General features: G+C 40.4%; 2 protein-coding genes across 3 annotated transcripts; both read right to left on the reverse strand.

Moving 5' to 3' along the window:
• Positions 1 to 31,505: 31,505 nt before the first annotated feature.
• SST (somatostatin) lies at positions 31,506 to 54,790 on the reverse strand. 2 transcript variants are annotated; one of them, XM_058295525.1, is made up of 3 exons: positions 54,708 to 54,790; positions 32,839 to 33,235; positions 31,506 to 31,877 (listed from the first exon to the last, which is right to left on the reverse strand). In XM_058295525.1, the coding sequence occupies exons 2-3, from the start codon at positions 32,974 to 32,976 to the stop codon at positions 31,665 to 31,667; spliced, it is 351 nt and encodes a 116-aa protein (XP_058151508.1). In that variant the 5' UTR covers positions 32,977 to 33,235; positions 54,708 to 54,790; the 3' UTR covers positions 31,506 to 31,664. The 2 variants fall into 2 exon arrangements, with proteins under 2 accessions (XP_058151508.1, XP_004473737.1); XM_004473680.5 differs by lacking the exon at positions 54,708 to 54,790 and adding an exon at positions 52,493 to 52,667.
• A 3,926-nt stretch (positions 54,791 to 58,716) lies between these two features.
• RTP2 (receptor transporter protein 2) lies at positions 58,717 to 66,149 on the reverse strand. Its single transcript, XM_004473735.2, has 2 exons — positions 65,891 to 66,149; positions 58,717 to 62,796 (listed from the first exon to the last, which is right to left on the reverse strand). Exons 1-2 carry the CDS (start codon positions 66,052 to 66,054, stop codon positions 62,286 to 62,288), a joined length of 675 nt encoding a protein of 224 aa, XP_004473792.1. The 5' UTR covers positions 66,055 to 66,149; the 3' UTR covers positions 58,717 to 62,285.
• Positions 66,150 to 72,089: the final 5,940 nt, after the last annotated feature.

Below are 72,089 nucleotides of genomic sequence, written 5' to 3' on the forward strand. Positions count from 1 at the left end.
AGGGTGACTTCCGTGTAGGAGGATTTTAATAATCAAATGAACAGCGTGGCCCATTCTTTGGATTCCAGTCAGCCTCTTTCCCTAGCCACTTCTACCATTGCTCAATGGGCTCATAAACAAAATGGTCACTGTAGTAGGGATTGGGATTATGCATGGGCCCACCAATATAGGCTTTCACTCACAAGGCTGACTTGGTGAACACCCAATCTACCAGTAGCAGAGGCCAACACATCACTGATATGGCACCATTCCCCAAGATGATCACCCTGCTACCTGGTGGCAGGTTGGTTACATTGGGCCACTTCCATGTTGGAATGGACAGCACTTTGTTCTCACTGGAATATTTATTCTGGATGTAGATTTGCATTCCTTACCCACAATGCTTCTGCCAAATCTATCATCCATGGCCTTACAGAATGCCTAATGCACCATCATGTTATTCCACACAGCATTGCTTCTGATCAAGAAACATGTTAAATGAAGTGCAGGAATGGGCACATGCTAATAGAATTCACTGATCTTACCATGTTCCCCAACATCCTAAAGCAGGTGGCTTGATAGGATAGTGGAAGGGCCTTTTGAATACTCAATTAGGGTGCCATCTGTGTGGTAATACCTTGCAGGGTTTGGGTAATGTTCTCCAGGAGGCTGTATGTGCTCTAAATTAACTTCTACTCTATAGTGCTATTTCTCCCAAGCCAGAACTCATGAATCTAGAAGAGTGGTACCACACACTATTACCCCAAGTGATTCACTAGAATGAGTTTTTCTTCTTGTCCCTGCAAACTTAAGCTCTGCTGGTCTACAGGTCTTAGTTCCAAAAGAAGGAGTTCTTCCATTAGGAAACAACAATGATTCTGAACTGTAAGTTAAGACTGCCACTAGGCCACTTTGGGCTCCTAATGTCTCTGAATCAAAAAGAAAGGAAGGAAATTACTGCAAAGCCTGGGGTGATTGATCCTGATCATTAAGGAAATAGGACTGCTACTACACAATGGGGGTAAAAAACATTTTTCCTGGAATACAATAGATCCCTTAGTGCAGCTCTTAGTACTACTATGCTCTGAGACTAAAGTGAATGGAAAACTGCAACAACTTAATACAGACAGGACTACTAACAACTCAGACCCTTCAGGAATGAAGGTTTAGGTCACCCCATCAGGCAACAAATCAAAACCATCTGAGATGCTTGCTGTGGGTAAAGGTAATTTGTAATGGGTAATGTGTAGCTATAAATAAGAGCAGTTGCAGAAATAAGGGCTATAATGGTTATGAGTACTTAATCCTTGCTTTGTTATTAATATGTTTATGTATATATGTTTAAAGCAAATATCTTTGTTTTCTTCCCTATCTTATCCCATATCATATAGCATAAGTTGTATTAATTTTATGTCGCAGTATTTAAGTTACAGGATATCAAATTTAAGAGTGAATATTACCCAATGACTCACATCCTCTTCTGGAGAAAGAGGCAGTGTGTTTCCAGTTGTGTGCAGGACAATTGAATTATTTTAGATGCAAATATGACTGTTACTATTTTATTAGAGACTAGGTATGGCCTAAGGGTGCCAAGTTGACAAAGTGTGGGCTGTAATGGTTAAGTATGTGTCACTTTGTCTGGTTGTCCAGTTGTTTGCTCAATCAAGCACTGGCCTGATTGGTGCTATGAATGTATTTCAAGGAATTACATCATTAGCCAGTTGATTGGTTGCATTGATGACTGACTGAGTCTACAATCAACAAAGGAGATTGTCTTCAACAATTAGAAAAGTCCCATCCAAATAGCTGACCGTCTTAAAGGGAGACCTGATGCTTTCAGCATTTAGAAAGAAGAATTTCTCTCTCTACTTCAGACAGACATCTTCTTCTGGGGAATTCATTGAACTCTTCATTGAAGTGCCCAGCTTGAGTCCTTTCCCATGGAATAAGGATTTGCCATCCCCATGGTTGCATGAGCCAATTCCTATAATTAATGTCATAATATTTACACACACACATATAAATATATCCTGTCAGTTCTGTTTCTCTGGTGAACCCTGACTAATACAGGAGATGAGGGGAGAATAAAAAAAATAGATAAAATTAAAGTTCACAAAGTTTCATAAGCACTTTGAGGCATTATTTCCAATATATTTTCATTGTTTATCTTTACAAATGCCTTGTTTTATTGAGAGCTCTAATAGCCTTGTGTGGTTGGTAGGGCAAGTATAATTGTCCTATTTTATAGTTGAAGGGAGGGAATATCAATCTTGCCAAATGCCACCAAGTTTATTTGTAATTGTGAAACATGAGATAGGACTGGGAGAAGTAGAACAAGGACAAGCTTGCGGATATTTTCAGATAGGGATAAACCTGTGTAGAATCAAAAGTGTTTATAAAGTGTTTGTTCCTTATAGTGACACATCACAGAAGTAAACTTGTTTATATATGAAATAATCACTAGGAATAGAGAAGATTGTATTCCAATAAAATGAGCATTTAAGTTCATCTGTCTACATAATCAAGTTAATAAAACTCATTGCAATCAATGGTGCAGTTACAAATTAGACTTAATAATGCACAGTTCCTGGAACACTGCCAAAATTAACTTAAGAGAGATTGTATCTTCATTTTTTTTCTGTATTCCATATCCTCCCAATTATAATCTCATCATGTATTTTTCTTTCCCTGTGCCTGGATGCTCAAATTCCTCTGCAAGTTTTAAAGTCCTTATGGCTGGACTTTAATTTTTTTGTTCTTCAACAATGTTTCTTCATTATTGCATTCTGTAGTACCTCCTACATTGCAGAATTGAATTTATTTGGGGAAGAGCTTGAAGGGACATCTTGTTGAAAATATGGAGTTCTAAATACTGCTATCTCAGTCCGCTTAAATAGTTTATGTATTAATAGAACAATTAGGAAAAAAGTAATTTTAGTCCCATTTCTATTTTATCCAAACAAGACCATTTCTTAGTTATATATTCAAGTGCCCATCAATAAGTGTAAGTGTGTTTGAAATGTACATTACTTAGTTTGCCTGAACTGCTATCACATAGTGTTAGCTTAAACAATGGGAATTTATTGGCTTACAGTTCTGAAACTAGGAGAAATCCAAAATGAAGGTATTGGCAAAGCTGGCTTTCTCCTCCAAAACTACTAGCATTCTACTGCTGGCTGCCAATACTCCTTGTATTGGGTAACTTGGCTTTCCCATTTCTTGGCAATGTCCTATCCTTTTTCCATGCTCTTCTACTTTCCACTGACCTCCAGCTCTGACTCCTATTTGTGGCTTTCTTTTTTATAAATTTTCCAATAATCCAGATTAAGGTCCACCCTGATTCAGTTTGCCACACTTTAACTAAAAATAACATCTTCAAAAGGTCCAAGGGATGTGGATTAAAATTAAGTACATGTGTTTTAAGATTAAGTTCATAATTCAACCACCACATACACTGAGTCTTGTTTTCATTGACAAAGTACCAATAGATACATTTGCCAAAAAAATCTTACTAGATGTGGTTACTTAAGACGGAACTATGTTTCCCATAATTCCCTACTTTGTATGGGTTCCAGGATAAGGTTAGTTATAAGAAAAATTTGCATGACATTTGGAAGGTGAAAGTGAAGATGCAACCTCCATGCTCGGGAGGTTAATGTTGGATGCCAGGCACCACTGCAATTTGTACAAGTTTTTGTCAATCTGATGGCTCATGTTGTTGGCAAGGAGCATCATTTGGGCCAACAGGTCCTCCAGCTCCCTCCAGATCTCTCTTCCTTTATCTTTTCTGACTCCTGTGACAAGCATGTGTGCAGCTCAGAGGTGAAGGGTACCAGCTGCTTCAGCAAGTGTCTCATAGAACCTGGGTTGGAGGCACTGAGAGAGACAGATAAGGTTTTCAGTTAGTCCTTAAAGGTTGCAAGTTCTCTTCACAGATCCCAGGGTGCTCTCACTCTGCCCCACTTCACAGCTAACCCTGCTCACCTACAGTGACTTGAGGCCAACCACCAGAAGCACTTCACTATGGAATGGCCCAAAAGGGCAGGGTGAAGAATGCATGTAGTCATTAAATTTGCTGAATTAACAGGAGGAAGCCCTTTTTTAGAAGGGGCAAGGAAATCCAGTCTTCTCTGTACTAGTCACCTCCAAGAATGCTACATCATTCTGTTTGGATTACACCTTAAGAAATAGGTGGAGAAATATGAAGCAGTGCTTGGACAGAACATCAAATGCAGTGGGGAGAAATTGAGGTAATGCTATAAAAGGAATGTTAAAGGAATTGAAGGAATGTAGCATGGAGAAGAGAGCACTGAGGTGAGGAAAATGATAATGGATACGTGTTTGTGAAGGGCTTATTCTTCAGAAGAGCTGGTCTTAACTTTAAATTCTGCCATTTTATCTATCTGTGACTTGCAGCAAATTACTTAAATACATTGAATGTCATTCTCTACATCTATAAAAAATGGGGGTATAATTCCTGCCATAATGCCTAACTTATGAAGTATAAGATGTGTAATGATTCAAAGAGATACAGTTTTGCAACACTAGTGAACTGGGAGGTATTGAACAAATATAAGCAATTCTCATATTCTTTATTATCAACAACATTTGTAAAAAGGCTAGTGTGTGTCAGCCATATACTGGGAATTCAAAATTATATAAAAGAGATCTAGCAAGATGGCTTCAGTTTAAGTGGGCACTCACCAACTCTATTGCAAAAGAAAATGCCTGAGAAGGGGCAAGATCCTGCCTGAGTGAGCTGTTTTGGGAACCCACAGAATAGGAGGCTTCAGGGCATCAATCTGGAGGGAACAGTATAAAGAGATAAAATACCCAAGGGGAAACCATGAGTTTCTCACCCTAGTGGCTGGAAAAGGCAGGAAGCTAAGCCCTCAAGCCAAAAAGCCACTGTGAACCCCCTGAATCCCACCAGTCATTGAGCAGGAGGGAGTGTTCTCTGGGATTACGAGGGTCCTAGCAAAGGGTGGAAAGAGGTTTCCTTTCTGTGGGTTTGGTAACCTGGAACACATTTGAACTTTAGAGAGCATACCAGCTGGCAAGAGGTGGCCCCAGGAAGAGGAGAGAGGTGAATCTGCTTAGGCAGCCTGACTTACCTAGCCAACCTGGGAGAGAGGAACTTGGGTTGGGAGATGGAAGAGTCAGGCAATAGACCAGTCTGGTGCTGAAAACTATCAAATTTTCAACTCCCATAAAGGAGCAGGCAGTAGGAAGCATGTAATAACCTTCCAAGAGGCTATTTAGGGTACCCTGGGAGGAGGGTGAGGTTTGGAAGAGGGTTGCAAGTCATTTCTTTGCAGTGAGTTTGGATACCAGGGTCCCATTTGATTTCAGAAGGGAACTCAACCTGACCAGGAGAGGTGAGGGGGGATCCAGTTGCACAGGCTATCAAGTCCTGCTGCCCTGGGAGAGAAAGCAATACGAATAGGAAGGGGGCAGGGACAGACAGGGTCCTAATCAAAAGAAACCTAACCAACTGCAAAGAGACAACTTGCCCTGGGGAAAGTGACCGGATAGCTCTCTAGCTAACAGCCCAACAAGAAAATTTAGTTCAGTGGAAGAGTCTCTGATTTGAATATACAAGATCCTTGCTCAAGTCCTGTCTCTCCTTAGAGTAGTGATCCTCTTGGTTATCAAACACCCAACTATTACTTTAGGACAGGAAACACATAGAGAGTATTTTTTAATTAGCTTCTCTCAGGTCTCCTATTTTTCTTGAAAAAGGTTCCTTTTTTAAAATTTAACTTAGTTTACTTGCTAAAACCCAATTCAAAACCTGCAGAAGGAAGGCTGCTTGGTAATTGATTGATTAACACCAGCAGCCTGAGAAGCTTCTCAAGGGCCTAAGTGGGAAGGCTGTTTTTTCCTAAGTTTTTGCTTGATTTCTTGCTTGAGTGCTTGCTTTTTTGTGCTTTGTTTCTTTTTTTTTCTTTTACCCTCTTTCTTTCCCCTCCCTTTTTTGTTTTTAATTAGGTGCTGCTGTCTTATATCTTAATTGCTGTGTTTTCCTCTTCCTTCGTTTCTCCTTTTTTTATTTATATCAATTCTGTTTACCTGTGCTATTTCTTTTCTTTCCTTCCTCTTCCTATCCTCTTCTTTCTGTTTTTGTTCTTATATTCTATTCTACCTCTCTTTGTCCAGTCTTCAATTATTCTTGTTTTTATTTCTACCTCCTCTATTCTCTGTTTTCTTTCTTTCCTTTATTTTTTTTCTTATTGTTTTTTCTTTTCTCTTTTCCTCTCTTTTTTATCATTCTGGCCTCTTAATTCATTCTAGATATTTTTATCTATTTGGTTTTTCATTTCACTGTTTGCATCCCACTTTTTTATTCGTATTCCTCAGCACTACTTATATGAGTTAATTATTCATATTCCTGGGTCTTACATGGTTCCTCTTCTGCCTTTCACTATTATATTACTATTATCTTTTTTTTCTTCTTACCTCTTTCCTTTCTCTGGCCCCAATCTTTCTTTGAAGGGAATATAGACAACAGTAAGGAAATAGAATAAGAGGAATAAAGTGTCAAAGAGATAACTTACCACACAAACACAAACAGCAACTAAATAAAATCCTAGAGTAAAGAGAGAAACTAATCAACTGAATAAACTCATCAAAATAAAGAGATGGGTAAACACGAACAAAAAATTATAAACCATACAAGAAAACAAGAAGATATGGTCCAGTCCAATGAAGAAACTAAAAACCAGGAGGAAATGCAAAACATGGAACAACTAATCAGAACTGCCCAAACAAACATCACGAACCAACTTAATGAAGTGAAGGAAGAGATTAAGGATATTAAGAAGACACTGGGAGAACATACTGAAGAAATTGTAAACATACATAAAAAGATAATGGATATGATAATGATGAAAGGCACAATCTAAGAAATCAAAAATACACGAGAAGCACGTACCAGCAGATGTGAACAGAGGAAAGAATTAGGAATGTGGAAGATAGTACATCTGAAATCAAACAGATAGTACAACAGATAGATAAAAAAGATTTTTTAAAAATCCATCAGGGGCATAGAGATCTGAACAACAACACAAAATGCACAAACGGATGCATTATAGGCATCCCAGAGGCAGAAACAAAAGGGAAAGGGGACAGAAGGAATGTTGGATGAAATAATAGCTAAAAACTTCCCAATCCTATTGAAGAAGATGGATGTACATGTCCAGGAAGCACAACATACCCCAAACAGCATAAACCCCAACAGGCCTACTCCAGTATGTATACTTGTCAAATTGTCCAATGTTCAAGACAAAGAGAGAGTATTGAAAGCAGCAAGAGAAAAGAGAACTAGCATACACAAAGGAAGCTCAATAAGATTAAGTGCTGATTTCTCATCTGAAACCATGGAGGCAAGAAGGCAGTGATATGACATAGTTAAGCTGCTAAAAGAAAAAACACTTCCAGCCAAAAATTCTCTATTCAGCAAAGGTGGCATTCAAAAATGATGGAGAATTCAAAATATTTAGAGATAAACATAAATTAAGAGAGTATGCCAATAAGAAACCTGCCCTTCAAGAAATATTAAAGGGAGTACTGCAGGGTGAAAGGATAAAACAGGAGAGGGAGAGTTGGAGGAGGAGAGTGTAAGGGAAAAAAATGAAAAAGAAAAACAACTTATGACATACATAAAACCAAAGAAAATGTGGCTAATGTAAGTAATTCCTTGACAGTAAAAAACTGAATGTTAATGAATTAAGCTCACCAGTCAAGAGACACAGATTGTCAGATTGGATAAGGAAATATGACCCATCTATATACTATGTACAAGAAACCCACCTCAGACCCAGGGATTCAAGAAGGCTGAAAGTGAATGACTGGAAAACAATTTTACAAGCAAACAAAACCAAAAAAGGGCAGGAGTAGCTATACTAATTTGGGAAAAATGACTTTAAATGGAAAACTATTTTAAGAGACAAAGACAAACACTATATATTAGTAAAAGGGGTAAAGTTTCAAGAAAAAAGAACAATAATAAACATTTACGCACCTAATGAGGGTGCCTCAAAATACATGAGCAAACACTGGAAAAACTAAGTGGAGAAAGAGATGTCTCTACAATTATAGTGAGAGACTTTAATACACCATTATCACCATTAGACAGAAAATCTCAACAGAGAATCAATAAACAAAGACTTTTAACAATGCATTAGAGGATCCAGATATAATAGACATATACAGAACACTACACCCAAATACAGCAGGATAAACTTTCTTCTCAAGTGCACATGGATCATTCTCCAAGATAGACCACATGTTAAGCCACAGAACAACTCTCAATGGATTCAGAAAGATTGAAATTATACAAAGTGATTTCTCTGACCACAATGGAATGAAGCTGGAAATCAGTAAGGGACAGAGAACCAGATTAGGCACAAAGATTAGGAAGTTAAATAACGCTTTCTTTGACAAACAGTGGGTCAAGAGGGAAATTAGAAAAGAGAGAAGATACAAATACACAAAATAAGAAACAAGGAAGGGATATCACCCCTGACTCCAAAGAAATAAGAAATTGTCTTGCCATTGTACATACAGGACAACACCTAATACAATGATGAAAGGCAAAAAGGCAAAAGTAAAAAAATTTTTCTGATATTTTTCATTTTTTAATACCTGTATATTTTTTACTTTAGTTTGGTTTTTCAAAATTATTATGTATTTTATTTCTAATCTTTGTACCTATCATTACTATTTCATTTTCCTATTGATTGAATTTGGCAATATATTAGGCTTCATTTTTGAAGAAGTTTTGGCTCATAGAGGGTTCAACTATGGCAGGGGAGGAGCATTGATGTGGGGTGTCATTGATGGAGGTTGCATGGGTGGGAGGGAGCTCTCCAGGGCATGCACATATGATATATAGATATATTTGGATGTTCATTGGGTATTGACATAGTGGGTAGAGTTTCACATGACAACTGAGAGAGTGCTGAGTTCCCATCCTAGGGGGTTCTATTACAGCCCCCAATTGAACAGCAGCAATCCCCCAAGTGCAAGGGCAAAGACAAGTGAAGAAGGATGGTCCAATGATGGGCATTTATACTGATGGCTATGCTTATGAGCCTGTGTGCTTGAAATTTCAACTTGGCCTAGAGCTGCAGGGTGTCTAAAAGTTACATCCTGAGAGCTTCCATGTTGCTCAAATGTGCCCACTCTCAAAGCCAAACTCAGCATGTAAATGCATTACCTTCCCCCAGCATGAGACATGATTCCTGGGGATGAGCCTCCCTGGCACCAAAGGATGAGCCTCCCTGGCACCAAAGGATTACTACGAAGCACTGGCTGGGGATGCAATTATAAAAAACCTTGAATAAAAGGTCTTATTCAAGACCTTGACAAATGAGTTTATATGGCTAAGAGACTTCAAAATGAGTTAGGACGTCATCAGAGGGGTCATGCTTATGAATGTCTCAGTGGATCTCAGAGACAGCCAAAGTAGATACAACCCCAGATAGTGTTGCTGCTGAGGACTATGGAGACACCCAAGTCTTATGGTCATAACAGATTGCTCTGGAGTTCATTGCTTTGCCAGTGGGCCCTACTTTTGAATTTGTGCTCCTGAGTGTGATGGAATTGGACTCCAATGTGACTTCTCTATACATCACTCTTCTGTCACTTTAACTGTACCTGTGTTTGGAACTGGGGTTGGTATATGCCCAGGAGACTTGAATTTCTGGACTATCCATGTGCCAGTTGGGACCTGAACCTCAGTAGAGTTGCAACACCTGCTCTCTAGGTCATTGGACATACCCAAGTCAGCTAACAAGGAAGTGAGGATGGTCAACCACCATCAAGGAACTGAGAGAGTCTACAACTGCAAGCAGGAGAATCCCATCCATCAGCCATGTGGAATCTAAGCCCCCTATCAATTTAGAGATGGAGTGGGCATCACCATCCCAGGGTCCTCAAGATGGAAGAATAAAATATGGACTAGAGTGGACTTACTATTATTCTACTATACAATTATTATGACGCTAGCAGTGGAAGAAATTATGTCTTTGGTGGGGAGACAGTGGCCACAGGAGTTGCTGACAGCAGGGAGAGGGAAAAAGAGGTGTGATATGGGGATATTTTCAGGACTTGGAGTTGTCCTGAATGCTATTGCAGGGACAGATGCAGGACATTATATATCCTGCCATAACCCACTGAGTAGAATGGATATATAAACTATAATCCATGCTGTGTAGCAGTGCTCCAAAATGTATTCATCAAATGCAATGAATATATGAAACTAAAGAAAGAAGTTGTTGATATGGGAGGAGTGGGGGGTGTGGGGAGTGGAGTATATGAGAACTTCTTTTATTTTTTAATGTGGCATTTTTGTAATCTATGTATCTTTTTTTAAAAATAAAATTTTGAGAAAAAAAGGCTACTTTGAAAAATTATATGCCAACAAGAAGGATAATTTAGAGGAAATGGACAAATTCCTAGAAACACACAAGCAGCCTACATTAATGAAAGAAGAAATTGATGAACTCACCAGACTAATCACAAGTAATGAGATTGAATTAGTCATTAAATCCTCCCAACTAAGAAGAGCTCAGGACCAGATGGTGAATTCTACCAAATATTCCAAAAAGAACTAACACCATTCCAGCTTAAACTCTTCCAAAAATTAGAGGTAGAAGGAACATTGCCTGACTCATTCTATGATGACAACTTTACCCTAACACCAAAACCAAACAAAGATATCACAAGAAAGGAATATTACAGACCAATCACTCTAATGAAACTAAATGCTAAAATCCTCGACAAAATACTTGTTAATCATATTCAACAACACATCAAATTAATTATACACCATGACCAAGTGGATTTCACCCCAGGTATGCAAGGATGGTTCAACATAAGAAAATCAATCAATGTAATAGACCAATTACTTTAATAAAATAGATGCTAAAATCCTCAACAAAATACTTGTTAATCATATTCAACAACACGTCAAATGAATTATACACCATGACCAAGTGGATTTCACCCTGTTATGCAAGGATGATTCAACATAAAAAAATCAATCAATGTACTGTAATGTGATCTTTTCCTTGAAAGAAAATCTCTACAGATGCAGAAAAGGCATTGCATTCAACAAAATGCAGCACACTTTCCTGATAAAAAACACTGCAAAGAATAAGAATAGAAGGAAACTTTCTCAACATGATAAAGGATATAAATGAAAAATCCACAGCTAACATCATATACAATGGTGAAATCCTAAAAGCTTTTCCTCTAAGACTGGGAATAAGACAAGGATGCCCACTATCACTGCTCCTATTTTACATTGTGTTAGAAGTACTCGTTTGAGCACTGAGGCAAGAAAAAGATATAAAAGACATCCAAATTGGAAAGGAAGAAGTGAAAATTTCACTATTTGCAGAAGACATGATCTTATACATAGAAAGTCCTGAGAAATCTACAAAAAAGCTTCTTAGAGCTTACAAATGAGTTCAGTAAAGTCTCATGTTATAAGGTCAATGAACAAAAACTAGTAGCATTTCTGTACACCAATAATGAGCAATCTGAGGAGAAAATCAAGAAAAAAAATCCCATATACAAGAGCAACTAAAAGAATCAAATACTTAGGAATAAATGTAAAGATGTAAACAACTTAAACAGAAAACTACACAACACTGTTAAAGGAAATCAAAGAAGACTTAAATAAATGAAAGAATATTCCCTGTTCATTGATGGGAATCATTAAGATGTCTATCCTGCCCAAAACTGATTGACAGATTTAATGCAATCCCAGTAGAAATCAACACAGCATTTTTTCCTGAATTGGCAAAACTAACAATGAAATTTATTTGGAAGGGCAAGAGGCCCTAAGTAGCCAAAGACATATTGAAAAAGAAAAATGAAATAGGAGAAATCATACTACCTGACTTTAAAGTATACTACAAAGCTACAGTGCTCAAAACTGCATAGTATTGGCACAGTGATAAACATACCATCCTAGGGAACTGAATTGAGGATTCTGATATAGATCCTCATATATACAGTCATCTGGTATTCAAGAAGGCCACCAAGCCCACTCAACAGGGAGAAAACGGCCTCTTCAACAAATGGTGCTTGGAGAACTGGATATCCATATCCAAAAGAATGAGAGAGAAACACCATCTCGTACCATATACAAAACCCAACTCAAGATGAATCTAAGCTCTAAATATAAGAGCCAAGACCATAAAGACCTTGGAAGATAAGGTAGGGAAGCATCTACAGGACCTTGTAATAGGAAATGGTTTCATGAACTTCACACCCAAAGCATGAACAGTGAAAGAAAAAATAGATAAATGGGACCTCCTCAAAATTAAAACATTTTGCACCTCAAAGGAGTTTGTCAAGAAAGTGAAAATACAGCCTACCTAGTAAGAAAAAAATACTTGGTAACCATATATCTGACAGAAGGCTAATATCCAGCATTTATGAAGAAATCCTGTATCTTAAAAATAAAAACACAACTAAATCATTTTAAAAATGGGCAAGTGATTTGAACAGACACATTTCCAAAGAAGAAATACAAATGGCTAAAAAGCACACTAGCTATTGGGGAAATGCAAATGAAAACTACAATGAGATATCATCTTACACCCATTAGACTGGCGATCATTAAAAAATAACAGACTACAAGTGTTGGAGAGGATGTGGAGGAATGGGAACCTCATCCACTGCTGGTGGGAATGTAGAATGCTCCAGCCATTGTGGAGGACAGTTTGGCATTTCCTCAAAAGATTAACTATAGAGCTGCCATATGACCCAGCAATTCCACAGTTGGGTATATACCCAGAAGAATTGAAAGCAAGTACATGAACAGATATATGCACATGAATGTTCATTGCAGTATTATCCACTATTGCCAAAAGTGGGAACCAACCCAAATGCCCATCAACGGATGAATGGATAAACAAATGTAGCATATACATACAATGGAATATTACTGAGCTGTAAAAAGGAACACAATACTAACACATGGGATAACATGGATGAATCTTGAGGATCTTATGTTGAGTGAAGCAAACCAGGCATTGAAGGACAAATATTACATGACCTCACTGATATGATTTAAGCAAATCAAGTTGACTTAGAGAACTAGAGTCTGGAAGATAGGTTTACAGGAAATAGAAAGGGAGAAGACAGTTGTGAGCCAAAGCCCATATGGATGAAATCTATGATAAGGTGGAAGTGAGTAGTTGTGCAGTGAATGGATATGACAGGAGTATATTGATACTATTGGATTGAGTAGTGCAAGTTTGACAGGGGGATAGATTGGGGACAGTGGGTTGGATGGTCCATGGAACTGAGGTATTGTTGGGGAGAGACCAGGTGAACACTGGGGATTGGTGGATATTTGGTTGAAACTACAATGTTGGAAAAGCTCTTTTGGCAGTATAACAAGAAAGGGTTACTGGTTTAGGGTGTTGCATGGGGGGGGCATTAGAGACAGTGTGCACTTTGGGCAGTCTTCTAGAGAATGTGCAAGTGATCATTTTGTCATAATGTGTTGTGTTAGTGGGTGATGATCCACATCATGAGCTGGAAGAAGTTGAACTCACATTCTGAGGAGGCCTGATATGTTCTCAAACAGAAGGGTGGGTGTCTCTCAAGATCATGGGTGGTTCCTAATAGGGGAGAAGAGACCAGTGTGTCAAGACCTCAGTGTTCTTGCAAGTAACTATGAATCTTGTCCTTCAAAGAGTAAAGCCTGGTCTTTGCCATGGGCCCCAAGGGGAGGGCAATGGAGGAATAGAGTAGATGGAAGAGAGGGTATTTAGGGGGCAATGGAAGTGTTCCCCATGATCTCTCAATGATGGATACAAGCCATGTTGAATTTCATCAAAAATTTATAAAAGTGTGTGGTCTAGAGTGTAGACCATAATGTAAACAATTGACTATGATTAATGGTTATGTTTCAATATTTGTACATCAGTTGTAACAAATGCACTATACACATATAAAAAGGTTATTGATATGGGAAGGGGGTAAAAGGGAGGATGTTGGGTATTTGGGAGTCCCCATGTTCTGTATGTGACTTTACTGAGACCTAAAACTTCTCTGAAGACAAAATGAAAAAAAGTAAAATACTGTGGGAATAAATGGAATAAAAGTCACTCTATCTACAGAACAACAGATCTTACAGTGATGAAAGACAAAATATAAATTTTAAAAATATTTTTCATTATTTTTTTAATATCCCAATTATTTTAGTTTAGTTTTTCTAAAATATACATTTTATTTCTTATGTTCAAACTATCATTATTATTTCATTTTCCTATTAATTGTACTTGGTGATATTCTTGGCTTCATTTTTGAAAAAGTTTTGGACCACAGAAGTGTTGTCACTGTGTCAGAGGAGGACCATTGGTGTGGGGTTTAAGTGATGGTGGATACATGGGAAGAAGTTCACCTGGGCACACATATACACATATAAGGCATATAAATGTGTTCAAATGTTCATGGAGCATTGTCATAGTGGGTGGAGATTCACACAATAACCGAAAGAATATTGAATTCCCATATTGGGGAGCTCTGCCACATTCTCTAATGGAACAACAACAATCTCTAAAGTGCAGGGCAACAACTAGTGAAGAAGGATGGTCCACTGATGGGTCCTTGATATTGATGATTATGTATATGATCCTTTGCTCTTGAAATTACTACTTAGCCTAGTATTTTATGGTGCGTAAGTGTTACCTCCAGAGAACCTCCATGTTGCTCAAATGTAGCATTTCTCTTAGCCAAACCCAGCATATAAATGGATTACCTTCCCCCCAGCATGGGACATGACTCCCTGGCACCAATGGATTACTACCAAGCATCAATTAGCAATGCAACTGGGAAAAGACCTTGGATAAAAGGGGGAAAAAGTAAAAACAAATGAGTTTGTATGATTAAGAGACTTCAGGGAAACGGACTTGGCCCAGTGGTTGGGGTGTCCGTCTACCACATGGGAGGTCTGCGGTTCAAATCCCAGGCCTCCCTGACCCGTGTGGAGCTGACCCATGCACAGTGCTGATGCCCGCAAGGAGTGCCCTGCCACGCAGGGGTGTCCCCCGTGTAGGGGAGCCCCACGCGCAGGGAGTGCACCCCGTAGGGAGAGCCGCCCAGCATGAAGGAGGGTTGCAGCCTGCCCAGGAATGGCGCCGCCCACACTTCCCGTGCAGCTGATGACAACAGAAGCGGACAAAAGAAACAAGACGCAGCAGATAGACACAGAGGACAGACAACCGGGGGAGGGGGGTAATTAAATAAAAAATAAATAAATCTTAAAAAAAAAAAAAAAGAGACTTCAAAGTGAGTCGGGAGGTCATCCCAGAGGTAACACTTATGCACATCTCAGCAGAATTGCATAGACTGTCAAAGTAGATACTACCCCAAGTAGTGGGACTCCTGAGTGGGTATCTGGAGATACCCAGGTCCTATGGTTATGGCAGGTAGCTCCAGAGTTTGGTGCCTTACAAGTGGGCCCTACTTTGAAGTTTGTGCTTCTGAGTGTAACAGAGTTGGACTCAGCTGTGACTTCTCTACGCATGCCTCTTCTGTCCCTTCTGTTTGAACCTATAGTTGGTGCTGGTGTTGGTAGATATGTGTCCAAGAGACTTGAATCTCTGGCTGTCCATGCGCCTGCTGGGCCCTGAGCTTCAGTGGAGTTGCAGCACCTACTCTCCAGTTCAGTGGACTCACCTAGGACAACTAACAAGTAGGTGAAGATGGACAACCACCACACCAAGGAACTGAAAGAATCTACAACTGCAAGGAAGAGAGTCCAATCCATCAACCATATGGGATTGAGGCCCCCTTTCAATTAGAGTTGGAGTAGGCATCACCATCCCAGAATTGGGGAATAAAATATGGACTAGTGTGGACTTATAGGTATTCCATTATAGACTTATTGTGATTCTAGCAATGGAAGAAATTACATCATTGATGTGGAGACAGTGGCCACTGGAGTTGCTGAAGGCAGGGAGATGGAGAAAAAGGTGTAATATGGGGGCATTTTGAGGATTTGGAATTGTCCTGAATGATATTGCAATGACAGATACAGGTCATATATATCCTACCATAACCTACAGAATTGAGTGGGAGAGAGTAAACTACATTGTAAATGACAATGTAGACTATAATCCATGCTTAGTGGCAATGCTTCAAATGTTTTCATCAAATGCAATGAATGTACCACACTAATGAAAGAAGTTATTAACTGGGGAAGGTTGGAAGGTGTGGGGAGTAGGACATGTGGGAATCCCTTATATTTTTTATGTAACATTTTGTGTAATCTAAGTAGCTTTAAAAAAAAATAAAACATGTATTTTTAAAATAATAATAAATAAGAATTTAAAAAAGAAACTGCCAAAAAATGATATAAACGTTAGTAAAGTCTAATCTTTTTCCTTTCTAAATTTTAATGTTTTTTTTTAAGATTTACTTTTATTTATTTCTCTCCCCATCCCCCCCATTGTCTGCTCTCTGTGTCCATTCACTATGTGCTCCTCTGCTCCACTTGCATTCTTGTCATGCGGCACTCGGAAACTTTCACTTTCTTGTTGTTGTTGTTGCGTCATCTTGCTGTGTCATCTCTTTGTGTGTGCAGTGCCATTCCTGGGCAGGTTGCACTTTTTTTGCATGCGGCGGCTCTCCTTGTGAGTCACACTCTTTGCATGTGGGGCACCCCTGTGATGGCACGGCACTCCTTGTGTGCATCAGCACTGCGCATGGGCCAGCTCACCACACGGGTCAGGAGGCTCTGGGTATCAGTATATGGTAGGCGGACACTCTATCAGTTGAGCCACAACCTCTTCCCCTAAATTTTAATCTTAATTAGAAAGGTAGAACAGGAATAAATATATAATCAGATATAGATATATAAAGACATAACCATAGAAACATCAATTTGTACATGCACACACACAGAAATAACTAACAAGATGTAGTCATACTAAATGTAGGTACCAGATGTTGTTATTGCAAGTAATGGAAAACCTTACCCAAACTACCTTAAAGAAAGAGAATTTGTTGAATTATATATAGGAAACATACAGAAGTAAAAACTCCTTTTCCCTTTTGTATCAGTCAGGATTACCTAGGGAAACAGAATCAACAGTAGGTATCTTAGTAGGAGATTTTATAAAATTTTCTCAAGTGACCATAAGGATGCACAAGTCCAAATTCTACAGTAGGTAGAAACGTTGGTTGTCAGAAGTAGAACTGGAAATTCTCTCTTTATGCTGAAATCACTTCCCCTTTTAAGGCCTTCAACTGATTGGATAAGATGTCATGCATTGCTGTTGGATAAGATGTCATGCATTGCTGACAATCAATCCTTGATTGTCAATCGACAAACCTTGATTGATTGTTGATGTAATCAGCCATCTATGCAATCTACTCACTGATGATTAATTCCATGAAATGTCCTTGTATTACAATTAGTCCAGTACTTGCTTGAACAAACAACTGGGCACCATTACCTGGACAAATTTATTCCTTACAGTTCTAGTTAAAGGTATGTCCTCTGGACAGTCCTGGTATGGGTAGGCAGGTCTTAAATGATAAATCTATTCTAGCATTTCAATCTCTCTAAGGCTTTGAATTCCTTCTTCTACTATATGCCAAGATAAATCAGGCATCTTGACATCAGACATTCTAGGCCATCTTTTGGTCCATGTTTCAATTAACCACCCAAACAAACTATTAGAGTCCTTGAGCTACAGAATTGACCTACAAAATTTCTGCTTAGTGGGCCCATATCAGTAAATTCTGCCTAATCCAACTTTATAGTACTTTCGCTATTATTCCATACCTGTAGTATCCATTCCCACACATATTTCGCTGATTTCTGCCTATATAAATTAGAAAATTCATGTAGTTCTTTTAGAGTATAGTGTATTTCCTCATGGGTCACACTTTGCTCTTTGGCTTTGGGGACTTGCTGTCATTTTAGTCATTTTAGTCAACAGAGAAAAAGGGTGGTGGGAGTGGGTAAGGAGCAGGATTAGAAAAGTCTTGCATGCTACTGACCTCAGAGCATTCTTTTGAATTTTCACCTGGTAAAACAGGGTTAATCTTTTCAGGCAGGGGTTAGAAGGCAGACACCTCAGGACAGGGTGGGTACCAGACAGGCATGCTGAAGTTTGGCTGATACCTGCCTCAGAGCTGGGAGGAGATTCAAACTCCTTGGGACAGATTGAAGGGTGGGTAATACAAGCTTGACATTGTATTGTCCCCACAGGGCAGACCATCCCAAGTTTATCTGGCAAAGTCTCAGCAGAATTTAGTGTTTCAAAGTCACAACTGATATCATTATTAATGTCTCCATACCAATCTTCAGGATCCCACTCCTTTCCAATCAATGCTTCACTTTAACAGCAAACACCCTGTGAGGTTGAGGTTTTAGTTTCTTTAGTAACTCTGCTACTCAAATAATGAGACTCTTAGTCTAGTTTTCAGGGATCTCAAACTGATTTTCTTTCAGAGCACACACTGAAACTTTTACATCATTCATGTGGTGTATAAGTTGCAAATTTGAAGTCCTTTTCTCATCCCTTTCTTTTGTAACTGTATCCAGGGCATTTAGGAAGAGGCAGCCAACATCATTGTACCTTTTGACTAAAAAAAAAACTCTGTTAAAGTATTCAAAACACTCTCACCCAGATCTTTGCTTCTTATAAGCATGAAAATAGTGGAATCCAGTGGTGATATTTTGCGTATCTCCATTGCCAACTCATGCCATGGATTGTCAATGGCCTTTTGATAATTGTAAAGGGAGTCATTAGTACCCTTGAGTCCAATTAGAGTAGAGAACCAATAGCAAAACTCCCAGAACCACTCCAGAAATCCCATGTTTAAGATTCTGTTCCTCAAGATCCCACTCCTGGTACTGACCTGTATTAGTAGTCAGGGTTCTCTAGTGAAACAAAATCAGTGGTAGTTATCTGCAAATAGTATGAGATTTCATAGAATTCTCTCACATAATCATGAGGATGCACAAGTCCAAATTTTGCAGGCATGTTACAAACCAGGGGCTCCAATGGAGGTCCTTGTGAATTCCTAGAATATGTTGGCTGGAAATTCTCTCTCAATGCTGAAATCACTTCCCCTTTCAAGGCCTTCAAATGATTGGATAATTTGTGACTCGTTGCTGACAGCAACCTCTTTGATTAATTGTTGATGAAATCAACCATCTATGCAATCAACTCTCTGATTATTAAAGTCCATGATATGTCCCTGTATTACAATTAACCCACTGCTTGCTTGAACAAACAACTGGGCACCATTACCTGGCCAATTTGGCACATTAGCCTAATCATCACAGCTTTTTACTTATTTATTTATTTTTTGTTAGATTTAGTTTCCTTCCATCTCTCCACTCTGTATTCTTAAGCGCAGGCCTTCAACCTGCACTAGTCAACTCAATAAGGCTGACAAAAACTCTCAAGACATGCTTCTTCATCTGCTCTGAACAAGAAAGAGATATCCCATAAGTACTTAATATTCACTTTTATTGTCCTGTGACCAGTCATGAACCAATGTCTATGACCAGTTAATGGTATTTCCAATTGTCTTAATCTGTTTGTCCATCAATCCTGAACTGGAAGTGGGGACAATCCTATTCCAACTACATGACTGAGAATGCATGGAAAAATGGTTTACCAGAAGTAATTCCAAATGCTGCTGTCAAAGAGGGGAAAGGATGTTATAGAATAAGAATGGGGAAGAGGAGAGGGGGTAGAAAATAAAGGAGGAGAAGGAAGAGGAGGAGGACGAAGAGAAGAAGAAGGAGGAGAAGGAGGAAAAGAAGGAAGAGGAGGAGGAATAGGGCAACTGCTGCAACATTGCATATGCAATGCAATAACAAAAAAGAAATCCACAAATAAGTGTCTTGATAATTCAGATGAGGGAAAGAATCTGAGAGTCAGGAGTACCAGAGACTTTGTGAAGGACTTAGAACATGAGTGTGGAGGTTTATTCATGATAACATCATGTTAATTCAAGTATCATAGAAAATTAAAATAATGATGAAGAAGAGGACAAGAAGTCTACTAAAATTATTGTCCTTCTTCCTGGTGTTTGGGAAAGAGTGGGTAAGTGTGTATGGAAAAGTCAAGGAGAAAGAGCTACATCCTAGTTAAATGTGCGTTTTGTAATCAAATAACTTGTTACACTAAGATAGTAATTCTAGGGCTTCATAATGCTTTCCTTCATAGAGTATGCCATCTGACCTTAAGGCATGTTTGGAACTGAAAATGTATTTTATATTTTTTTATATAGGAAAGACAGAATTAAGCAACAATTAATCAGTAATGTATGATCTTTCTCAGCTATTTGAACTTTACATTAAATGTTCAGGATTTCTTTGAAATATTGGTTATTTTAATGGCATCATTTAATACCAGGATAGCAATTAAATTATATTAATGGCCCATACTGTAGAGACATGTGATGCTAAAAGGAATGACATGACTACTTATGTGGCCTAGAATATTAATCTGAGACCCTGAGAAGTATATAAACTTTAATAGGATAAAAACCTATATGTGTAAAAGGTGACTTCATTTATAAATTTCAATGAAAATTCTAAGGGCCCCAAATCTCACTTCAGGTCAATCTATAAGATCGGAGGGAAGAAGCTATACACTACCCCATCATAAGTGTGGAATCTGTTATAGCCTATATACTAAAGACAGTGAGCAAGAGGTCTATAATTGCTTCATGCTAAAAATTCCTAGAGTCAGGTGTGTGGAATTGGGGGTGAAAAAAGTGGTTAAGAGCCTTGGGTATTCCATTTAGTTAATAATGCATTCATTCATTTAGGAAAATTAAATCCATGATTATAAACATATGAAAAGAAAGATTGCAAACATTTTCTTGTGAATAGTGACCTGAATAGTCACAAAATCAAATCCTAAACCCAGAGCCCAAATTGCTTTCTCCTTTAACAATCATAGAGAGGTAAGATCTATTTGTATTATACATTAAAGAGGTAAGTTAGAATGTTCTGTTCTTAATTTCTCTAGCAAGTTATAATGTCCCTTTAACTCCAGTTATTCTCACAAGATACAGTAGAAAGAGCACTAGATGGGAAATCTGATGCTCTGGATCCAACTCTCCCACTCACCAGCTTGTGACATCATCAACAAGTTATTTAATTCCTCTGATTCTAAATCACTTTATATTTTCAGAAGTCAAGTAAATCTAGATTATATTAAGAAAGCATTGCTATATCATAATACCTATAACTTATTCATTACATTCATAGCAAAATCATTTAGACTTTCAAACCATAATTAAATACTAATAAGGAAAGGATTATGGAAAGATGATGATGTATTAACAGAGCTGAATGGTCTCACAAAAACAATGGAGAAAGAGTCAAAAGCTGTCCAAGGGACCTGCTTTGGGGATAAGCAGACCAGGACTGTACTACACAACTCAGAGGGGGATGAGGGGCATAGAGAGAAAGAAGCAGAAAAGACAAACGAGTTACCAAGCCCCTGTGGCAGCTGGGAAGGGCTCCCCTCTCCCACAATCAAAATATAGGCTGGGGCAAAACTCCTGGCTCTGTGTAGCCAAATGAGAGAAAACTGACAATTTCCTCCCCGAGAGCTGTTTGAGGGAAAAGGGTGGGGAAGTTGTAGTGCTTTTCTTTAGTGAATGTGGCCAGCAGAGCCACTTTGAATCTCCAATCTGGAGATATTACACAGGAACGCTGGAACTCCAAGACTGAAACACATCCATGGAAAGATGTCCTGACTAGTACCATATGCTGGCTGGTCTGGAAACTGCATGGACAAAAACTGTTCTTTATCCAACCCCTGGGAGAAAATCTGCATCCCACTGGTGAGCCCCTGGTCAGATTGTGAAAACTTAAGCTGGACAATTTTAAAGATTGAGAATAAGTTGAACCGAATATCAAATAAGAGCTGGGGGGGAGGGGAATAAACAAATGCCTAAATGTCAGTAAAAAATTACAAACCATACTAGGAAACAGGAAGAGATGGTCCAGACAAAAGAACAAAACAAATACCCTGAAGAGATAAAGGATTTAATACAATTAATCAACGATAATCATAGAACTCTCCTAAATAACTTCAAAGAATTTAAAGAAAACATGACTAAAGAGGTAAAGAATATTAAGAAGACATTGGGAGAGCATAAAAAACAATTTGAAAGCCTGAAAAGAAAAGTAACAAACCCTATAGGAATGAAAGACACAATGGATGAGATTTGAAATATATTAGAGGCACAGAAGTGCAGATTTGAATTGCTTAAAGACAGAACTAATGAGTTTGAAGACAGAACATCTGAACTGGAAAAGACAGGAGGACAGAAAGAGAAGAAAATGGAATAAATGGAACAGAGTCTCAGGGAAGTGAATGACAATGCAAAACACAAAAATATTCACGTTTTTGGTGTCCCAGAAGAAGAGAATGGAAAAGGGACAGAAAGAATATTTGAGGAAATAATGACTGAAAACTTCCCAACTCTTATGACGGACGTAAATATCAATATCCAAGAAGAACAACACACCCCAAACAGAATAAATCCAAATAGACCTGCCCTGAGACACCTACTATGCAGAACGACAAATATCAGAGATAAAGAGAGGATTCTGAAAGAGCAAGAGAAAAGCAAAGCATCACATAAAAGGGAAACTTGATAAGATTAAATGCTGACCTCTCATCAGAAACCATGGGAGAGAGAAGAATGTGGTATGATGTATTTATGACACTGAAAGGGGAAAATTGCCAGCCAAGAATCTGTATCCAGCAAAGCTGTCCTTCAAAAATGAGAGTGAGTTCAAAGTCTTCACAGACAAACAAAAACTGATAGAATGTATTACCAAAAGACCAGATTTGCAGGAGATATTAAAGGGGGTGCTGTAGCCTGAAATGAAAAAACAAGGCTGAGAAATTTGGAGAAGAGTTTAGAAATGAAGATTATTAGGAAGGGTGAGCTAAAGAATAAGGAGACAGACAATAGAACAATATGAAAACAGAGAGCCAAAGGACAAAATGGATGAAGCAATTCAAAATTTTCAAGTAGCCCTTCACATCTACCCAATGAAACCTCAAATATGAAAAGCAGACCTTTCTTGGCAAGAACACTCCTGGAGCAGCAGAAAGTGACACAGAGGATTAAAAAGAGTGAATCATCAGCAGAAGTAACAAATTCTCACCAAAGTCAAGTCCTGACTATGACTTTGAAAGTGATGAGATTATTGCTGTTTGTGTAGTTATTGATGAGAAACAGAAGACAGCTTCAACAAATAAAACAATGGTTATTATGTCTACTTCTGGGACTGTAAAGACTATAACTGAGAAGGAAGATGGTGCTCCAGTACCAGATGGCTCTGCTTTTACCAAAGTCTAATGAAGGAAAATGCATAGTACAAATTATTTGAATCTGTCTTTATTATTATTATTATTTAACATTTTAGATGTAGGGACATTTATTCTGGAGAAATGGCAAAACTCTTGTTTGTAAGACAAGTTTTTCAGATGAAGATATAAAGCTAAGTGGTAGCATTATTGTGTAGCTTTGGACTATGCTTTGATAATTTTGTTTTATGCTTAAGATTAGAATTCTGAGCAAAATGTTTTTGATGGATAAATGTAATTTAATACAACTACAGGATGGATACATTTAAAAGACAAAATTTGAAAATCAAATTCTTGAATAGTAAATAACTTGGTCAGCATTATTAAAAAGTTGACTCGTTGGGAAGCGGCTGTGGCTCAATCAGTTGGGCTCCTGTCTACCATATGGGAGGCCCTGGGTGCACATCCTGGGGCCTCCTTGTGAAGGCAGGCAAGCCTGCATGCTGTGGAGAGCCGCCCGGCCCACAGATGCCATGAAGCACTGCCCAGTCCACAGACAACGTGGAGAGCCAACTCAGCAAAGTGACACAACAATAATAAAAAAGGGAGACAAGCAAAAACACAGAAGAGTGCACAGCGAATGGACACAGAGAGTAGACAGCAAGCAAGCTGCAAGGGGGAGGAGAAATAAAAATGAATAAATACAGACACAGAAGAATCCACAGTGAATGGACAGAGAGAGCAGACAGCGGGCAAAAATCCAAAGGGAGGAATGGGGGATAAAAAAAAAAGTCGACTCATTGACTTTTGTTTTATGATAAAGGAAATAAGTGATTGCTTTCTTTCCAAGAAATAAACTGCTGCTACTATTCAGTTTTCCTTGTCTCTGTAGAGTAAGTTTGTCACAATGCATAAATGTTTTTAAAATTCGTTTTGATTCAAAGTTATGGTTTTGTTATATAAGGAATCCTTGAAAGTTCAGCCAAAAATAATGCAAATGTGGACATTCTGAAGTTTCTCTTACTTCTGATTTGTGCTTAAGTTTTTGGCTTTAAAGAAGTTAAAAACAATGGTAGTTGCCTCCTTCAGTATTTGTTAGATGTGTGAAACACTGATAAATGTCACAATGATGGTTTTATTTTTTAGATTGCTGTAGGTAGTTTAGTCCTTACCACAAGTGAGTCATTTTTTTAAGATTTATTTTTATTTATTTCTCTCCCTTTTCCCCCACCCTGTTGTCTTCTTCTGCCTCCACTTGCATTGTCAGGCAGCACTGGGAAACTGCATCTCTTTTTTGTTGCATCATCTTGCTCCATCAGCTCTATGTGTGTGCGGCACCACTCCTGGGTAGGCTGCACTTTTTTCATGCAGGGCAGCTCTCCTTGTGGGATGCTCTCCTTGTAGGGTGCACTCCTCACACATGGGTCACCCCTACACAGGTCACCCCTGTATGGTATGGCACTCCTTGTGCATGGCAGCACTGCACATGGGCCAGCTCAGCCCACAGGTCAGGAGGCTCTGGGTATCGAACCTGGACCCTCCATATGGTAGGCAGATGCTCTATCAGTTGAGCCACATCTGCTTCCTGAGTCATTTTTTTAAGTGTGTGTTTTCTTAGTGAGTGACTTTTACAAATACATCATAATAAAATGTACTGCTACTTTAAAAAAAAAAATAAGGGATGCTGTAAGAGAGATTCGAATTCTAATCTTAAGTATGAGGAATCCCTCATACTTTCAATGTGACTTTTCTATAATCTAAAACCTCCTTAAAACTAAAGTTTATTTTATTTTAGAAATAACAATGAGAATAGTAGTTTAGAGAAATAGGAGAGATTGCTGACACCTGTCTCCTTTCCTAGTAGTCTGTGCTAATCTCCACAATAACCTTTGGTCATTTTTAAAAATTTTATTGAAGGATATCATTCATACATGATCATACTTAAATAATAAGTGTATAGTAAAAGTTGTGTACTTACAAAACAAACATGTATAATGTCATACAGTGTTCCCATACATCAACCCACCACCAACACTTTGCATTGTTGTGAGACATTTGTTAACAAATTATAAAAGAATATCATCAAAATCTTACTACTAATTATAGTCCATATCTTACCTTTGGTGTATTTGCCCCCATCAACCCTATTATTATTTTTAAAATATATTTTTATTACAGAAGTTCTATTGGTGTATGTTCCTATCTTTATGCCACCACCATGCTGTTTTTACCACTGTAGCTAGGTAATATGGTTTAAGTACATAAATGAGAGTTCTCCAACTTTGCTTTTCCTGTTTAAGATGTTTCTGGTTATTTGGGATCCCTAATGATTCCAAATAAATTTGATAATTGTGTTTTTCTTTTGTTTAGAAAATGCTGGTGGAAATTTTATCAGGATTGCATTGAATCTGTATAAAATTTGAGTAAAATTGACATCTTAATGATATTTAGTCTTCCAATCCATGAGCATTGAATGTTCTTCCAATTATTTAGGTCTTTTTTAAAAAAAGTATTTTAACAATTAAGTTTTAGTGCTCTATACCCTTGGTTGAGTCTATTCCTAAATATTTTATTCTTTTAATAACTATTGTAAATGAATTTTTTCCCCTAATTCCTCCTCAGGTTATACATTACTAGTGTCTTTTAAAGTCTATTTAATCTGATATAAGTATAGCTACTCTGACTTTTTTTTAATTTTATTTATTTATTTATTGGTTACTGCATGCCTGGAATATCTTTTTCCAGCCTTTCACTTTCAATCTATAGGTATCCTTGGGTCTAAGGTGAATCTTTTGTAAACAGCACATAGATGGCTCATATTTTCTTATCAATTCCACCAGTCTGTGTCTTTCGTTTCAGGAGTTTAATCCATTAACTGTAAAGGCAGTTCTTATTTCACCCATTTTGACCTTTGTGTTGTCAATATGACCTTTGTGTCATATTTTATTTTCACTACTCTTTTGACAATTTTAGTTACTTTTATTGATATAATCTTCATTTCTAGACTATCTTCAAAACTTCTCTCTTCTTTTCTTTTCAGACTATAGCACAGCCTTTAGTATTTCTTGCAAAGGCTCTTTATTATAAACTCTCTCAGTTTATCTGTGAATATTCAAAACTCACCCTCATTTTTGAAAGGCAATCTTGCCAGATATAAGATTCTTGGCTGGAAGTTTTTCTCTTGCAGTATCTTAAATATATCAAACCACTATCCTCTTGCCTCCATGGTTTCTGATGAGAAATTGGCATTTAATCTTATTGGGTATCCCATATATGTTATGCATTGGGTGAGAATGGAGCTACCAATACCCAACAGTTTAATCTGTGTGGGTCAAAAGTCCCTGCCATTGCCCAGAGAGTCTGAAGAAACACCAGCCCCTTCCTATCCTATTGGGTGGTAGGGGTGGATCAATAGTCACCCAACAGTTCAGTCCCTGTAGGCCGAGAGTATGTACCATTGTCTGGAGAGGCTGAGTATACAACAGCATCCTTCTATCCTATTGGGGGGTGAGGGTGGGTCCACAGGTATCCACCAGTCCAGGCCATGAAAGCCAAAAGTGCCTGTCATTGCCCAGAAAGGCTGAGGAAAACTAGCTCCCCTTCTACCTTACTTGGGGGCAGGGATGGAGCTATAGGTGTCTGACTCTTCAGTCTCTGTAGACCAAAAACACCTGCAATTACCCAAAGAGGCTGAGGAAACACAGTTCCCCACTTATCCTATTGAGAAGCAGGTATGGAGCTACAGGTGCCCAACTTTCCCATCTACATGGGCTGAAAGTGCCTATAGTTTCCCAGAGAGGCTGAAGAAATCCCAGTCCCCTCCTATCTTATGGGGTTGGAAGGGCAGAGATGGAATTGAAGGTGTTCAATAAACCACTTTGTGTAGGCTGAAAGTGCCTGCAGTGGCCTGGACAGGCTGGGGAAACATAGCTCCTCTCCTATCTTATTTGGGTGTGGGGATGGAGCCCCAGGTGTCCAACTCTTCAATCTGTGACAGTCAAATGTACCTGCAGTTGCCTGGAGAGACTGATGCAGGTCCTGCCAACTTCTTCCCTGCCAGAGGTGGGGCTGGAGCCTATGCTAGGGATGCATTCTCATCTCGGTGGAAAAGCCAGTCCTTACCATCACTGTGATTTTCAATCAGCCCCGCTTCCCCTCATGCTAGGATCAGAGTTAAAAGTGGCTACTGTCCCCTTTCTGACTTGGACAGGCTCAAACTTCACCTATTCTTAGGATTATACTTTAACCAGCCAAATTTACTAATCAGTAGCTTAAGTTGGTGCCCGACGATCTCTTCCTCCCGCATTTTTGAGATATGGGGCTTCCAGTTCCAGCCACAAAATATCTCCAAGGCAGCTTGATCTGCCAGTGCAGTATGGGCACCAGCCTCCACAGCATGGAGTGGTCTACTCAGGAATCTTCCCTGCAGATGGACAGTCTCCTCCTTCTATTATTTCAAGTATGTTGCAGGATGCTCTTCTGGTCTCCTGGAGCCCCAAACTGGTGTTTTAGATAGCTCTGGTGATTACTAATTGCCCTGTAGAACGAGCTGAATCTTGGAGCTTCTTACTCTGTGACGTCTTGCTGATTGTTCAACATTTGCAAGAATTTTTTTTTTTTTTTAAGAATGTCCTTATGTGGCCTTCTTCCTTACTAGATTCAATTCTCTGGAAACAGGAAACTCATCAAGTCCTTTAAACTCAGGTACATTTTAGGTAATGTTAAACTGAACACCTGGAATAAAATACTACTTATCCCTTATTAAAAAACTAGAGTTGCTCGCTGAAGTACTTCCTCCCTAGTCCTGTGAACGTGGAGTGGATTGTGACTTCTCTGAAGACCACCTCTTCAGGCACAATTCTGTCTGTTTATTGTGATAATTCATCTGCTTGTTGGGACAGTCCCTTTGTCTCCATTCCAAGACAGAATAATTCTTTGTTTTGGGTGTATAATTTTGTCAAAGGCTGTCTCCCTTGGGTTTCTTTTCCTCTTAATTAATGTTTGTACTATTTTTCCTTAAATCTTTCCATATCCACAAAGCTATTTTGTATCAGTGGCCTTGTTCTCTCTCAGAATCAGAAACCAGTTAGTTGTTCAGTGGAAGGTGAAGAAGCTCTGAGAACAAAATTAGTATTCAAATCAGATTCATGAAGCATACCAATTATCTCAAAGATCAGATTCCTTGACAGGCAATGTTATAGAATAATCAAAATAACCAGAGGGAAGGAAGGGGCAACTTAGATTTTGTACAGACCAGCCTCCAGTAAAATGAGCGGTGAGGATTAGATGACCTCTGGTCCAATTCCTATGTCTGATATTCAGAGTTAAAAGAATATTCACCATGAAACAGAATTGTTTGTATATTGAATATAGTTTGAACCAAGACGAAGAAAATTGGTCCTGTATTTGGATCAGCAATGGATCTGCATGTCTTGAAATAAGCAACTTTTGAGAAAAGTTTTAGTGAATCTGGTTCTCTCTAACTGGGAGACCTGTGGTTAGTGAACAGTTAAGAAGTTCTTTTGAGGATTTTGTAATATGGTTAAATAAAACTGGACCAATGAAAACTTCCAAAATGAGGGGGTCTACTAATCACATGCCTTGGAGGTTATTAAAATCATAGCCATGTGTATCTTTCTGGTGCCGTGCCAACATCACGTAGAATAACCACTGATGTAGTTTTCCTCTGCTACCTAAGGCATTAGTGAAGAAAAATGTCACCCAGAACACTGAGATTTGCTTCACTTGTGACTGCAAGCTCATGGATAATCCACTCATTCTTTCAATGAGCACTGGAAACCTGCAATATAGTGTATGAGGTTCTTAGTGGGCCATACATATGAAATAGATATATATCTATTCATTGGAAATTCATACACATATATTCACTCATTCTATTGCATATACTCATGCAATTGTAGTAAATACTGAAAGGTTGTAAGCACCATGGAAGAGATGAAGATTAAATACTCAGAAAAAGGGAGGTGTTCCATTTGAGAGCATAAAGCAAGACTTTTATGAAGCAAGAAGCATTTAAAATAGGTCTTGAATGCTGATTTAGATGTGGACATATGGAAACAACAATATATAGCAAAGGCAAATGAAGAGGGACTAGAAAGTTTGGCACATGTAACAAAAAAATTAACATCTAATCCTCCCTGACTGCTTACCATGTACTATTAATATTCACATTTTCAGATGGAGAGATGGGGAAACTGAGGCCCAGAAAAGAGAACTTTCCTAATAAAGGAAATACGAGGTTGTTCATGATTGCTGAAAAATGTGGTTGTGACAGGGAAGAAGTGAAATAAAATCTGAAAATTATAATTGTGGCTAGACAATAAATAGACTTAAATGCTAGATTCTTTCTGTCGGTCAAACTTAGGAGGACCCCAAATAGAAAGTAAAAATCAAGACACTGTGTGTGTGCAGGGGGGAGGTCAATACATAGTTTAAAGTTATGTTTTCTGCATTTGTTAAAATGCTCAAAAATTAGCACTCCTCTAGCAACCTCATCAATTTTGAAGCACAGAATGTCAGTCACACAGAGATGGGATGTTAGTGCCCTTTCCAGTACAATCCTCTATCCCTCTATTTATAAAAAGGAAAAACTGAGGGTAAAAGATAATTAACCCTGATAAAATGTTCCATTCAATTTAAGCTTTAAATAAAGAATAAATAAATATAGGGGCACATGACTACATAATCCTGGTCAATTATTTCCATGTTCCTACTGGGAATTTACAACCAAAGATGATACTAAAACTTAAAATCTCCTGGCACTCATATACTCTATGCACTGCTCAGAAAACAATTAAGTTGTGTTCTCTTCTGTGCTTTAATCATAATAATGTGATTCTATTATGCCACTTAGTTGGTTGGTAACCAGCTGTACACAAGACATTTAGCACAGACAGATCCCCTAAGTGGACACGCATTAATTCCTCCTAAAAGTCATGTAAATAAAAGATGCATCAGAACCTCAAAGGATGTTCTGTTTTCACAGAGATTAGTAAAGTGGCTTGCACTTTCTCTTGTTTGATCAGCTGTTCAGGAATTAACTTTCACTAAGCCTAGTTCATATTAAAAATATGTTTATCTAACAAATATTTTTTATAAAGTATGAAGTTTCTCTTAGATATTTATGAACTGCCATCAGTAAACTCATAGTATGGGGATTTATGTTGAGTTGATGTATTTTTATGCAGTTTATTATTTCAGCAGCTATGCAGAAATACATTTCATAGTTAAAACACACATCTACAAAGAGACATCTAATTCAGGGCTCTGTGAGTTAAATTAGTGATATTTTTATTTCTCTTTAGAGCTGTAGTGTATAATATGTAACTGAGTATATTTTTACAATAAGATAATAACTATTTATTGTGTGTTTTAATTATTGTTTGCATTTTTATTTGGCTTCCATTTTGATAAAATTTAAAGAACACTTTGAGGTACCTCCTTCAGTCATTCTGTGCTTGTGAGACTGGGTTCCAATACATTCAGTAGTGAAGCATTCACTGACGTGACCCAACACCTGTTTCTTGCATTGCATAGTATTTTCATGCTGGAATCTTGTAATAAATTATTGTAATAAATTATTTAGAAGTTTATTTTCAAGCCAAGGCAGCCATTTAACCTTGTTCAGTTACAAAGAATTGTCAAATAAGACAATATAAAAGCAATGAGGTTTCTGTAGATAAATGTTCATAAACTAGAAACAAATTTTAAATATTCAGAACATTATTTTATCTATTTAAGCCAGCTTATGTCCTCTTACTTTTAAATAATTTTCACATTGCATTTTTTCATATATTATATATATTACTTACCAACCTGGTAGAGTGTTGGATGTCTCAGCCTACCTACCCACAAATACTCATACTTGTTTCAACAATCCAAAATATGATATTAAGAGTATTTAATATGTAATTAGTGCTTGTGGCAGTCCCTTCCAATAATTATCGTTGGATTAAAATTAAAATGCATAGTTGTTTGAAATTATTTAAGTTTGAAATGCTCTGCATTATAAAGGTTACTATTTAAAAGGTACTTTATTACAACAGGAAATTTTAAGTAGTACATGTGTGAGAATGGATGTGCATGTCCCAAATAATTAGGCTGAAATCACAACTCAAGTTAATCACATATTGCTGATCAGAAAGAATTACTCCATAAGAAATCAAATTCTTGTTTTCCATAATTTCACCATAATTTTATTTTATATTTACAGTCTTCAATTCCTAATGCAAGGGTCTTGCTGAGGATTTGGGGCATTAGGGAAGAAGGACTGGGGTTGGAGGAGAGGAATCAAAGGTCTGATATGGACAATAATAATTAATAAAACTAACAGGATGTGAACGTTTTCCAGAAGAAATTCTTGCAACCAGCTTTGCGTTCTCGGGTTGCCATGGCCGGGCTCGTGTTAGCAGATCTCTGCAGCTCCAGCCTCATTTCATCCTGCTCAGCAGCCTGGGACAAATCTTCAGGTTCCAGGGCATCGTTCTCCGTCTGGTTGGGTTCAGACAGCAGCTCTGCCAAGAAGTATTTGGCCAGCTCCTATATCAGGTGGAAGGAAGAAAGAGAAGGTGAAGATGATAACAGTGATGATGGAGAAGAAGAAATGGGAATGTCTAATTTGAGAAAGCAGATACAGCCACATCCAAAACCCAGTTGCCATGATGTACACATTTTGTCACAATTAAAAATCAGTTAAGGATATAAAAATAAGAGTAGTTGCTATAATCACGAAGTTACACAAAAATGCTTCAAAAACTCACATATTTCGGCAATTTTTCTGCCTCTGTAGCCATACAACACACACACACACACAGAAATAGCTAGATTATTAAAGCAGTTTTGCAAAGTTAAAGCATGAGCCAACAGTTTGCTTAACTCAATTTCTGTATCATGAATTACAAACTGGAATTGTCCTTAACGTTTTCACTAAGTCACCTGTGGGAAACAAGACCTCTTACAATCGGAAATATAATCGTGTTCCTTCCCTAGAGTGCCCGTTAGCACGGACGTGCCCGCTGCATGGAATTTCTTGTTTATTTAGATGGTAACAACTTCGGAAGTCCGTTTTTTTCAGCACCTGGGTCAGCACCTACCGTTTTCAGCACCGGGGATAGATTCCATCACCCTGTCCTGCTGAGGCAACTTTCCTTGAAAGACAAAGATCCCACTTGAACTATAACTAGTGAATGCGCTGGTGAGACAGAGAAGGGGGGACGGGGAGAGAAAAGGATGGGGGGGGGGAGAGAGAGAGAGAGAGAGAGGGAGGGAGGGAGGGAGGGAGGGAGGGAGAGAGAGAGAGAGGGAGAAAGAGAGAGAGAGAAATTCTGGACTTAGAAAGTTTTCCTAAGAGCTTTGGGCGATAAGAGGCCCTGGAAATCACCTAAATTCCTGAGGACAAGACGGCATCTCTCAAATCCAAACCACAGAGGCTGGGGTAAGGCTAAGAGAAGATGGAGGGATCCAGGAAAGGAGAATGAGGACGTTGAGGAAGTATCCTTACCTGCTTCCCCGCGGCAGCAGCCAGGGACTTCTGCAGAAACTGACGAAGTCTGGGGTCCGAGGGAGCACCGGTGACCCCGCCCATGGCCAGGACGATGGAGAGCGCAGCGAGCGCGCACTGGAGGCGGCAGGACAGCATCTCGGCGAGGCTGGGAAGCCAAGCTAGAGGGCGGATCCTCAAACTCAAGGCGCGGTTCGGCAAGCAACAGCGAGGGCTGTGCACCTTGCACAACTCCTAAAGCGGCTTGTGCGCTTTCCACCGTCTCCCCCTTTTTAAACTCTCTCTCTGACGTCAGGCTAGGAGGCGCCCCCAGATCTCACCAGCGCTTTTACGCACCATTAGCCTCGGGAATCAATCACAGAAGTGAGAGGAGGCAACCGCCATCCAAAGTGGCTTACTGAAGAAAAAAAAAATCTGTCACACGCATGATTTCACACATGCCACAGTATCTATGCAATCATTTATATTCACACAGTGTTATGCACATACACATTCTGCAATTTCACTCACACACAGATACACATAAACATGTGCACACTCAATTACACACAAACAGAAGCCGAGCACTTAGCCCTCACAGAGATAAAATATCACACGTCTGCATGCACGTAAATGTACCCAAACAACTCCAATTATCATCATACTCAAACATTTTAGGAGGCCAAACAAATGCAAAGGACTATGTGTCTGGTAAGTGGAGATTCAGAATCATCCTTTTAAGAACAAAGCTAAGAAGTGAATGTGAATGTTAGAAAGGTCTAAACCATCTCTTCCTGCATTATCTGTGATAAAAATTTTGTACTTGAAAATGTAATGGGACTAAAAGAAATTTCACTTCTCTCTGTAGTGGGGGAAAATGTACTATTGGCTTACTCACTCTCCGTCTTTCCCAGCAAATGAAATATTTCTGGTCTATGTGTCTTTCTATTGTGACTAAGACTATAAGAAAAATATAGTAAGATTGTCTTCATTTTGGTACCTAGAAACTTGGAGCTAGGAAGCAATCTTAGAAATCATCTAATGAATCTGAGTCATTGAGGCCTAAAAATGGGCAGGGAATTTCTCTGGCTCATATTCCACACAGAACAAGAACCAGACCTCCACATGCCAAAGTCAAGGTTCTTTCCACTCAACCCTGAGTTTTCAAAAAGATATCTGGCCAAAGGGACCAGTTTTAGGTCACGGCCCCTCAGTCTAGACCTGTGAAGTTTCAGGAAATCCCTAAAAATATGGGCTTAATATGACATGACTATGTGTGGGAAAAGGATCAACAAACTCTCAATAAGATCAAGCCGACTACACACACAACCACAAACACCTATGTATTTAAGAAATGCTGTCATAGAATTCTGATTGTGTCTGGTTAAGTATCGGCTACCCAGCTGGGAGTTTTAGCAGAGTTTCTTAAAATTTATCAAGGAAGGACAAGTTGATTTCCTGGCATGGACCAGATGTTCCCCAGGGGCCCAACAAGGGCTAAAAATTTGTAAGTTTCTAGGAAATCTATATTAGCTGGACAGATATGCTGCATCTACAGAAATCAAGTGAAGCACAGAACTTGACTGGTCCTGTCACCAGTCACACATGATGGATTGGAATATCTGAACACTTAGACCAAAGGGTTGAGAGATGAGCAGGAGTGTCCTGAGTGGTTTGGATAATTTCACCATTCCCTTTTGTGTCTGTAAATCAAAGCAAAGAGAGAATACACAACAAGGAGGACTAAAACTCTTATGGTCTGACAAGTTCATGCACATGTATTGCAGCATCAGAATGCCACCCATATGTGCTGGAAAAGTCTGTGAGAGCAATGAAATGGGGGTGTGGAACCCAAATCCCAGGAAATGTGTACTATTTCTCTATGTATACTGGAGTCTTCCTTGGCCTCTGACTAGGGGTTCAAAGTCTAGTTAAAGTAAACCAACTGTCCCACAGCACCCCCAAATGATCTCATATCTCCTCTACTCAAGACTTGACATTTGGCATCCTTCATCGAATAAGTGAGAAGATTTGTTTCTCTAAAACAGGAGGCTGACAAAGAAAAAACAGCAGCTCTACCATCTTGCCCTGTGATCTGGGATCCCTGCTTCCTTCTTTCCCAGGCTCCTGCTGCTCTCTTTCTCCATCCTTATCCTCCTCTTTTACACTTTTTATCTCTCCTCTTTCTCCTTTTCTCTAATCCTTCTCTGAGTTTCTCTTTCAGAATCTTCTCTGTTCAATTCTTCTTTTGTCTTCTCTCTTTGCCCTCATTCCTCTTTATATAATTTTCCTCCTCCCCAATCACTTTCTGACTTAAATCTGATTGGATCTGGCTCTTCCCATGCCATCTCTATACTTTTCTCTCTCTTCTCACCTGGCTTAGCCAATATCTCAGACTCTGCATGTCTTACCCTCTCATTTCCCCTCCTTCCCTCTCTTCTTCCCTCCTATATGTTTCTCATCAAAAATACCTGGAAAGTCTAGCTGTTTAATTATCTACATGGGAATACTATAAGTCTGGGTTTCTTTCCTCACACCCTTTCTGAAGTGCTGAGGCTACAGATGAGTTGACTTCTTGGTTTTGTGTTTGCTTTGTTCTGTTTTACAATTGTTATGGGTCTAAAGAAACAAGAGGAGCCAGGACAAAAGGGAGAAAATGTTCTACTTTAAGCACCCCACAGCCAAACTGTTGGCTTTAAACTTTCCCAACCTGGGTCCATTGCAAGCCTTCAGGACCTCTCTCATAAGCTCCAAAGTCGAGGAAAAGGTTTGTGGTTGTTACTGGGAACCCTATTCCAAGATCTTGGTCACTAGGAATAACCTCACTTTCCTTATTCAGCCCTCTGTTGTTCACAAGGCACTTCTCAGTACTTCAGGTAAAAAAAAGGACATTCAGGTCCCATCTTACAGGGGAAGAAATTGAAGTTCTAAAAACATATGTCCCTTGCACACAGGCAGGAAAAGGCAAGATCAGAGACATAATGTCACTCCACTTTAGAAGCCTTCACCTACCCCTGATTCAGCAATGCCAGAGATAACTGGCTGAGTAGTCTGCAGCCAGGCTACAAGTGTTTTAAAAGCATCCAGGCCATCTTGCATGCAGCTTTTCTGGCAAATAAATTATTTTCCACCTTTCTTGTTGAATATACATTTTGGTGTTACCACCTGCCAATATGAGGAGTAAAAGAAACTAGTTTCAACAAGAAACAACAAAATCTGTAGGCAGACATAGGCATTCCATATTAAACAAAGCAGGGAAGTAGACAGTGTCTTGTCTAGGAGTTGGGTAACCTGAGTTCTATTTATTGCTCTGCTACAAACCAGCTCTGGGACATCCTCTCTGGGCCACGGTTTCCTCATCTACAAAAGGCTTGGACTAGGTCATCTTTGTGTCTCCTTCTAGCTCTAATAATAAATGACTTTAAGTGTGAAGAAATAAAAGGGCAAACTGCAATGTACAGTGACATTAAAATGCTGTTACTTTATCAAAATGAGCATTTATATTCGAAAAGAACCTGGATTTTATGTAATAAAGAGGAGGAAGCAGGGTGCAGTGGACATTTCACAGGCCTATTAGAAAGAAGACTTGCTCTTGAGTCTTGCTTCTTGTGCTGGCCTGACTTTCCCATTCTGACCTCAATTTCTTCTATCTGTAAAATTGTTTCACTCAAATTCTTTGTTCAAATATGTACTAAGAGCCTATACTATTTGAGATATCAATGGTATAGAAGTAAACTAGAAAGACAAAATCCTTGTGAGGAGACAGATAATAAATATATTCATTAATTAGTGTGGTGGTTTGAAACTGCATGTACCCCAGAAAGCAATGTTCTTAAAGTTGAAACATTCCTGTGGATATGAACACATGATAAGTAGGATCTTTTGAAGAGATTACCTCAGTTAAGGTATGACCCTCCTCATTCAGGATGGGTCTTAATCCTCTTATTGGAGTTCTTTATAAATGGGATGAATACAGAGAGACAGAGAGAGCATGTGCCAGGGAATCAAGAAGCTAAAATCAACAAAACCTGGAAGAGACAGAAGAGACTAGCAGATGCCACCATGTGCCTTGCCATATGGCAGAGGAACCAAAGATCACCAGCAACCAGCCTTTTGGAAGAAAGAATTGCCTTGATGGTGTCTTGATTTCAACATTTTTCTCACCTAATAAATTTCCATTGTTAAAGTCAATACAATTCATGGTATCTGCTTTGAGCATCCTAGGAAACTAAAACAGTGTTCAAATTGACAAGGGTTAAAGAAAGGAATAGAGCATGATGGCTGGGGAAAGAACCCTCTGAGCAGGAACTATGTGAGCAGAATCCTGAATGAGATGAGGGAGCCACACATGCAAACATCTGAATAAAGCGGGGAGGAACAATCAAGCAAATTCCCTGAGGTAGAAACATGCTTGGTACATTTAAACAACTGCAATAAGGCTAATGACCTACAACAAGGTACATGAAGCAAAGAGGGCTAGGAGATGAGATCAGCATGGTAGGCAGAGTTCAAATCACATAGCAACATTGAAGGCCATGATAAGGAAGGCTTTAGAGGATTTTGAGCAAGAAACTGACATGATTTAGTCTTTTAAAATATGTAACTTCTGACAAATGAAACTACTATAAGAGGGTGAGAATAGAAGCAGAGAGATAACTTAGTGGTCTAAGAACCATTAAAGAGAGAAAAAAAGCAAAAATAAAGGTACACATGTGTTCTTTCTTAAACTCTTTATGGTCAAGGACTAAAGTGCAAACATATTCTATTTTAAATTCTTTATGGTCAAGCTGGTTGGGTTACCATAAAACCCTCTGCAACTAATCCCCAGGGTCTGTCTCCCAAGTTCCAAAGATGGGAGGGGGAGGTGGTTTATGGTTGTTACTGGGGACCTTTTATTCTAAACCTAGTTCAGGTAAGAGAAGATGGTATTTTGGAGATGAGGTAGGAAGAAGGTGAGGAGTTTATTTTGAAGTACAATTGGCAGGATTTGCTTATGGTTTACTTAGATATCTAAGAGTAGAAATGAAAAGAGCCTTTAAAACATTCTTTAAAATGCCTCCAAGATGCAAAAACTTCCAAGTGTTCAGGAAATAGATTTATACCAAAGATTTCTCCTAGACATGTTGCAAATGGAAAACCACTTTATTTCCCAGAGAGAAGACAGGAAGAATTGAGGTCAATGGGGAAAGCAAAGCAGAATAGTGGAAAGGGCCCTGGACTGGGAGCCCTTGACTTTAGGGCTCAGTTTTCTTCCTGCTTAAAATAGGCCTAATAACCCTCACCTTTTCTAAATACAACTTGAGAACAGTCTCAGACAATGTAAGTGAAAGTGCTTAGTAACCCATAAAATATAATTAAAAACATGAAGATTTCTTCTTGTTGTTGCTGCTGTTGGTATTCAGATGGAGGCAGCCAGCTCTGAGCCAAGAAGCAATACCCAGGCAAGCCAGTCATTTCCTTTGGAAGCTGATGTGCCCTGTCCATGCTGTGATCTACAGAGCATGGCCATCCTCATAGTCAGAACACGCATAATGTGATCGGAAGATCTGGGAAGAAATGCAGCAGTTGGTACTGAAATTTCTCCATTAGAAAATATTTCTTCTTTCTCATATAGCTCTCTTTGGAGACATGGTAACTATTCTTCTAGCTTTATAGCTGGCTAGAGGAAGGTTTTAAGTAAAGTTGGGAGAAGGAGATCAAGTTGGAGTAAGCAAACTTCCAAGAGAAGTCTGACTTTGTGAGGTATATTGTTGGGGATGGAAGTAGCTATGGTGAGCATATAGGCTCTTCTCACCTAAGGGCAAGACTGCTTGGGTGAGAATCCCATAGGGACCTTTTCTTCTACAGCATCTCCCCACCACAAAGCATAAAATGAGAACTTATAATCTTCCAAGGGCTTTAATTGGGCTTGATTTCAGCAGGAAGAGCTCAGGTTCATGACCTCAGAGCTACTGATTGGCACAGGAGGCAGACTTCCTTATTTTTTTTAAATACTTATTTTTTTTTTATTTCTCTCCCCTTTCCCTCCACCCCAGTTTTCTGCTTTCTGTGTCCATTCGCTGTGTGTTCTTCTGTGTCCACTTCTATTCTTGTCAGCAGCACCAAGAATCTGTGTCTCTCTTTTTTGTTGTGTCATTTTGCCGTGTCAGCTCTCCATATATGCAGTGCCACTCCTGGGCAGGCTGAACTTTCATGCTGGGTGGATCTCCTTAGGGAGTGCACTCCTTGTGCGTGGGGCTCCCCTACACAGGGGACACCCCTGCATGGCACGGCACTCCTTACACTCATCAGCACTGTGCATGGGCCAGCTCCACATGGGTCAAGGAGGCCCTAGGTTTGAACCGTGGACCTCCCATGTGGTAGGCAGATGCTCTATCCATTGAGCCAAGTCCACTTCCCAGGAGCCAAACTTTCTTGTCAGTTTGGCTTTTGCCAAATTCCACAAAGCCTAACCAAAATGTTTGCATTAAATAATGAAGTGTAAAGAAGTTTATGAATGAAGCCCCTTAGGTTAACTTTTTCCATCAGTAAGGATGAGTGGTGACATTTCAGGCCTGGTCTATTGCAGCAATCTCCCATCTGGTATCTATCCTGTCATTCTCCAACTTAAAAGTTTTCAATGACTCCTCAGTGCCAACTGGTTCAAATGCAGACACATCATCCTGACAGTCATGTTGCCTCAAACACTAACATTCCTGATCAATCTTACCCATCAACCAGCCCTCCCAATTACCCCAAACACCTGTTCTTCCCTGCATGTGTCCTCAGTCTTCCATATCCATTTTAATGTTCATGTTATTCTCTCCACCTGGAACACCTTTGAGCCATGCCTGATTTTAGTGTGATATAGTTTATTTTAAGGAGTTTTTCGAAAGCTTCTCATTTAGAACCAAGATGACCTTCTCCTGTGCCCTAGTAAAGACCTTCACAGATCACCTTATATTTCTGTTCCTTGGGAGTCTGTATGTATCGTCCATGAGTCTAGAGATTCACTGAAGTCAGAAACCCCATCTTGGCTATGTCCTTAGAACCATAAAAATGTCAAGAGGGGATTGGATGTGTCTCAAGCAGTTGAGCGCCTGCTTCCCACATGAAAAGTCCTGGGTTGGGTTCCCAGTATCTCCTAAAAACAAACAAACGAACAAAAAAGCAAAGAAATGAAAAAACCACCTCAGGGCAGCCAATGTGACTCAGAGGTGGAGTGTCAGTTTCCCATGTACAGGTTCCAGTCTCAATTCCCAGCCCCAGTACCTCAGAAACAAAATAAAACAAAACAAAAAAATGTCAAGATCATAGTAGCTGCTGAATAACTGATGGATGAGTTGGAAACACACTTTTCTCTCTTTATAGTTGAGGTCTCTGAATTCTGTAAATGGGGTAAGTACCATAAACTGAGGACTCTATCACATAACACTTTCACCCCAATTCTAGGTAGTTGATACTGCCAGGAACGTGTATTTATTGAACCCTTCATCATCTCTGAGCTTCAGTAAGAAAAAATTCCTGAACACTGCTCAATATAATTATTCCTATATGCTGAGAACTAACTGAAGTTGTCGTGTGAATATACTAACATAGTCCCTGAAAATGTAATGGTCTTCATCTCTATTGGAAAGCCTAAAGAGGAAACATCCATCTACCACTGAAGTAGACATGTGTCACCTGCACAAAACTTGTCTCTGTGTAGTGTTTCACAGTAAAGTGTTTTTGTGTTGACTAGTAAGAGAATGGAAGCCATAGGTTATATAGTTAGTGTGTAGTTGGTCCAACAGTCAGAATTCTTTCTGTTTCTCGAACATTTCTTCTCTCACTGGAGGTAGGCAAGGAAACTTTGCCCCTAATTCACCTCCCAGGTACCCTTTCCTTTCTCTCCAGAAGCATCCCACTTACTGATCTATACGTCTACTTTAGGCTTTTAAGTGAAATTAAAGTAAGCAGAGCTCTGCACCTTCGTGCCATCCAGAGAATATTTCCCAGTTCTCTTTTACCTCATTTCTTCCTTAAAACAAGGGGTTAAATCTGAGGTCTTCCATGAGCCTCCCATCAGCAGGTTATGAAGCTATATTGGCCAAGCCCCTCCATCCCTGGATCTGAGAAATGAGGCTGGAAGCCAATGGCCCTGTCCCCTTGAACAGTGCAGAACATACAGTAAAGTTCCTCTTTATGGCAATTTTGAGAACTTCTCTTTGAAACAGGGTGATAGAAGCCATGTAAGCTTAGCATGTCCCATGGAGAAAGCACTCCTGCAACAGCTCCAATTGTCCCATACTCAAACTTTTGAGTATCTGGTGGTTCCTAACCCAGTCTTCACACCAGGATTCCTGGAGAAACATTTTAAAAGCATAGATACCTGGGTTACACCTACAAAGTTTCTGGTTTGTAAGTCTAGATTGTGCCCAGATATCAGTATCTTTTAAGAGCCTAATTGTAATTTACAACTGGGGGTTACACTTCATAGAAAACTATGGAGACACAAACAACTGCTACCATCTCACTTTTCTCTGTTCCTTTTCTCTTGTCCCTTTTGCCTTTCTTTTCCTATTCTATTCCTTTTCTGCCCCACCCCCCTTCCTTTTGTCCTTGCCTGTCTTCCCTCTCATCTTTTTATTTATTCTTTTGGCTCTTATGGCGGTTTGGAGCTCTATGTATCCCAGAAAAACCTGTTCTTAAACTTAATCCATTCTGTGGGTGTGACTCCATCATGAGTAGGATATTTTGATGAGGTTAATTCGTCAAGATGTGGTCCAACCCAATCAGGATGGATCTTAATCCTACTGGAGTCCTCTATAAGCAGAATGAAATTCAGACAAAGAGAGAAAGCTGCAGAAAGCAGCCAGAAGTCAAAATCAACAGAACCCCAAAGAGAATGGAGAGGGCAGGAAAGCGTGCTATGAGCATTGCCATGTGACAGAGGAGCCAAGGACCAAGGATCACCAGCAGCCAGTCCCAGAACTCCAGTCTTTGGGAAGAAAGCATTACCTTGATGATGCCTTGATTTGATCTTTCTTCTGGCCTCAAAACCATGAACCATTAAATTCCCATTGTTTAAGACATCCCTTTGCATGGTAGTTGCTTAAGCAGCCCAGGAAACTAAAAGCTCCCATCCTCTTTTCTTGCTTGACCACACTCTCCTTCTTTCCTACATTTGACTCCAAGTCTTGGACTTGCTTTGCTAATACACCTGTTGAGTTAGCTTTCCTGATATCACTCCAGAGATGATGCAAGAGGCAGAACAGGGCTGGAAATTTTTTCCACCTACAGACCCAAGAGCCTCCCTCACATAATGTCAAGTTGAAAGAGACCTTAAAAGTTATCTAGTTCCAAACCTAGTTTACATATGGGAAAAGTGAGAACAAGAGAAAGGACAGGTCTCACTTAAGTTCACATAACTAGTTGGTTTAATAGTCAGAATTTCTTATTATCTTAGTTTTATGTTCTTTCTATGATACCAAGTGTATTGGAAAGTTCTTTGAATCCATTCCATCCAAGTGGTTGAAATCATGTTATAAGATTTGTAGCTCCTTTCCTATTCTCTGTGTATGCAGCCCTCTGTGTGCCTAAAGCAGAATTTCATTCCCTGAGGAGGAATTTATCTTATAGAGAAAGCTTTGGGGTTTAATGTGCAGGGATTTGGAATCTCCTAGGTCAAGGCTTCATGCTTTGGTGTCTGCCTCCTTTTTAGGTTATGCATTTCCTAATTCTACAGAACAGTCAGATTTGAATCATTGGCTGCCAGGGGCTCCTTCAGCAGGCATGGGTGCATGGTGATGTTAAACTGAGCTATACTGCCCCCTTCTGGCTTGACGTAGGAGACAATTTCATCTAAAAATTTAGAGCAGGGTTTTATTCATTTTAATTTATTCTAACAAATTTTAAAAGCAACCACCATGCAGAGAGCACTGTGATTGGTGCTGGAGTTGAAATATAGGCACACAAAAATTCCCTTCCTTCAAAGATCTGATTATTGAGAATGCCAGACTCTGGACTGTGGATTTTAGGATGAACAAAATAATACCTTATCATTTCACACCTGTTAGACTGGTCACTGTTAAAAAGTCAGAAAACTGTAAATGTTGGAGAGGATGTGGAGTGCTTTTTCATTGTTGGTGGGAATGTAGAATGGCACAGCTACTGTGTAAGAGTGTCTGACAGTCCCTAAGGAAGTTGAATATATACTTGCCTTGTGACCAGGCAATACCATTACTAGGTATATACCCAGAAAAACTGAGAGCAGAGACATGAACAGACATCTGCATATTGTTGTTCATAGCAGCATTATTCATTGCCAAAATTTGGAACAACCCAGGTCTCCATCAATTGATGAATAGATAAACAAACTGTGGCATATACACATGATGAAATATCATGCAGCAATAAGAAGAAAGGAAGTCGTGAAGCATATGTCAACATGGATGAACCCGGAGGACATTATGTTGAGTGAAGCAAACTATACACAAAAGGACAAATACTGTATGATTGTGCTATTATGAACTAAATATACTGTGTAAACTCATGGAATTAATAATTGTAATATAGGTTACCAGAAAATAGAAGGAGGGTAGAGAATTGGAAGCCGAGGGTTAATCGTGAAGAATTGGTAAAAGTGTTGTTTGTAAATCTTTGGAAAGGAATAGAAATGGTGAAAGCATATCATGGTATTTGTAACTAGCAGAGCTATTATATGGGTATGACAGTGGTTGAAAAGCAAATGTATATTACTTTAAAGAAGGGAAATGTATAAGGTCATGTATATTACTAGAAGGAAAACTAAAAACTGTAATACGGGACTGTATAAGATAGTAAAATTTCATGTAAAACAGGAATATGGGTGGTATTGCATACATAAGACTGCTTTTACAAAATATAAATACAAAAATAGAGAAAAAAAGAATAGCAGCTATGCATGGCAGGGGAAGCATAGAGAGATTGAGAGGTGATGAATTTTGTTTGGTTTTTGTTTATTTTTATTATTACTGGAATAATCAAAGTGCTCTAAGAATGAAATAATGAATGCACAAATATGTGACTATGTAGAATACCATTGACTGTACACTTTGGATGGATTTATGCTTCATTAATATGTATCAATAAATTGATTTGTTTTAAAAAATGCAAACTTTGGCTTCAAAAAGAAGTCCCTATCTGACAAATGATTTCAATTCTGTCTGATCCATGGAATGAAAGAATTAGCCCTAGAGGGGACTGCAAGCACTTTCCAGCCCAGTGCTTCCAACACAGGCTTCCTAAATGAGGCCTACGTCTCACTGCACACAGGACGTCCACGTTGCAGGGATTTTGTCTCATTTATCAGGATTCTGCCATAAAACTTCATAGGAATAAAGGGCTTGAAGGGAGAAACAAAGTTTGAAAGCCGAAGTTCTAATACAAACCTCTTCCATGAAATCAAACGTCCCCAGGCCTCAAATCTGTAGTTAAGAAATGTCACGTTTATAGCTGGTCCCAAAGTTCACTGACCTAATGGTCTCTTTTAACCTACATATCTACGGAGTCACATTCTCTTTGCAAGGTCACTGAATCCACTGAAGTGAGAGGGTGATCCCCAAAAGAGGTTTCACAGGTTTTGAAAGCTCCCTTTGGTGGCTAGTCACACCATTGAGGCCGTGCCTGGTCAAAGCACCTTTGACCCAGGTAATTCCCAGCGCCGTGCTCAGAACCCAGGACCACTGCTCTTTCCTTGCTGCTCCTTAGGCCAGGTGCTTTCAAACTGTTTACTACAACTTAGATAAGAAAAACATTTTACATCAAATCCCATTGCATCTATATGCAAGCCTCTGCACATATTTCTCAAAACAGTACTTACTCTTATCAATTACAATATACTCTCATCACTTTTTCTCTCTAATGCTAGCCATGACCAGCTAAATTAACCATGAGACTCACTATTGAGTCACAAACCTCTGCTGGATGGCACCGCCTTGGACAACTGCCTGCCTCTACTGCAATCTGCTGACACATATGGACTTTGTAGGCTGCTATCTCCGTATTGCTGTCTAACCCTAATGGGGCTCCAGGCAAAATTCCCTGCTACCTCAGGCTACTGGTGCTTACCTCCAAAAGCTATGTCTACATTCTAACCCCCCAGAAATTGTTAATATCACCTTTTTTGGAAAAAGAATCTTTGCAGATGCCATTAAATTAAGGACCTTGAAATAAGATCTTTCTGGATTATCTGGGTGGAACCTAAATCCAAAGTGTCCTTAGAAAAAGAAGAAAACACAGATGCAGAGGAGAAGGCTATATAAAGGGACAGGCAGAAATTGGAGTGATGCAGGCACAAGCCAAGGAAAACTGGCAGAGGCCAGGAAAGATTATGCCATAGAGCCTCCTGCCAACACCTTGATTTTGGACTTCTGCCCTCCAGAACTGTAAGAGAATAAATTTCTGTTGTTTTAAGCCACCAAGTGTGGCTTAAGCAGCCACAGGAAACTAATGAGTAATCAAGCCTCTGCTTTCCCCCCAACTGTGAGGGGGCTGCACCACACTGAATTCAGGTCACAGGTACACTCTGTACGTGGGACCACTCCTCTCCTCCAAACCTCAAGCTTGCTTACTAAGACAGATTCATACCACCAGACACTTTCTTCCCATAGGGAAGTAAATTCTACTGAGGGGCCCTAGAGTCTCTTCTTGAAATTGGGCTCCTATTACAACATCCCATCCCGTCCCTTGCCCATTTCTGACAGACATGCCTCAGTCAGTTAAATCTGAACTGTGGGCATGTGGCAGTTTGATATTATTTATGAATTCCAAACAAGATAATTGATTGTGTTTGTAAAATGGTCTGTTCCTCTGGGCATAATGCCCTTTGATTGTATTTGATTCAGCTGAGATGACTTTGCTTAAATTATATTAAGATTAGGGCTTTGATTCAATGATGTCATTAGGGCGGCTCAGTTTGAGTCCCTGTCCCCCTCTGTGGGCTCTATATATGGACACCCGCTCAGGGAGAAAATGGAAGGAGATACACAGAAAAAGACATGACAGAGGAGAGAACTTAATTTTGAAACTAGAGCCCCAGGGAGAGTTGAACCATTCTCCTGAGAGTTTACAGCTGACCTTGTGAAGAGAACAGAGCAGCTGAGCCCAGAAAGAAATGAGACTTGAGAAGAGAGTCAAGTCTTATGCTAGCCTACAGCCGAGACAGAAGAAGCTGGGCCCATGGAGCCTTGAGGGAAGAAGAAGGCTGAACCCTCGCAGATGTCGCCCACCATCTTACAGAGTTTGTAAGGAAGTAACCTTGAGCAGGACTCTAAAGCCTTGTGACTGACTGTAAGCTTCTACCCCCAAATAAATAACGTTTATAAAAGCCCACAGAGTTCTGGTACTCTGCATCAGCACCCCCCTTAGCTGACTAGTACAGGTCATGTTGGAATGTTTTCCTCAGGAGTTTCCTTGATTTCCAAGTGTATGGGTCATTGAAACAAGACAAGGCTTAGTGTGACAGTGGGAGCAGTGGGTTGGGTGTGATGACAAAACCCCAGAAGAGCGAAATGATTTGCCCAATGCCCAGAGGGTGAGTTTGGGGCAGGTGGTGTGGATCTGGAGGCTAACAACATGTATATGTTTCAGATTTTCCTCCCCCTGCCTACAGTGGTTTGGGAAATACACTCTCTAGATGGATGAGATCAAGTCTCTATTCCTCAGACAAAGTTTACATCTACTCAGCTTTCAACCTATTTATATCACCACCTGCTTCACTTGCTTAAGTGTCCCCCTTTTACCTTAGCTCTGCACTTCCTAATAAAAAGGTTTCTGATGAATTAATGAACTTACACCACACCTTGGGGAGGTGGGGGGTGACCCACTGGCTAAGCAACATTTGACAGCAAGAAACAGGTCATATCTGGGTTCCTAAGTAGAGGACAAGTTCAGCAGGAAGACCATGTTCTTAGATCCAAGGACAGGCGGGATAAGATCTAGTCAGAACATTCCTGCAACGAGTGCATAAGGTCACCTCTCTGCTCCCACCAGTGCTTAGATTGTGTGCCCATTCACGGCCATGTCTTCCAGATCCTAATCCCCATTTTCTTGCTAAGAAGAGGCTGGACATCTTGTCAAAGTTTGACTCTTTCTGATTCCAGTGCACTGATGTAAAAATAAAAAGCAAACCTGTCTTCCTAAAACCCACAACAAAAAGGGGCAGACACACATCTAAAAACTTGTGAAACAAGACAGACTGCCTGTGAATTTTTTTTCATTATTGCATAATTATATTGTTTACCAGTACTTTGTGTGTATGTCTTGCTCCTTGCGAAACCCCTTTTCTCAACAGCAGAGCTCGAACCTTCCAATCTTGGCTTACCTAGCAGATTGCCTGGAATATGCTAAATGCTTGTCAAACTTTGACGAATATTGATTCCAGTGCCAGTCAATGTCTCCAGCTATCATCTTTATGCAGATGATTCCTACCTCTTCTCTTGTCCTCATAGTCTCTCCCTCCTTTTTGATGCCCCATTTAATTATTCACCTCTTGTGAATTCTTCTTTGCATGTGTTTCTTCTCTTCTCTCCATTGTTGCTGGAACAAGCAATCATTCTAATTCAGGATTACATTACCTCCTTGTGAAAGATTTTAAAAGTTTCCTAATTGGCCTTCCTACCTTCAGCTGTCATCACCATCCCCGAACCAACCACTTCAAATCTATTCTGTACTCCATGGCCTGATTAACTTCTGAATACACATCTGCTCACATGCCTGCCTCCCTTCAAAATTGCAAATGCAAGCCAATGCCTTCTGCAAAAAAGGTCCACACCCTTACTCCAGTTTTTGAAGTTCTCAGAAATGTAGCTCCATTTTTATTTCCCACTGATCCCTCACTCTTCAAAAAACACATGTATTCACCATTCCCTAAAGTGGCCCATACATTTCAGTTTCTGTCAAGCTGAATGCTCATCTATCTGCAGTACATGTTTGCCTTTCTCCATTTATCAAAATCTACTTGCTCATAAGGGAATATTTTTAATACCCTATCTTCCATGAAGAGGTGGATCCAGATTTTTTAGGTCCTGGGGTATATGTGATTTAGAGGGGAGAGTATCTCTTTAAGAAAAAGAATACAAAAATATTAATACAAAATTCTTTCCTATCAGGTACTTTAATAGGGATACAGAGAACAAAAGTATTGAAACATACTGAGTGCCAGGACTCTGAAGTAGGTACACTGGGAAATAGACATGCAGGAGGATTATAAAGAGAAATTTAAAATGATCTCTGCCCTTAAAAATTTCTAGCACAGTCAGAGATATAGACACATAGAGATAAAAACTATCATAGAGGACAGGATGAATTCATTAAGTACAGGTTCAAGAAACAGTTTGTGGGAGTGTGCAGGATGATGTCTCTAATTCTTTCTGGGCATCAGAGAAGACTTCTTAATAGATGGCATTTGTTGGTGGACTTAAAGGAAAAGAATAATCCAGTTTTTTGCAGAGAATGGGAAGAAGACAATGGCAGGCTTGGGGATCAGTGTGCTTGAGGGGAGTTAGTGGTGAAAATGCAATGTGTTTGGGAAATAGCACATAGTGCTGTGTGACTGCAGCTCCACCAAGTGATGAACTGGGAGATGAGCCTAATGTATGTGTATGGTTGAATTTGACCCCGAGCAACAAAAATCCCATTAAAGTAGAGAAGCGTATTCCTCTTTCACATAAAATTCCAGGCTGATGGTCCTGGACTGATAAAGCACATGATGAGATTAGGGACTAGAGTAACTTCTATCTCATTCTTCCCCATGCTTGGACTTAACCTTATGGATAGCATCTGTGTTCAGGCAACAGGATGGAGAAATGAGAAAGAAGAGTAATGCAAAGGACACATGGTCATTATCTGTGGAAGAGTGTGTTCCCCAAAGTTGGCTGTAATAATATCTCCCACAATGTGACTTTGACATTCCTCCTATTGAAAGGTAGAGTGTATGACTCCTCTCTCTGAAACTGGGCAGATTTGGGGACTGTTTTAATTGATAGAGTATGGTAAGATTGACATTTTGTGATTTCCAAGCTTATCAGAAAAGAAATTTTAACTTCCATTGTCTTCACTGGAATACTCATTCTTGAAGATTTTGGTCACCATTTAAACAGATGGCCATGATGTGAGGAAACCCAATAGCCCACATGGAGAGGCCCCAAGACTACACAAAGAAAGATTTTTCCTGGCCAGCGCCTGGATGCTTCAGCTCCAGCCACAGTCTGATTACAATTATATCAAAGACTCAGAATCAGAAGCACTCAAAGTGAGCCTTTCCCAAATTCCCGACCAACAACAATTATGAGGGATAATAAAATTATTACCATTGTCTTATACCACTAAGTTCTGCAATGATTTATTAAACAGCAATACATAACCTAAACACTGTCTCTTAGGGAAGTTTTCCACAAAATTGTGACATATATATTCTGTGTAACTTATATTCCATTAGCCAGAACTTAGGCAATTGCCATGCCTAGCTGCAAAGGAGTATGGGATAAATAGTCTTTACTCTGGGAAGTCATGTACCCAGTTAAAATCCTTTTACTATGGGAAAAGAGGAGCTCAGATATTAGGAGACAACCAGCATTTGCCACAGCTAGGAAAGGCACTCTTTAAAGCATCAGAACTGCTTGAATACACAGTGCTAGTCTAAAAAAAGTAATTATTTAAGAATCACCTGATATGTAATTAAATCAATTTCGGTTATTTATTTCTAGCTATTTTCTAGTGAAGATTTAATTAGTTTACAACAGTAGATTTTTTAAAATGGTGAATTAGAAGTAATAACTTCATGTCCAAGATAGTTAATTCAGACCATTCATCTAACTTTCAAACCTTCCAATCTTTCCAAGTTTTCCATTGGCACAATCAAAGAAATGCAAAGTAAAGAGGGTTCTGTATTTCCTGGAAACCGCAGATGCTTAAAAGCTACATTTCCCAAAACATTGGGAAATGTATGTATGATATAGTGGCAGTCATAATAGAATTGTTTGTTTGTCTCCATATGCAAAGAAAAGCTTGTCTTGGGAATAAGAGGAAAAGGCCATTTTGCTGGACCCTCACAGAACAGCATTAAGCTTCCCAACCTTGGAGCGTCCATGTCAGGAAATGAGGGAAGATGGAAAGTCGGTTGATGGGGGCAAATCTTGCTGCTACTGCAGAACAGCACCAGGTCCCCATACGAGTGTCAGGTCACTGAACTAATTTCCAGATTAAATTTGGCATGAAATGTAAAGCAAAAAAGATGATAACAAGATTGACTCCCAAAGACGGCATTCACGATGGTCAGTGAGAGAAGCAGTACCCTAAAAGAAATGTCATGCCACGTTCCTACACACCCCCTTTACTATCACCCCCTTTACTTCTTTTCTGGGAAAGGAAACTATGGTAAAATAAGGTAGTTTTCTTCTCCTTTTATGAGAGATCAAAATAACTTGAACAGATACCACATAATCTCTGATATACCCACCCCAACTCCCCCAATGTAAAAAAAGCAGCAGAGAAAAGACATCAAATACATGAAAAAATATTTAGTTCAAGCAAATGAAAACAAACCAAAAAAGCTACTACAGGAAATGGGGGGGGGGGACTTTAAAAACTCTAACTTGTATTTGCCACAAGATTTATGAGGATATTGCATTGATTAAAAAAATGGTCAGGCAATGTAAAAGGAAAAAAAACATTAGGTTGCTGCTGGAATTTTTCTCTGCCACAATAAATTGCAGAAGACATTGAAATAATGCCTAGCAAGGTTTGAAGGAAAAAACAACAACAAAGATTGTAATCAAAGAATATAATACTTAGCCAAGCTGTTTTTTATGGATGAGAGCAACAGAAGACTTTCTCAAACAGCATGCCACCCACATAATCTCCCAGAAGATATTACTTGCAAAAGTACTTCAAATGAAAGATGCAAAGTAAATCAAAACAATGAGCTCAAGCATGTTGTGGGCTGGTTTAAAATGGTGAGGAGAAAGAAACTTGTAAAATTTGAGTTGATTCCTAAGTTTCTTGTTAATAATATGAAACTTAATGCATATGTCTAATACAAATATTTAAAGAAATATATGAGTTATAAAGTATTTTATTAATTTAGTTATAAAATACTATATTATTCTAACAAAACTGAGAGAGAGTGTATCTCCCTATCTACTAAAAGAATTAATAGCTATTGTAACTTTCTTGAAATGAACATACGGATATGGATGCAAATATATTTTCTGAAAACTCAAAAATAATCATTAGCAGAATAAACATTCATTGCATAATTTTCTGTAGGGAAAATGATTTTAAAATTCTAACAATATAGTAAAATAAATTTTTAAAGGCCTAAGAAACATTACAAAAGAAATAACATATATATATATATATATATATATATATATGGCTCTCCTTCTTAATTTCTAAATCAGCTGCACCTGGGAAATATTTTATTTTATTTTTTTTATCCCAGATAGAACACATTTAAAATTTCCAAACATTTTTAATTTTAGATTTTGGTTAACCTTTTGGTTTACTATCTCATTTAAATATAGTACAGTGAGAAAAAATCTTCTCCATGTTTTTGTCATGTTCAGACGTGACTACGGAGTTGTTGTGTTCTTGTCTTGCTCTATCATTACCACAGAATGGCCTTGACTGATGTTGATGTTCTGTGAAATTGTTTATTTCCAACAGGAGACCCACTGTGCCTAGCTATGAGTGCCCAACCAGCTCCCAGATGTCAGGGACTATTTTATCTTTCTCATCGTCTACATATATATGCATATGAACACACATATACATCTATAATCAAAATTTTTCTATATTTTATTTTATTAGGAATATTTAATCTTAATGAATCTACCATGCAAAATGTATATGGAGATACTGTATTTAAATCTTTAAGGAAGTAACTATTTTATTGTATGAACAAACAAAAAAGAAAATCATCTGCATGGTAAGAACTCTAACTAAATTCAACGTGTGTGAGCAACTGGGACCAGAAATGAATTACCTAGTTTCACTGATTATTAAATTAGTTAACTGACCTTATTTTCAGCATTAAATATACAAAATTGTCTGTTATTAAGTTGTGATTTGTAGTCCAAATTCTCATTGTTCACAGAGCACTCAAAAAGATCATTCTTTTTATCTTTTTTGAGGTATTGGGACCTCCTATGTGGGAAGCCAGTGCTCAACCACTGATCCCCATTGTTTCCCCTGAGTTGTTTTTTGTTTGTTTTGCTTGTTGTTTGCACCAGGAATCAAACCTGAGACCTCCCATGTGGGAAGCAGGCACTCAACAACTTGAGCAACATCCACTCCCAGATCATTCATTTTTATACTTAAGAACTGAAACTTTTCTCAGCTGATGAGTGAGAAACAAAAGACCGATGGAGAAAGATCAGAATGAGAGGAGAAAATATTAATGTTTCTGCATTAGTCTGCCAATGGGATTCCTATGCAAAGTACCAGAAATCTGTTGACTTTTATAAAGAGGGTTTATCTATGGTAAAAGCTTACAGTTCCAAAGACCTAAAAAGTCTAACTCAAGGCACCATAAGAGGTGCTTTCTCACCAAAGTCTGTTGCTACATGTTGAAGCAAGATGCCCACCAATCTCTCTCTGGTCTCTGCCTTCCCCTCCAGTCTCACCCTTTCCTCTTGACCTCAATGGACCCAGCCTCTTGAGGCTTCATACTTACGTGATCCTGAAGTCCTCTCTCTCCTGGCCTAGGGCTCGTTCGTTTCTAGGCCTTCTATATCAATCTGAGTTGTTGTTTTTCATCCAGTTTCAGGTGTAAGCTAACAAGGGTCTCAGCAGTTTGAGCCTGCTCCTTTTTGTCAAACAACAGGATAAAAAGTGACAGAGCTCTATTTTCCTGTGTCTGTTGATATAAGACCCAGCAAGGGGGTGGAGACTCAACCTGAGTCACACCCATTGACATAGTCAAATCAAAAGCCCAAAACAATCTTATCAAATCATCTAATCAAAGGTCTCTCAGCTGAATTTAATGCAATCAAAGGGTATCACACACAGAGGAATAGATTAGTTTACAAACATAATCTTTCCCTTTTTGGGATCCATAAAATAATCTCAACCTGTCAAAATCCACCCTCTGAATCCCCAAAAAAAACTTTACAATATTACAAAAACCTTAAATCATTTCAGTAGCAATGCTAAGTACAAACTCACTTCAAAATCAGTTATGGGGATACAGTTTGTCTTGGGTCAAAGTCCCCTCTGGCTCTACTGTAGACCTGTGACACTTACAAAAAATACAAGTTATCTTCTTCCAGTATATAAAGGGGGAACAGACATAGAATAAACATTTTCATTACCAGAAGAAGAATTTGGGAGGGAAACATATGTCATAGGTCCCCAGCAGTTCTGAAAACCTGCAGGGCATACTGCATTAGATTTCAAAGTCTGAGAGTCACCCTTAAAATGATGGTTTCTCCTTCTCCTTGGGTTCTCTCCAGGTCCCACCCTTTCCACAGGCATGTCCAATGGCCATTTTCTTGGTCCCACCTCCTTCAAGCATCTGGGTGGCAACCAAGCTCCAGACCTCATCCACCAAGAGCAGCTGGCTGATTATCACATTTTTCCCCAATCTGGAGGGTACAATCTCAACCCCCTTAGTTCAGTGAGGTGGCAGCAACATTGTCCCTAATCTCTAGCAGACAGACCCAACTCTCTTCAAACAGTGAGGTGGAAACCTGGCCCTCCCTAATCTATGGGGACTAGGCCAAACCCCCTCAGATCAGTTGGGTAGTGACATCATTCTCCCCAACCTATAGGCAACAGGCCCATACCCCTCAGAGAAGTGGCCTGGCAACCTAACTCTCCCCAAACACCCAGGAATGTGCTCCACCCTCTCTGTAGCCTGGGGCAGTCAAACTCTCTGGGAATAGCTGGCTGGAACATCCACCTTCTTCAAATACCGGAGCAAATTCATCCTCTCCAAACACATGGGTGGGGTCTCTCTCTTTTGGCCTGAGGAGATGTCCTAATTCCAGACCTCAGCTTCCATGGTTTTCCTCTTAAAGCCCTTTTCCCTTCCATCTCCTCCTCTCTGTCCTTTTTAGTCCAGGTTGACAGTGGTTTCATTCACACAGATCTCTCAAAAAGCTTGTTGGTTTATCATTCAGGAAGCAGAGTTCCAAGCCATCAGACAGTAAAACTTTCCATGGGTCTTTCCTGGATAACTGCATTTTTAATCCTGACTTACAAGTGCCAGGTTTAGTTAATTCCTCAAATGGTGCACTACTATCTGGGGGCTTGAGTTCCAGAAGCTTGAAATTGCCTAAATCAATCTCTGTTTCTTCATGTCCAAAAATTCAGTTCTCAACTTATCTCTTTCTTCTAACGTTTTGCTATAAATTGCAAGGCAAAGTTAGGCTGAATTCTCCATTTACTTTGGATATCTCCTTAGTTAAATGTCAAAACTCATCATTTTCAAATTCTGTCCTCCATCTAACATCAGGAGGCAATTTCACCAAATTCTCTCAACATCAAAACAAGGATCATTTTCCTCCAGTTTCCAATAATAGTTTCATCATTTCCTTCTTATGCCTCAATGGAAATAACTTTAGGATCATTCTCCTAATAACCCTATATTTCTACCCACAGTCTCTTCAAAGCAAAATAGGCCTTTTCCATCAAGCATCTTGCAATTCCTAAAACAAAAATCAAAAAAACCCTCCCCCATTTATAAAACCATTCCAGCAATTTTTGAAATTGCAAGCAGCACAATCTCATTCTCCTGGTACCAATTTCTCTTTAGTCTGCCAAAGGAGCACTGATGAAAAGTACCAGAAATCTCTGGCTTTATAAAAGGGGTTTATTTGGGGTAGAAACTTACAGTTCCAAAGACCTAAAAAGTCTAACTCAAGGCACCATAAGATGTGCTTTCTCACCAAAGTCAGTTGCCACATGTTGAAGCAAGATGCCCACCAATCTCTGTCTGGTCTCTGCTTTCCCCTCCAGGCTCATCCTTTCCTCTTGAGCTCCATGGGCCCAGACGCTTGAGGATCCTGAAGTATCCTCATACTTATGTGATCCTGAAATCCTCTCTCTCCTGGCCTAGGGCTAGTTTGTTTCTGGGCCTTCTATATCAGTCTGAGTTGTTCTGCTCTTTTTCTAATGTCAGCTGTAAGCTACCAGGAAAATAAATGGCTCATCTCTCCCCAGGGCCTCAGCTGTTTGAGCCTGCTCCTTTTTGTCAAATGACAGTATAAAAAATGACAGCACTCTATTTTCCTATGTCTGTTGCTGTAAGACTCAGCAAGGGGACAAGGACTCAACCTGAGTCACATCCATTGACATAGTCAAATCAAAAGCCCAAAGCAATCTTATCAAACAATCTAATCAAAGTCCACTCAGCTGAATTTAATGCAATCAAATGGTATCACACAGAGGAATTGACTAGTGTACAAAAAAACCTTTCTTTTTGAGAGTCATAAAATAATCTTAAGTTGCCACAGCTTCCTTTAATTAGCATGTGACTAGTGCCTAGTTTAAAATGTACAGGCATTCAAATATTTCTAGATAGTACAAAGGGTAAAATTGTTAATTCATTGTTTTTATTTTAAAAAATAAAAGCTCTAAAAATCACATAAAAATGTTTATCATAAATCAAAATGCTCATACTGACCACATAACAATAACCTTACTCCTAAAGAGCCAAAAGATTTGTTTTCATCCAGCTCCAGCCTACCTTTTTTCCTGCACAATTTCTAGCTAGTCCTCCCCTACCCATAATACCCTCTCCTCTCATGCTCCATTGCCCCTGCACTCTTCTGGTACTTGATTCCTTATTGCTTGCTGAACATGAAATTAGCTCTACCATTTGGTCTTTCCTCATCTTTGCTTAGCACGGGATGCACTTACCTGCCTATAAGCTCCAGCCTTGATCTCCCAAACCATGCCTGCACATCCTTCAAAATATATGCCCTCATGATTCCTCTTCTCGGAAACCATTCCTAATGCCTCATTCTGTAGGTGTGATTACGTTCTCCCTTTACTAGCACAGCATTTTTTAGCACATATTGGATTCCCCCCATGAATTGTAACCTCCAAGTTAGGGACTATATCTAATTATCTTCATTATCTTGGAACTTAAGGCAAGCCAGGAATAAAATAAACCAGAGTAGATGTATAATGATGAACAAAAACTTAAGGAATACCACAATATAACCATAAAATATATTCCATGCAACATTTTTCCAGGGGTGAGAATAGGTTTGTACTGACTCATTCCATTTTATTGTTGTACTGGTTCCCATATCTTCAGAAACTGCATGCCTTCTTCCTTTGTATGGACTGTCATCTTCATCAGGTATTCTGCACTCAGCTTCCAGACCAACAATCAGTGCAAGCCATATTTGCCTACTCAATGATGCAAAATCAGCAAAAGATACACAATGGGGGTTGTAAATCATTGTCTTCTTGCAACACCTACAACAGAGAGGTAGTTATAACATATATATAGAAAAAATATATGGAGCGGCTTCTCTTGACAGGTCTCAGAGGCCTCTGGAGGGCTAGAGAATAAATATTCATTCCATACCAAAGTGGCAATGAGGCATGATCCCTGCCTTAATCTCAGGCCAGGTTTCTACATGAGATCTCTCCTTAAAGTCTTGTCAGCAAAACTGACAGGCAATTTTTGCGTATTTCTCAGACGTGTCTACCCCCAGGTTTCTAGAAGTCTGACTTCCCTCTCTGTCTTGTTTATTGGTCTGAAGTTCAGTCAGCATCCAGATATTAATGGGTGATACTGCCCTCTGGCTGAGATACTGTAGTTCCTGCCCAGTGTCTGAGCTGAGTCTCAATGTGTATCATGTGGCTCAAACAGGCTTATTTCATTCTTCACACCTTGGCAGCCTGTACTCCATTACCAGCTTTAAACTAGCCTTATAAACCTGGGCATTTCGATAAGCCTCAGTTTCCCCTCTGCAAATGTGGATAATTACAGTAACTATCTCATGGGATGTCATTAAGTGGAAATTAGACATAATAGCTGGCACAAAATCTGCATTTCCTTCACTTTCAGCTTGGGATATCACAGTTTATAAAACATGTGCAGGATTGTTTTGGGGATGGGGATACTGTGGGAATGTTGCATCCCAGAAGAGAAGAAATTAGTCAAGCATTCTGGCAAAGAAGTTGCTTTCTGCCAAGTACTGAGGAGAGAAAGATGAAAAACGAATGACAGTGGTGGGCAGACACACATGCAAACAAGCAATGATGATACAATATGATAAGTGCAGTAGCAGATGTAGCCTCAAGGTGGTGCTATCCTAACACCACCTGGGGCAAGAAGGCTTCACCAGGGAGCTAATGCTTAAGCTGAGACTTAAGGAGTTCCTTTTGATAATCAATGGAGGGGGGGGTGTTCCAGGGAGAATGAGCATCAGAGTTAGAAGACCATCGACCTGATCTGAGAGGCAGGATCACATGGTGATTGAAAACTCAAGTTCTAGAGTCAGGGAGACCCTGGATTTCAATCTCAGCACTGAGACTTACTAACTGGGTCACCATGAACCAGTATCTTTATTTTTCCAAACCTTGGCCATAAAATGAAGATAATAATATTACCTGCCTCAAAGGGTTGTATTCAAAATAAATTAAATGAGACAATGCACATAAAGCACTTAACACAGCACCTCACTGTGAACCTCATGGTGAACATTTATTGAGCCCCTTCTCAATAAGTGCTATGTATTATTATTATCTGGGAAATTAGATATGACTTGATAATGATATTAAGTTTTGTTCATTAGGTGAAGGGAGCCCTGGAAGAGTTTAAGCAGGGCAGTGGAGATGACCATATCTGATTATTAAGAAATCACCCTGGGGCAGAGGTAGAGTGGAAGACAAATTTGTGGGGAGAGGCTACAGACACAAAGATTATTAAAGAGGTTACTGAGGCCAGAGACACAAAATGACTAAGTTTGGGAAGCAGTAATCATGCAAGAAAGAAAGTAGACAGATCCCAGAGGTACTTGGGAAGAACAATCAACAGGACATGATTAGCACTTAGTACAGGTCAGGTAGGATGGTGAGGGAGGTCAGGAGATAATTCCCAGGTGTCCGAGAAGTAGGACAAACAGGTTTGGTTGGGAAAATGAGGAGCTCAGCCTTGGTCATGCTGCTCTCGAGGGGAGCTCCTAGTGGACGGGCCTATTGGTATGCAGATCTGGAGCTCAGTGGAAATGCTTAGAGAAAATATAAGACCTGGGAGTTTACACACAGGTGAAAATTCCAGTCATGAGTGGGCATGTTATTGATGGAAAGGAGCAGAGGGAGAAGAGAATCCAGGGGAGCCAGCAGATAAGAGATAGGTAAGAGAAAGGCACCCACAAAGAATATCACAGTGGAAAGAGCACGAAAGTAGCAGAATCAGGAGCAAGGGCTGTCAGGGAAGCTGGGGGAGATCTTCAAGCTGGCAGTGTAAAATGCAGCAGAGAGAGGTAGTAGAGATGGTCATATGTGAAATATTAAGAAATCACCCTGGGACAGAAGTAGAGTGGAGGATGGATTTATGGGGAGAGGCTACAGAAATGAAGATAATATTAAGGAGGCTAGTGAGGCTAGAGACACCAAATGACTGACAGAAAAATGGCCTCTTGTTTGGCAATGTGTGTGTGGCAGTTTTAGGGGCATGGAAACAAGTCTTCCATGGATTAAAGAGTTAATAAGAGGTGGAGGTTAAAGTATTCTACCCCCATTGAGAACTTTGAACCATTGGCTTTGAAGGAATAAAAAAATACATGGCAGTAGTTAGAGGGGTACATGAGAACAGAGAAGGGTCATTCTAGTAAATATGAAAAAGAGGAAAGTATTACAATATGCTGAGAAAATGAGCTGAGGAGGGTGTTTTAGTTTGCTAAAGGCTGCTGGGAGCAACATGCCAGAAATATGTTAGCTTTTACAATGGGAATTTATTAGGTTAAAAGCTTACAGTTCTGAGGCTGTGAAAATGTCCAAATCAAGGCATCTTCAGAGATGCTGTCTCACCAAAGGTCAGCTGCTGGTAATCCTGGACTCCTTCCATGTGGCAAGGCACATGGAGGCATCTGCTTCTCTTCCAGATCTCATTGCTTCAGCTTCTAGCTGCTCCATCTGTGACTTCTTCTCTCCCAGGTTTTCCCTCTCTGAGCTCCTGGGTTCCTTCTCTCCATCTCTGCAGCCTTTTCTCTGTGTGTGCAGCTTTTTAGTCCTCTGTTTATAAAGGACTACAGTAAGAGGATTAGGACCCACCCTGGGTCCTGCGATCTAACCAAAATTTCCCTTAATTTACTCTAAGCAAAATGTTCCATCTATGATGGGTTTACAGGCACAGGAATGGGTTTGCTTTAAGAACAGGATTTTCTGAGGTCCACCAAAGACTCAAACCAGCACAGAGGAGTAAAAGAAGTCCATCTTCTAGAAGTTTCCCCTTGACTTTATTTCATATCACCTAGTCTAACCCCCTTACACACTTCTGGGTTCAGATCACTCTCCATCCTTCTTCTCACAGTCCTGACCTCAGATGCCCCCAGGCTTACTGTCCCATCTGACGCAAGATCCTGCCCCTTGACACAATCTTGGCAGTCTACCCCTAGCTCTATAAACCACAATTTCTGTAAGAGATCCTTCTGGCACTGCTGCATTCCAATTCAGTAACTTCATGACCCCTTTAAACTCCCAGGGTGGATTAAGGCAGATGGCAGACAGTCCTCTGAAGACCATTGATCTCTAAGTCTCCTGACTTTCATCTTCCCAGAAATCACTATGTGTCTACAGTTGAGCAACAACTCCCACAGGGTGCACACTCTGTACAGGCCCAGCTGAGTACTAAATGAACTGACAGAAGTGAACACAGAACCTCACATGCCCACTCATTCACAAATGCTCCAGCTCCCAGCTCAATGCTCTTCATGTACCTCCATTGCTGCTTCCAACCAAAGAAAGGCAAAGATTCTTCCAGATTGCCTTGCTCTTTGCTCCTGAAGGTCCACAGACAAATCCAGATAAGCCACCAGATATCCCCGCCAAAGTGGGAGAAGAATAAAGCTAGCTCCACATGTACAGAGGGCAGATGGGACATAATGCCCAGAGAAGCCTACCTCTGGGAACATATCTAAACAGACTCCCCACCTTAACCTCACCTTCAGTTCTCTTGTCCGTGCTTGGGACAGAGAATGTGAAAATGGGATATAGACAGATGTGAACATCAGGGGATTACTGGAGGTACAAACAGGAGAGTTTCTGTTTCCTATTACACACAATGATCAACAGTGTCATCAAGCCCCAACCTATAAGTCAAACTGCCCACCTAAGCCACAACTAACATAAAGGAGAGGGCACAACAAATATATCCCCCTAATGGAGTGGTTTCATTGACTACGTAAATGGGAAGGTAGTGGGAGACAGGTGTTGTTCTGCCTCCTCAGGCTCATGCTTCCCTTTGCTCATAGCTTCTTCTGAATGGAGACACACTGCTGTACTGTCACCTGAAAGATTGACATCCACATATCTGCCTCATCCCCTTCCCACAATATCCACAGAAACTGGGGCAACTCTACTTTACTTTCTACTATATTTTCATGCATGATGGCAGAGGAACACCACTCTGCATCATGTGTGAGTACCAGGGTCAGTCTGCACACATTTCTGCAGAGTATAAGAATGTATTCTGCAAATCCCAAACCAAGACACACACACGTGTGCACACACACAGTCATTGCCTTGCAGTGAATTTCAACAAGTACCCCAGTTGAGTTGCTCCTTAGGGATGCAGGCACTCTATATAAAATGAAAGCCAGAATTTCTGCCTCTGCTGAGATTCTTGTAGCCTCTTTTCAATTGTCTGTAGTTCTTGGTTGGTTGGGAGTCATCTTTCATAACAGGGCGTCATAAAGCTAAGTCTCTCAGGATATGATCTGCCTTGTTCAAATCAGGAAGGAAGGGGGATGACTACTATTGGACCTTTCAGAAGTATCCTGTCAGGTCTCATACATGCCCTGACCCTTGACCATACACCATAGTAAGTTCACAGAGGAAGTAAAACAATGTCACAACCAAGTCTAGGATCTGACTCCTTGGGAGAACAACTGCCCAGGAAAACAGTCATGGAATCCCACCTCAGGAACACCCTAAATTAAAACATGTTACAACCTTGCCCATTTCAAGAAATTCAGACCCAGCCCAATACTCCAAAAGGAATGTGGACTTATTGAGGGCATGATGTCTATTGGTCATCACTGCTTATCTTGTTTCCCCTTTTCCTGGTTCTCCAAGTCCCATTTAGCAAACCACCTTGCTTCCTAACATTTGTCTTAACCTCCCTTTTCCATGACAATCTATTTGGACACAACTTTCTGCCTCAACCTGGTACTTCCTTTAGGATACAACTATGGTATTTGCAGTATCTGCACACTATGAATGGAGTTGAAAGTAATTGATATGGCACCCCTGTGATTTGCTTCCTGTAAATCTCTTAGGCTCCCTTAGCCAAATCAAATTTCCAGCTCTCCCCAGGAAATAAGTTTGGACAACACCAGGATCCACAAGCCCAGAGCATAGGGGTTACACATTTATTTGTGTTTCTCTATCACACTCCATCCCTTCCCACTTGCCCCGGCCCCTATAAAGCTTCAGGTTGCACCGTTAAGCCTAAGCCCATCTATTACTGTATTAGTATACATACATTTAAGTGAGAGCTTCAAGTTCTCGACTGGTGCTGTCCAGTAGAACTTTCTGTGATGATAGGAATGTTTTATGTTTGCATTGTGCAATATGGAAGACACTAGCCTCAAATGATTATTAAGTACTGGGAATGTAGCTAGTGCAAATGAGGAACTGAATTTAAATTTTGTTTCATTTTAATTAATTTACATTTAAATAGCTACATATGGCTAGTAGTTACCACACTGGACAGTGCAGCTGCAGACAGTTCCTCCCTTCTAAACTGAGTGGGCCCAATGTCAGAGTAAAAACCACGCCTTTCAGAATGGTGGGAGCAGACTCTGAGCAGAGAGACTAGCCATATCTTCCCAGGAACCCTGGCCTTTTCCAAGGGGAACTGTAGCGGGATGGTCAGGTACAGCTGAGCATGAGCTTGAGAATGAGTAAGGGCAAGAAAGAACTTAATGGTGTCATATTGGGGTGTGGGATATAGAAATGCAGCTAAAAGAAGTGTAGGGTGGAAGTGGAGAAGGAGAAAGGAGAAGATACTTCCCTGTAGGCTTAGCACAAACACCAAACCTGGGAGTTCTAAAACCTCATTGGATCATTCTCCTCTTCCCTCCATTACTGTAAAATTTAGTGGATGGACCATTAAATATCTCTGCTACAAATACCTCATTCTGCAGAGGAATTAACTGAGGCCCAGAGAGTGACTGAATTGTCCATGGTCATCTATTGAATCAGTAGCAGAATCAGGCCCAGAACTGGGTCTTGCCCACCTCCACCCCATATGCTTTCCCTTCCGCACGTGGCCAGCTCCACTAAAAGAAGGCCGATCTGTGGCGGAAAGAGAACTGCAAGTAGACAATGAGCAGGCAGAGGAAGGCCCAGAAGAGGCACCAGCGAAGGGAGAAGAAGTTGTAGCCAGAGCCCGCCTGGGCCCTTAGCTTGGAGGCACCGGAGCAGGTCGCCTCCTCCTCCAGCAGCTTCTCACTGGGCTTCCAGTGCACGATGCCCTCCTGGCAGGCCTCGCAGAATTCACTGCGGTGCAGCCTGCTGTCCGGGCGGCTGGCCACGTTGATGCGGTACTGGCCACCATCCTCCTCGTAGCACTGCTCGCGCAGGCTGCTGATGAGGTTGTCCACCAGGCCCTCGATGTTCTCCTCCAGCATGCTCGACTCATCCAGCCGAGCGGTGCCGCACTCGTAGCACAGCTGCTTGAAGACGCGCATGCGCACAGAGCCAAGCCTCTTGGCGCGGTCCAGGTGCATATGGAAGAGGATGACCACGTGGGCCGACTGCCAGGTATGCCAGCACCACGAGCAGTGGAACCTGCGGGGAGGAGGAGAGAGGAATAGAGAATGTGGACCTCTGGACAACTGCCACCTCTGGACAACTGGGCCAGCCTGGAAAGGAAGGGCCGAGTCCTGCAGGGGCAGGAGAGACGGGGCGTTTACGGCCCATTAGGTTCTGTAGCATTCTGGGGCTCGCTGGCCCCAGCCTCCTCATGCTGAGCCCCCCCAGGGACTAGCGCGGGCTTCTCTGGAGCCTGGAGCCTGAGCCACCTGGGCATCCAGCAGTGCTCTGCCATCCCCAGGCCTGCCTTCCCTTAACCCTCCACGGGTCTTAGCCTAATGCACTAAGGGCTTGTGCTAAGAGAGCACACCCACACTTTAGCCTTATTCCTCATCTGGGAAATGCAGGGTGAAGGTCTTTCCTGCCTAGACCTCCTGTTGATTCTGGTAACAGGGGTGACCTGCACCATCTCACTTGTGCATCCTGCCTGCTTATGGGAGAAGAGGAGATGATGCACCTGTGCCAAGCACAGACACTGGCACACTGTAGGCCCTCAGTACATCACTGAATGACTGGGTGGGCAGTGGATGGATGTTCATAGACCTGCCTGTGAGGGCTACAGAGTATGGTCCCCACACCTTCACAAAGAACAAACCTGTCCCTTTTCAAATCAGCCCTATAGGGAGCATACATAGCTCAAGTGGCTGAGTGTCTGTTTCCCACGTACGATGTCCTGGGTTCAATCCTTGGTACCCGTTAAAAAAACAAACCAACTCTCACAGATGTAGCTCAGTGGCTGAGCACCTGCTTCTCTTGTATGCAGTCCTAGGTTCAATCCCCAGTACCGCCTAAAAAAAAAAAAAATCAGCCCTAGATATCACACTAGACCTGAAGTATGGCCTGCAAAAGTGGATCCTGGCCTCCCTCCCCAACAGGTAAAACATACATACATATATGCACACATACACATAAGCACACAGGCAGCTTAACCTAAGCTGGGCTCCCTAAGGCCCCAGCATCAGGAAACATCTCTAAGGCTCATCTAGCCAGTCCCACTCCCCAGACACCCCACCCAATACTTGAACACCTCCAGTGACTGAGCTCTCATAACCTCCACAGCAGTTCCTTCCATCCCAGAGATGAACCTCTTCTAGACCCCTGTTTTGAAGGCTTCACAGGCAGTCGAGTGGTCACTGTGCTGAGTCTGCCTCATTGCTAGCCCTCTCTGGGCCTGTCGTACTATGACCTTGAAGGACCTCTGAAATCTAAGGGACACTGCTCAGCACCTACAGTATGTCAAACTCCACATGGCCCAGGCTGTGGGACAGAGATGAAGACAACCTATCTCCTGACCCCCAGATCACAGTGACAACATGAGCACAGAACAATCCTAGCACAGCTCAAGGCAGGGTTGACAAGGCAGAGCAGCTTAATTGTTCCTGATCAAGGAGGGATTAGTCACCCAAACCCCTTTGCAAGGTAGACCAGAGCTGCAGGGCACCAGGGTTAATGCTTCCCACAGTCTAGAGGTAGAGTGATCCTATGCCCAGAGAAGCACAAACGTGGCAGTTGTCCTCTCCTGACTGGGGCCAGCTAGGACCCACAGGTCACCAGCCAGGAATAGAATCAGATGAACCCTGAAGCTCGAGGAGCCACTAGCCCTTCCAGCTCAACCCCTAAACTCTGGGGCCCTTGTGCCCATTTCCAGTCCTTTGCACTGCTCCCACCAGCCAGTTCAGGAGCTTTTTGTTTTTAATCTTTTCCTCCTACACTTTTTAAAAATTCAAACCAATCTGGTGTTATTCCCCTCTCTCAAACCAGACAATAGATCTGAAACCCAAGAATATCAGAACTGGGCAGCAGTGGTGGGGGAGCGCTTGAAGATCATCTAGTCACCCTTTTACTAAAGCAAAACTGAGACACAGAACAAGTAAGAGAGCTGTCCATGTATGAACAGCTAGGTAGGGGCGAGTCAGTACCCAAAGCATCACCTATGTCCAACAAAGTTTTCTTCAGTTGATTTGAATTGAACCAACTCTACCCCTCTATCTCTCTGGCTTTCATCCCAAAGACAAGTTCACTCTAATATTTTCAGGTCTTGGGGCAAAAGTACAAATGTAACCTCCCCACCACAGCCTGCCCACTTTTCTTCCCACCCTGCCCCACAAGGGGTATCACACACATACATGTGTGGACAACCCAGTTGGAGGATTCAAGTTCTGTCCACAGCCCCAGAAAACAGCCACCCTTTGGCCTCCCCTGGGATTTAGGAGTCTGCCTTCAAATTGATAGACCCAAGGAAAATGCCCACATAGGGCTTAGAAACGGGCTTGGGAAGTTTGGTCAGACAATTCTGTGGTCCCAACCCTAAATTATGGTCTAGAAGAGGGAAACACACATGGGCTTCAGTGGAAGGTATGTGAGCCCTGGACAGGGGTTTTAAGGGCCTGAGGGAACTCCTGCCCAAAGCCATGTCTTTTCTATCACAGACCCATAGATAATAGAGCTGGAAGGAATGTGTATGATCTAGGGCCAATCTTCTCATTTCATAAGTGTGAAAACAGAGGTCCAGAGAGAAAAAGGGACCTGCTCAATCTCACAGAGGTAGATAGAGGTAAAGTCAGTTTCTTGAACATAGCAGGTGATCAATAGATGTTTTTGTATTCAAATCAAATCGAATTGAATTGAACTGAACAGTCCCAGGGCCAGAGCACAGGCCTTCACTCTCCCAGCCAGGGTTTTCTCCAGTAGACCTAACAGCCTCCTCCTCTCAGTTTCAGTCACTCTTTAAGAGATTATGAAAATCTGAAAACATTAAAAATGCTAAAGAATGCACGCGCATTGAAGATATTATAGCTTTTCATTTTATACGTGGAAAAATTGAGACCGAAAGGCAGAACGTAACTTGCTCATGGTCACCCAAGGAGTCATTGTTACAGCTGGGATTAGAGCCAAGTCCTCTGGGATCCATTTTGCAGTTCTTTCTCTGCCCCCACCCCCACTGAGCTGACTTACAGAAGCTGACCCCAGAACCTGGCTCCACATAGCACTCTGCCTCCCCTTGGAAGGTCTCCTCAGGGCCATGACCCGGAGGCTGCCCACAGGGTCCCCTCCTCACTCAGCCTCTCACCTGCCTGAGGCATGCTGCTCCAGGTACTGCTTCCAGCCAGGGGCCAGCTCATTGGGCTTGAGGTTGGGGTCCATGATGAGCTCCCAGCTATCCGCAGGCTTTGCCACCTCCATCTTCTCATAGAAGACTTTTTTCCACTCACAAGTTGTCAGGCTGGTAGACATGGTCCTGCTGGCAGGATGGAAGTTTGAGCTCCCCCTGAGTGAGAACACAGAAAGAGCCCGTGTAAATGCAAGGTAGTTTCTATAGTCTGGAAATCCTCATCAACAGGACCAGGAGGACCCAGCTCCTTCCCTTGTCACCTTGGAACTTGTTACCATGGCAGCTAGGCAGGGTGCCAAGAGCCCAAGCTGGGGAGGAGGGAACCTCCCGGGGACGTACCAGGGCCCTGAGCTAAGCTTCGGAGACATGGCTGGGTAGTGACCCTTGATTAAGTGGAGAGAGCAGGGTAGGAGGCCTAACCCCACAGCATGCTAACCCAGGCCTCTAGCCATCTCCAGGGGATGAGGACTATTCATTCAGTGACCCTGCTTCACCCTCTCCCTCTTCCAGACATTCTCCATATCCACGTGATGTGGTAACTAGAACACCCTAGGGACCAGAGAGAAACAAGGCATGGGGAGAGGCAGAGCCTGCCATTCCCGCAACCCCAGATGTGCTGTGAGCCTCACTCACCTTGTGCTAAGCAGTAGCTGCTTGACCTGTGTGCCGTCCAAGGCATAAATTAATTTCCCCTTTGTCCAGATCAGGAAACTAAGGTTTTCCCGAACTCTAAGTGGCTCATCCCAAGATTTAGATCCAGGCCTTCTAAAACCAAATCATGTGTTCATTTATTGCAATACTTACTGCATTCCTAACACACGGAGACTGAGAAAGAAGTAACGTGAGGTCCCTTTCCTCAGGGAGATCTTGGTCCAGTTAAGATAGAATGTAATGTAATACACTGTGAAAAGCACAGTAATAACAGTTCAGATCCACAGGATCATAGAATTGTTGGAGCTCAAGTTTAGTTCCTGGCCACAGGCCACACTAAGGCTGCTGAGGGAGGAGCAAGCTTGTTCTGAGCTGCAAGATCCCTGATGAATGAGCCCAGGCAATAGGGTATCCACAGCTCCCTGAAGCCCAATTTAAATACTTTAGAGACTAGAGGGAAACTTGATTACAAATTTACACAGCCCAGGTGAAGGCAGAGTTACCAAAAGAGAGGAAGCCTCAGGCAGGGAAAAGACAGGGAGATGGGAATGCTTCCCCAGCTTTCACCGGTCTTCTGTGTGGCCTAGGTTGAATCATTTCCTTAGTGGACGTTGGTCTCCTCACCTGCGCAAGAGAGGCTGTGTGGTTCTTTACATGGAAATCTGGACCCTGGACATCGGGAGGCACAAAGAATGAATTACATGCAGAATTAAAAAGGGCTGCTGGTAAACAGATGGGAAGTTTCCTGTGATGAATTCTAAACTTGGCAATTGTCTCCAAGATGGTTTCCACAGAGGGTGAGATTAGAGGATAGCATTAAATTCTCTCTTGCAGCAGCAAGTGTTCCTCCACTAGCTTTGTTCTAAGAACCTCAGAAAGGACAGAAATAAAGCTTACAGCCATTAACCAATAGCTGTAGAAGGGGCCCCTTATTTTTAAAAATTATTCATTGAACTTAACATTAAGTTAAGACAATCGAGGCCCAGAAATGGGAAATTACTTGACCAAGTTCTCAGAACTGGGCTATTCACACCTCATGAGGACCTTCCCCGGAGGCAGCCACCAGCCAGACAAGATGAGGAGGGACCTGTGAGTTCAAGGAACTGAATCAAGTTGAGAGGAGCTTATGGCCTGGCTAGAGTCACATGCTAGAAGTGAACCCCCAAATGGCAATAAAGGAAAAAGAAGAAGAGAAAGGGTGAGAATTGTCAGGGTTCATCGGTTTGTTTTTAACTCAAATGATGCAATCCCCATAAGCCTAGTCTGAGGTTTAATTTAGTGTGGGATCTCTGTAAATAGAAACCAGTATAATCCATCTTTCTGTATAACAGTGCTGTTTTCCACTCAAGAAAAAATCTTGTTTGTAATATGATCAATGAGAACAATTACTTCCTCAATTTTCTGCAAATTGCACTTGGTTACACCAGAATCCACGATTTCTGAGCTCACTAATATATAAATGTTTTCAGCTGTGGGCCACATTGCAAAGTGGCAGTTTCATCATATAGTGCTGTCATTGTTTCAGTCTAGGTAATACTTTTAAAATAAAGAAATATGGTTAATTCTGCAGACAAAGTTAAAGGAATTGGGGAGGGAGGGCAGAACCACTCTCCTTCCCCCAATTTAGAATGTAGATTAAATACTTTTGTAATGGGAAAATTACAATTTATGTAATTTATGGATTATAATTAAGAGAATATTGTAATATTTTGCAACAATGGTAAAGAAGATGTATTCATTCTAAGGGACAAGAATAGAGGGGTGTAAGGGGGTATGGGATTTTTCCTTTTGTAATAATGAAAAAACAAAAATTCTAAAATTGAGGTGATGACAGTACAACTCTGTGATGAATATGAGAGCCATTGAGTGTACACTTTGAATGGATTGTACAAAGCATGGAATTGTATAACACAATGTATTCTGTGGTGGAAGATGGACTGTGGTTATAGAACAAAAAGGAGAACATTCTCTCATGAACTATATATACTAATACTGGGTATTATTAGATGGGTGGGTTGGGGGGAAAATATACCAAATGTAAGGTATAGCTAGTAGTAATGTGGCTATAGTTAGAAGTAATATTTTGATGAAACTCTTTCATAGTTTGTAATAATTGTTTCACAACAATACAAGGTGGAGGGTAATGTATGGGAGCCTTGTATGATGATATGCCTGTTTGTTTTCTAAGTTCACAACTTACACACATATTTTTTATGTATATTCATGTATGAATGATAAACTTCAATTTTAAAAGTTTAAAAATACTTTTGTAAAGTATTTATTATTTAAATGTTATCTTTTAGAATAACGTAAGAAACAAATATGGAACCTAATCTGATAAAGTAATGAAGATTTGAAGAGATAGGTGGACCAAAATCACCTGGGTAGCTTTTGAAAACTACATACACTTACCCTGAAGATGTTGATACATGGTCTTAAGACAGGATATTCTTCCTCCATTCACCTGACTCCTGGGAAGAATGCCCACCATGCCTGACATTGTTATTCATGGAAGTATGCTTTTCTACAGGTGTCTTGGGGGCAAAAGCAGGGGCAGGGGAGTGAGGATTGAGTAAAACCAAGTTAGTAATTTGTGGTTTTTCTTTGTCAAGAAACAAATCCAGGGAAAATGCCAGCTCTGTCTTGTCACTCCATAATTTGAAGAACTATAGAGGCAAAAAAAATGCAAGGTTCCCTGGGGAATCTTTTTGAAGAGGTGCTAGGAATGTTTCTCCATCTCCAGGATACAGCTCTAATAGGCAGCATGGTCTAAGCTCTGCTCTTTGGGTGTGCGTGGGGGCCACCCCTGAGACTCAGGGAAGTTTATATGCTAAGAGCAGTCCGAGGTTCTCCAACAGTGGCAGGTGGTGAAACAAATTCCTGAGAAGATTCCATGCTGTTGTTTTATTAGTCAGCAGCAAACATTACAATACTAATCCTATTGATATTCAAGCATGCGAGGTCTATGGACCATATGTCGCAGTCACCCCCATGCCCTGGAGTTTAAGAGTGATCGTATCTACTTTCACTGTGACCTTGGGCCTTATGACCCTCATCAGAGATTTAGTGAAGAAAATAACACTATTTATGGGAGATAAATAAATAAAAAGTGTGGGGAAGTAAGAAGTGCTCCATACAAAAAAAAGGAAAAATTGGGCTGAAGGGGTGTGGTTTGAGTTAAGTGAGTTAAGGAAGAGCATAGACTTCTCTGCTGTAAATAGACATTCAGACTCAGAGTTCCTGGGAGACCTTTCAGCAGGTACAGTCTCTAATGACTTCTGTCAGAGACTGTGAAAGTTTGAAGTCATTTTATGAATCTCCAAAAAGAAAAAGATTATGTTCTTGAACTAATCCGTTTCTGTGGGTGTGGGCTCTTTTGATTGGACTAAGTCAGTAAGGCATAACTCAGGTTGTGTCTCTGCCCTCTTATCAGAGTTTTATATAAAAGGAGACACAGAGACATAGAAAAAGGAATCTGCTATTTTGATCCTGCCATATGAGAGAAAAGAGAAAGTAGAGAGAGGACCCCAGATTTGCCTACAGCTGCAGAAAGGCAGAGAAGCCCTGAGAGGCTGAGAAAATTCCTGGAGTTTGGAATCAGCAGAGCACAGAGGCATGGAAAGAGGCCCCACAGGGGCTGGGGCCACAAAGCAGCTCAAGGTTGAGGAGACAAGCCCTGTCATATGCCAGATCGCCACATGGCAGAATGCCAAGATTACTAGTAGCTGACTTTGGTGAGATAGTATCTCTCACAGTGCCTTGACTTAGATATTCCATGGCCTTGGAGCTATAAGGTTTTCCCTAATAAAATTCCATTATAAAAGTCAATCCAATTCTCGTACTTTGCATCAACAGCCCTTTAGCTAACTAAGACAGATGTTAAGGGTCTCCATTGAGTTCCTTAGCTATATATTCAGAATCAATGCATAAAAATAACCACAATGCATCTCTGTGACAATGTCAGTCATCATAGCAGCTCTTGAAGCATTTCTCCTCACATTATGTTGGTCAAAGAAAGTCACAGCTAAGCCTGCCATCAATGGGGTAGGGAAATATACTCTTGCCAAAAGGAAGGGCAATTTAGGGAGTGGCACCAAATAGTTTGAACAACAATAAAATCCACCACACCATCTGGAGTGATGGAATTTGTAATAGGTTGAATTGTGTACCCCAGAAAAACATGTTCCTATTCTTAATCCATTCCTGTGGGTGTGAACCCATTGTAAATGGGACCTTTTAAGGATGTTATTTTTGGTTAACTTGTGTCCAACTGAATCAGGATAGGTCTTAATAGAGACCTATTACTGGAGGCCTTATAGAGAAGGGGAAAAGTCAAAAGGTAGCAAAAAGCTGGAAATCAATAGAACCCAGAAGAGAAAGGAGAGGACATCATCATGTGATGGGAAAATCAAGGAACACTAAGGCTCACTGACAGCCAGCCCAGAATACACAGTCTTCAGGAAGAAAGCATCTCCTTGCTGACACCTCAGTTTTGGACTTCTCCTAGCCTTAAACCAATAAGACAATAAATTCCCACTGTTTAAGCCAACCCATTTTATGGTATTTGTTTTAGCAGCCAGAAAACTAAGACAGAGCTAAAGAGATTCTGTGGTTCAGTGTTGCCAGAAATCCTGAGTTTTAGTTCCAACTTTCACTAACCATTCTGTGTCCTTCAGAAAAGGGAGATAAGAAACCACATGTCCCAGATTCTCTGGGATGATCTGAATTTCATGAGTCCATGTGCTTAGCAGAAAATGGCAAACTGTAGTCAGTAAATATAAATTGGTAATCCTCAATCTCAACTCTTCAGGAACTCAGTCCTAAAGTCCCAACAAAGTGGCTTTTTAAATTCCCTCATATAGTTGGACAAAAAGACATATTTTTAGAAGATGCCAATTAACAGAATAAGAAGTATGCATTTAAACACCAGGTTTCTAACTACCACCATGACGTTTCAGAAGATGTCATCCTCAAGACTGCCAGAGAGGATGTTATTCTGTCCAGTTCCAAGTACTAGAGGATTGCCTTAAGATGGTAATGTACCGTTAGGTCAAAATCTACATACAGGCAGAATCCAGAGAGATGAGCAGAATGCTAAAGTCAATGTTACCCTGAAGGCACTTGACAAAACAGATGAAACAGAGTTACAGAGGATGCAAGACAGCAGAAAACAAAGACAGGATCCATCCAAAGCAGATAAGAGATTGTATTAGTCAGCCAAAGGAGTGGGAACTCAACGTCGTAATCATAACTCATTCATGCCCAGGTACAGATCAGATTACAAGCATAATCCAATATTTCTTTTTGGAATTCATCAATTATATCAAATTGCTACAGAGATCCTCTCCTTGGAAAGCTGGAACTGTCAAGGGAGATACATATATGTATATATATTTCAAAGGAGGGAGAAAATAATGTCACTAGGAAATAATAATCCAAAAGAAGACAAGAAAGAAGAAGAGAAAGAGAATCAAAATACAGTGTGACTAATAGTGAAAAATCAGAT

Source organism: Dasypus novemcinctus, chromosome 4 (genome assembly GCF_030445035.2).
Source record: "Dasypus novemcinctus isolate mDasNov1 chromosome 4, mDasNov1.1.hap2, whole genome shotgun sequence".
NCBI lineage: Eukaryota > Metazoa > Chordata > Mammalia > Cingulata > Dasypodidae > Dasypus > Dasypus novemcinctus.

Bases quoted from the DNA above. Each gene is read 5' to 3' on its own strand.
- RTP2 (XM_004473735.2), bottom strand. From the start codon at position 66,054: ATGTCTACCAGCCTGACAACTTGTGAGTGGAAAAAAGTCTTCTATGAG. The intron at 62,797-65,890 runs GTGAGAGGCTGA...TCCTCCCCGCAG, and splicing joins GAGCAGCATGCCTCAGGCAG to GTTCCACTGCTCGTGGTGCT.
- SST (XM_058295525.1), bottom strand. From the start codon at position 32,976: ATGCTGTCCTGCCGCCTCCAGTGCGCGCTCGCTGCGCTCTCCATCGTC. The intron at 31,878-32,838 runs GTAAGGATACTT...CACCTGATATAG, and splicing joins CTGCTGCCGCGGGGAAGCAG to GAGCTGGCCAAATACTTCTT.